This window comes from Ixodes scapularis, unplaced genomic scaffold (genome assembly GCF_016920785.2).
Source record: "Ixodes scapularis isolate PalLabHiFi unplaced genomic scaffold, ASM1692078v2 ptg000597l_1___fragment_1__unscaffolded, whole genome shotgun sequence".
Classification (NCBI taxonomy): Eukaryota; Metazoa; Arthropoda; class Arachnida; order Ixodida; family Ixodidae; genus Ixodes; species Ixodes scapularis.
Window position 1 is genome coordinate 8510 of NW_024610006.1, and position 72089 is coordinate 80598.

The 72089-nt window shown below is 48.1% G+C and overlaps 2 protein-coding genes across 3 annotated transcripts in view; both read right to left on the reverse strand.

The window, feature by feature from the left end:
* Positions 1 to 33395: 33395 nt before the first annotated feature.
* On the reverse strand, positions 33396 to 40579 carry LOC121834166. The gene is made up of 3 exons (XM_042287909.1): positions 40496 to 40579; positions 40218 to 40433; positions 33396 to 33714 (listed from the first exon to the last, which is right to left on the reverse strand). The coding sequence occupies exons 2-3, from the start codon at positions 40406 to 40408 to the stop codon at positions 33561 to 33563; spliced, it is 345 nt and encodes a 114-aa protein (XP_042143843.1). The 5' UTR covers positions 40409 to 40433; positions 40496 to 40579; the 3' UTR covers positions 33396 to 33560.
* A 26442-nt stretch (positions 40580 to 67021) lies between these two features.
* LOC121834165 (sterile alpha motif domain-containing protein 3-like) overlaps positions 67022 to 72089 on the reverse strand; it is a 6970-nt gene continuing 1902 nt past the window's right edge. The window contains exons 3-5 of one of the 2 annotated variants that reach the window (XR_006077113.1): positions 70030 to 70167; positions 69008 to 69129; positions 67022 to 67201 (exon numbers count right to left, since the gene is read on the reverse strand). Coding sequence is in view for 1 of the 2 variants with exons in the window: in XM_042287908.1 (XP_042143842.1) it covers positions 69012 to 69129; positions 69999 to 70167 (287 nt within the window). In the remaining variant the exon portion in view is untranslated. Of the gene's footprint in view, positions 67202 to 69007; positions 69130 to 69998; positions 70168 to 72089 lie in introns of both variants that reach the window. The other variant, XM_042287908.1, reaches the window with a different exon arrangement.

Genomic DNA, 72089 nt, shown 5'->3' on the forward strand with positions numbered 1-72089 from the left:
AAAACTCCTTTTAGAAAAAGTTTGGAATGATTCAGCATCTCGCGAGCGTCAAGTGTGCACGCGGCCAAAAGCACGACAGAAAGCAACAATTACGTCCGACCGTCTGGCTGCCGAGCGCCGAGCCTCAGCTTCTCCCCCCCCTATAGGGCACGCTCCTTTCGTAAGCAAACATCCGCTAGACAGGCCGAGCACGCGGCCAAACGGCCATACGTGTGCAAAAGGCCGCCGCGCCGCACGCACCACTCCAGCAACGTAATGCTGCACTGCATGCGTACAAAGAGTGAGGAGCATTTGCGCTTGCGCCACCTGCGCCCTGTCCGAAGCGGACACCGTTGTGCGCTGCGAACACGCGAAGAACGCATATGACGTCAAGGAGCCAACGCCGCGTCGATGAAAGAGAAAGAGAGATGTCGTTAGACGTACGAGTAAGACAAAACGAACAAAAAAAATGTCGACGAAATGTAGTAATATGGTGGCTGAGTAATAAGCTCTGTCGAGCATCGAATGTCGAAGAAACGATTTTCGGATGACACATCGAAGAAACAAATGTCGAAGAAACGATCTGCCGATGAAACATCGCAGTGTCGATGAAACAATCTGTCTATGAAACCTTGTTCGACGAACTGATTGCCCATTATAAAACTGCGCGTCAAGAATGACGCGGCTTGCCACATGAAAAGTGGCGCGCCCTACATGATCGAGAGCGCAAGAAAGAACCACATGGGGACTGCCGCAAACCCCCAAACCATTCCAAACCAAACCAAGCAAAGTCATGCCAAAGTCAAACCAATCCAAACGAAATCAATTCAAGGACGGCTGCATGTATCAAGATAATGAATGCTGACAGTATTTTATAAAGGCCGAGATGACTGAAAAACAATGCCAGCCGATGATTCTACTTAAATCGCAGCCTACTCCGGCAAGCACGGTCGATCAATAAAATCAGAAGCAACTCAAGTGAGAAGAAAACTCGGCCACCGCGGCCCCTGTTCATAGAATAGCATATACGACTGACAGACACCACTGTCAACAGGGATTATGGTGAGATTTCAAACCGTCGTCACGTGCAACCACCCTACCTAATATAACCGTTCTCTCCCCCCCCCCCCCCCCACACACACACACAAAAAAAAAAATGGGTCGATGCCCATATGTTTACTATATATACATTCTGCATAAACTTCCGTAGAAGTACCTGTGAGTGGCACAAAAAAAGAAACGGAGGTGATATATGTAGTAATTGTTTATCTGTGTACAAATGAGCGAGGTATGCACAGCGAGGCGATGTTCTAATCACTGCGACATTGTCTGTGTAACCTGTCGGAAGGCGCGTTTCTGTTTTCCCGCCGTCCTTGTCAGCAGGCGAAAGTTAAACGCACCCACTTTAGTCAGCTTGCATTTAGTTTCTTTCGTAATTCATCCAGGTTTACGAAATTTGGTAGAAATGTGCGGAGCTTAAACATTAACATAGTACATTTCTTTCAAATTGGATTAGTGGCTCAGAAGTTTCCCCGCCGCACGACTCACGCGAAGACAAACCAAAGGCTTGAGAGAAACAAAAGAAAAGCACAAAGAAAGCAACCGGCAAGCGTGATGACCTGTGAGTGTGAGGACCTGTGAGTGTGATGAGCGTGAAGACCTGTGTGAGGACCGTGAGGACCTTTGTGAGTGTGAGGACCGCGAGGACCTGCCAGTGTGAGGACCGTGAGGAGCTGTGATGAGCATGATGACCTGTAACAGTGAGGACCGTGAGGAGCTGAGAGTGTGAGTGCCGTGAAGACCGTGATGACCTGTGAGTATGAGGACTGTGAGGATCTGTGAGTGTGATGACCTGTGAGTGAGAGGACCGTGAGGAACTGTGAGTGTGATGACCTGTGAGTCTGATGATTCGTGATGACCTGTGAGTGTGATGACCCTGATGATCTGTGAGCGTGACGACCGTGATGATGACGGCGAGTGAGTTTTGGTTTTGCGTTGAGCCGTGAGGGTGAGTCCGGGTGATGATCCTATTTTGAATAAATCGTGATCGTGAGTGGGCGTGAGTTCTGATTGAGGAAAAAATAGTGATCGTGAGTTTGAGTGAGGACAGCTTAAAATGCCGACCTATGGGTGCACGACCGTCCACCGGGTGTTCTTTTTTGTAACTCCGCTTTTATTAGTTTCAGTAATAGCGTCAGATTGCACAATCATCTTTTCCCAGAGCATACTGACATCGCAGTAAGGTACGTGGTTCGAAATTGCCTTTTGCTTCTTCATCCAGAGACGATCGGGGTGTAGCCAGCTCGCCTATTCGACGAAACGGTCGTAAGCAATACAATCGTGAGAAATTGAAATTGCAACAACAAAAAAACAACAAAAAAACTGATCGATATGCACAGTAAAGTTGAAACGTAGCAATGTTCTAAGACGTTTTTTACATTACCCCTTTCAAAGAAAGACGGCGAAGGTACATTCGTGTCTCGCCTGGCAGACATAAGTTCCGAGTCTTCTGTCGGAATGTTTTGTTCGGGAGAGCCCGAAAATTGCACCCTACAAGCTGTAACATCTTCCCCTCGCGAAGAAAATATCCTTGACTCATGAGGTGGAACCTACTTTTTAACATTCAAAGCAGCGAATACCCGTGACCATTTTTTTTTTCGTTGCTCACCTTGCACGGAGATAGGGAAAACCAATGCATTGTGGAGAATTCGTCTGCTAGCGAATACTCCGAGCTCGCCAGGGGCGCTGCGATTGCTTTTCGCCCTCGATCTGCGGGAGTTGCCAGTATTGGCTTACATGGTATTTGCCTGTACATTCCTAAGGACAATTTAGTTTGCATTACCACCCTAGGTTCGATTTCGAAAGGTTTCGATATTTGCGAAGCGAACTGAGGTTCGATTTCGAAAAAATTTCGATATTTTCATACCGACCGAGGTTCGATTTAAAAAAATTCGCAACTTTTGACCACAGCGGAGTTTCGAATTCGAAAATTTCGAAGCTTTCACGGTTTCCAAAATTTCGAATTCGAATATTTCGAATATTTTTTACTTCAGGTTCGATAAATTCGAAGATCTCGAAATTCTGTGTAAAAAAAAAATTCGAAAACTTCGAACGCTTCGAATTTTTATAGACAGGAAGTTCGAACAATTCGAAGATTTCGAATTTCTTTTTGCATAAAGTTTGAAAAGTTCGAAGGTTTCGATTCTCTTTTAACGCTAAATAAAAAAAAAAAAAAAAAAAAAAAACTGAAGATTTTGAATTTTTTTTTAGTCCAAGTTTTCAAAGTTCGAAGTCCGATTTTCAAGTTTTTCCACAGTTTCAGTTTCAAATAACGTTTTCACGACTCACTGGTTTTCATGAAATCAAGTTTAGAAAAGTTAGGGTGTGATATCTAGATTCTGCGAAGTTGGTGAGCGTCCCGGACGTGCTAGAATATTAGCCAGTGCAGAATTGTGACCGCCAGCCCGGGGGGGGGGGGGGGGGGGGGGGGGGGGTCCTTTAACCTGCATCACGCAGTAGTGATTGCACGAACACACTGTTTTACGAGACTCATCCAGTTCGAAACGGCCAGAACGAGCAGGAGGTTGAGGCTCAGAAAAACCTTGAAGCGACCTGGCAAACTACCTCGCCACCCCTTGCACGCTGGTAGTAATCCGATCCGGTGAAGTTTATAATTGTCCTGGAGGTTTATTTTCTGGGACGGAGGAATCGCCTCGCAAAAAGCACAAAAGCCGACACAACTCGAGGTCGAGGAGCGTTCTACCATACAAGTGGCGTCGGAAGAGGAAAAACGGGGGGAAAGAGGGTAGCGGGGGGGGGGGGGGGGGGGGGGGGGGGGGGGGCTTCAGCCTCCTTTTTCCCCCTTGCAGGTATTTCGAACTGTTAAAGAAAACAATACGGGGAAAGAGTGCGTGGTCGAGCTTATTTTGATCTGAAATTATTTATGCATATGTATGGCTACTGTCGCTCTTCACTGCATAAAAGGTTGCGTAGATGGTCATTGTTAGAAACTCGTTGTCAGAAGGCACTGCTCGTCACATGCTTAGTGGTTCGGAAGTTCAAAGCTGTCTTTTCGACCTAAACACCTGTGCCGATAGTAACAAACAAAAAAAAAAAAAAAGAATAAATGCGGGAATAAAAAGCAGGAAAAAAAAAAAAACTATCAAGAATTCGTCGGAAGTGTTCTATTCTTGCATATTCAGAAATTCAGAACTTCGAAACAAGTCTCTTTTACCAAAATCTGTACAGGCTAAAAGAAACACGTCCCAGGAACGTGAAGCGAAAAAAAAAAGTTTTCTTTTAGTGACGTGCTGAACTTGAACACTATTAGAAATCTTCTCCCATGAGTTAATTTATTCCTTAACGTGAAAAAACAATAAATATATTATTTCGTATTCTGCAGATGGCAATGATATGTACTGTCTGTGGTGTTAATTTAAATGCGATACCTCAAACAACTTAGACGAAAATAAATATCAAGTTTAGGTTATAATTGCATGCAGATACATGTTTGGACATTTCTTCGAAACTCACGTTGAATAACAATAATCACATCTTAAGACGGCACTTACCTAGGCTATACATAGATCATTCTTAAAAAAAGTATAACATATCTACCATAAATAGCTCCGGCTGCAGCGTGCTTCAAATCTGGCACAAACGATAATCGTCAAAAACCCGTCGTCCTTCCTAGCCCCTTCGGGGATTTATTTCTTTAAGCCTAAGCATGCCAGAACATTGAAATAAACGACATTGTCTTTCGTAAGGAACGCAGCACCGCGTGTAAAAGTTCGAGAAAAAAAAAATTACGAATGTACCCCACTACTTGAAATCAAATGAAACCGTCCGCCGGTCTTTCGAAGTTCGACGAACGTCGAACTTTTACCCTAAAAGTTCGAAGTTCGTCGAACTTCTGACTTTTCAGAATCCGAAAGTTCGAAACTTTTCGAATTCTCTTGATAAATAAGTTCGAAAGTTCGAAATTCATCGATTTTTTGGTCAGTCAAGTTCGAAAGTTCGACAAGCATCGAACTTTGCAGCGCAATAAGTTCGAAAGTTCGAAAAAGATCAAATTTTTTAGCGTAATAAGTTCGACGGTTCGAAAAGCGTCGAACTTCTTAGCTTAACAAGTTCGAAAATTCGACCTCCGTCGAATTTTACGATATAGACAATGCGAAAAATCGAAATCTTTCGAACCTTTCGAACCGCTTGATTCGATCATCGAAACTTCGATTCGAAAAAAGTTCGCGGCATCCCTAGTTTGCATACCTGCATCCCACATACTCCTCTCTGCTGCCTTAACTGTCCTTTTTGGAGCTATTCTCTGTTTGCACGCTTGTACTGGGGCGGCCTACAAGCTGGTGGAATAGGTCCATCTGCATGCTTATTTGTTAGCTGGACACTGTCTAGAGACATCCTGGCTGCGTCCACTTGACCCCCCCCGCTCCTTTAAGCGGTTGTAGAGCTGAGCATGGCTCTGGGGAAGTCCCTTCAAGTGCTGCAGATTGTTCTCAAAAGGAAATGTGCTAAATGCATCTAATGGTCCTTGATTTCGTACATCAGCTGCGAGATGCGACACACAGTGAACATTGTATGACACCTTTTCATCTCCATACAGCTTTGCGAAAGTCCTTACGAAGTGGTGGTGAAGAGGCTCCGCATGATAAACATATTGATGACTTAAGCTGGGACTTGACACAAGAAATGTAACACAGTGCAAAGGGAGGAAGTTCATGTAAAGGCCAGGGTGAAGGACAGACTTCAACACTGCCGGCCCAGTGTAAGGTAATAAAAGTCTGAACTCCATCGCTTTCCTGCGGTCAACCTCCGTTGTGCTTCTTGGTTTGCGAGCAAAATCTTTTGGCACTTTTGTAACCAGAGAGGTTCAATTGGACAACTGTCTTCGGTCTGCGGAACCGAGACGCACATGCAAGGGATCGCCAAGCCACAAGCTAAGCAACTTCTTTGTTACCGCAAGGAATAGTCGGTGCATATATGATTGTGATAATTGGTAATTCTGAATTTTTGGTGTTACGAATGCTTCCTGATCAAGGAACTCACGCTCTTGCACATATTTGCGTCCACCTTCTTGCGTGAAACTCAATACTTATGAATAGGACACTTCATGACAAGGATATTGTCACAGGTTCGATGAAAATTAACAATAAAAAATCCAAATGATATCCTATGCAAACAAATTTATAATTTTGATAGGACAGCTGATCGGACGATAGGTCCACGCCCTGGTGACGGAGACACGGTGAGGGGAGAAGGAACAACAAAGACTCTTTTCTTTTCAACCACAAGATGGTTTACTGAAAATCCGATAGACAATCCATAAAACAAAACAATCAAAACTTCCGACAGCAAGACACAACGGACCGCCCCACAGAGTAAGCGCTGAGGCGCGACTTATCTTGTATGATAATATCTGTACATGAAAACACAGCGCTCGGTCAGAAAGAAATTTTTCTACAATCTAAGCACTTGCCCTCAAATTAAAAAAAAAAAACAACAACTAAAGGAGGGATAAACTATACAAAGTAATATGGGGGTGAGTGGTGCGAACCTGAGTCCGGTGGGTGATGGGGTTGATGCGGCCTCTTGCGATGCCGACCGAACTCGGGAGGTCGATGTGCGCTTGGGTGCTGTCGGCGTGGCTCCTCGGCACAGGCACTCACTCACCCATGAACGCACACACACTTGGGCGCCTAAAGCAGCGCTTGGACCAGGGAGCCCAAACTCCTCCCGCGCTCAGCCTTCCGTCGCTACTGCAGTCCCGCCCAGACTTCGCGTTGCGTTCACCCTCCGGCCAAGTCTTCGCACACACTGCCTTGACTCAGCCACTCGGCTCGGAATCAAGCCGAGGTCCTCACTTTCCCAAATTCCAGCGGCAGACACCACTCTTCCTTGCCCCAAAAATAATTGTTTCTCTGCAGCGGCAACAACATAATACATATAAAAAAAAACACACGTCACATCGGCAAGCCCCACAGTGAGCCTACCCCAGCGAACCATAAAGCGCACCCCCGCTCGGACATCTGGAAGCTATTCCGAACATTCCGGGAAGCGAGTCGGCCCATTGCCTCCAACTAACAACCCTGCGAGAAACGTCTTCGGGACGGGGGGGAGGGGGGGGGGGGGGGGCGGGCAAGGGGCCATTAGACAGAAAGCGGACGAGGCCCGAACTCTCCCGCTCAACCGACGAGGGGGCCAGGGGTCATAAAACAAAAAGTGGACGGGGCCCGAACCCTGCCGCTCAACGTGCGGGGCAAGGGAGCTTCCGACGACCAAATGCGCTCCCTTGCAAAAAGTTTAACAAAAGATAAAAAAAAAATATTCGAATTCTGTGACAGATATCTATTTAGACTGCAGACACCACAGAGAGGCCAGTGGCCCCTGCCCAATTCTACTAGACTACGGATAAAAGGCACAGGTTACATTCGGGTTGATGAGGAAGACGTCAGCCATCCGCCTCACGTTTCTTGCGAGGTGGCGGTTCTAGGTTTCCATGCCCACAGCCTGGAAGCCCCGGGCTCTCGTCCGTGCGGTCCACCCCGGAAAAACACGTAACAACAAGGAAGGATTTCTTACGTCTTCTTTATTCCTCGTCTCGACCCTGAATGCCCCTGCGCCTCCCCCCCAAGCTGCGCCCTGCCGGCGCGTGGCGCTGCCGTCGGGCGCCTTGCCCTCTGCCGGCGCAGTCAGTGTGGCGGCAGCCACCACACGGTTCATCAGTAGTCTGTGGCCCTCAGCTTTCTGGTTGACCCAGCACCTTCGCAGCACCTTGAACACGAAAATGGTGCTCGCAATGCTCCGCAGGTGCTCCACAAGGACCTCTGAATAAGTGAACAAGCTGCAGTGTCTGAATTTCGTGGTGTGTGGCCACTAACACGAATATGAGGTAAAAAATACCCAACGTACCAGGATGTTGCCTACGATCACGTCCGGTGGCTGGCTGTTCACCAGGTCGTGTCCTCCAATGTACAAAACTGCAAACTTCAACTTCAGTCGCCACCGTTGCACCTGCCTGAGCAACGACGCTGTGGTGCCTTCCCCTACACTAAACATACACATACGCACGCCAGATGCGAATTGCGGGTGGCGTACGCTGAACCGCTTCCTCTGGATATCCCCCAGCAAGATGCCGTCCATGTCGCAAACTGCAGAAGAATGGCAGCGACGAGTGCAACGGTGCAATATGCAACTGACGACGCAAAGAAATTAATGAATTGGATCTTATTTCGGCAGATAAACAGATCAATCCTGGATCGTCCACCTATTTTGTTCAATGTTGCCAATTCATGCCGGAACTTGCCCCAAGAACAGCTATCGTTTTGAAATTATTTATAAATTTGTCGTTTCCATGTGTTATATTGTTTTAGGACAGTTCAGAGCAGATAGCTATGGACCTATATTTCTATATTATACCATCTTTGATGACAAGAAAGCCACATAAACACAAATCCTGTTTTTTTTAGATTTCCATTCTTTGTCAAAAATTTTAGTTCTTGAGCATAAAAATGACAAAAAAAATACTAGCTCATAGCTATCTCCCCTTAAAATTTCACCCCCAAAAAATAAAAAAAATGAATCCAAGTTACATAATAACAGAACGATAGTTTTCCTAAAGTGAAGTTTATGCCAAAAAGTGGAATAGAGAAAAATGTGTTCAAAATGCTCCAACCTTTAGCTTTCCTTTAGCATCGGTGGCCCGAAAATAATTTATAAGAAATTAACTATGCAGTGTAGGCTAATGAAACTTTCTGGGAATAATCTCTTTATGTTGGTGAATGTAATTATGACATTTTTCAAAATCAACTTTTTTTGCAGAAATGTTTTCTGAATGGTGTCCCCCCTTAAAACTTGTGTGGAATGGTTTTTGACTATGCGTGTGTTTGTTTTCCGAGATAAGAAAGCTCACTCCTGTTTTTCTTCCATCGTTATACTACAGTGTGGACCTGACAGATTAAAGGCATTTTTAAAAAACGTTTAAAAATCTGACACCTAGGTGATGGACGTGTTTTTTAGAACATAAAAAGAAAAACCACTTTCCTCAAACAAAGTTCACAAATAAAGGCGCTAAATGTTTTACGGACCTAGAGCGGAGGCATTTAGGCCGTCTTTATGCCATTGAGAAAAAAACGTTCATTTGGGGCACTGGGCCATTTGATTGAACTAAAGGTATAAAAGGGAGGCAAGAAGAATTTCTCGCATTTGTTTTAAGCTGAAATGCAAATTTCCAACGTACCAGTTCCCACTTGACCAACACACTCCAGTTCGACCACATGGAGACTGGCAGACCTTTACAGCACCAGCAAAATCCAAACCTCTTGATATCATGTTCGTCTCAAACCAGCATCATAGGCTTCGACCATAAAACCGTAATAACAAACATATACCATAACCTAACTTATTTGCAAGCACCAGCAGATCCCACAACCAAGACATGCATTTAGAAAAGCAAGCAAGCCATCTGGCTCGAGACAATGATGATCAAGGAGACCCCTAACGCTTTCCAGCAACGGGCCAAACCAAGAAGCACAGTGAAAGCACGTGAAGCCTCGGAAGAAAGCAGCAATTAGTGAAAAGGTAGCCATGATGGCAAGTCACGTGGATCAGGCAGTTTAATGAGAGTGAGTTTGATGGCAGTTACAGATAAAGGTGCGAATAGAAAGAATGCAGATAGGATGAGGAAGACCATGTTCCACCTTCCAACAGAGCACACGACCATCTCTGATCTTCATGTCCTATACTCCGTGCGACCACAATTTGGAGCACGGCCGACTCCATCAGCAGGTGATGCCAATCCGGCGCTGAGACCATGTCACGTGACCTGCCGTTTTCGTGCGGCGTCGCGCGTAGCACACATTCACACGACGCGATTACAGCGCGTCATTGCCTGTGATGGTGCACAGCATCTGCCATGCTGGGACTTATGGTGGAACGGAATGTGGCAGCACCCACTATGCTCAGTCATTAGTGAAGTCATAAGTCTCTGGTTCTACCGTAAAGTCTACTTGACGAGCTGAATCCCACTACTCTCAGCCTGACCTCCATCTCCTTTCCCTGCACCTCCTGCTTTTCTCTTTCGTGTCTCTCCATCTCGGCCTCATGCAGCTTCTCCCTCTCTTGCCTCTATATGTCCTCCCTTTCCCTGTCCTCCTACGGCTGTCGTTTCTCTACTACCTCAGTGTGTGCTAGGTCCGTTATCTGACGGATGAAATGCAGGTGTCTGTGATTGCCCATTCGCTGCATGAACAAACGAATGTGTGCCAGGGACTGTGCTATCTCTTCCGTGTGCTCTGGAGGGCAGTCTGAAATCCTCTGGTTAGCAGCGGCAGCCCTCAGGACCTGCTCCACTGGTGTTTCCACCATCCATGGACCTCTTTCGCTTTACCGACCGAACACCAGCAGGCCGAGGCACATGTCGCGGCGCAACAGGGGGCTCGGTCACTTCCTTCACATCCGCAGAGGTTGGGCTTGCTGGATGTGTACTCTCTGGTCCACGCTGTGCAGCCAACTACTACCTCATCATGTGCTAGGTCCCTTACCTGACGGATGAAATGCCGGCACCTGTGAACGACCATTCGCTGCATGAACGAATGGTTGTGTGCCAGGGACTCTGCTATCTTGTCCGTGTGCTCTGGAGGGCAGTCTGAGAACCTTGGGTTAGCAGCGGCTGCTCTCAGGACCTGCTCTACTTGTGTGTTTCCACCATCCATGGACCTCTTTCGCTTTACCGACCGAACACCAGCAGGCCGAGGCACATGTCGGGGCGCAGCAGGGGGCTGGGTCACTTCCTTCACATCTGCAGGGGTTGGGCTTGGTGGATGTGTACTGTCTAGTCCATGCCGTGCAGCCAACTACTAGCTCATCATGTGCTAAATCCCTTATCTGACGGATGAAAGGCCAGCGCTTGTGAACAACCATCCGCTGCATGAACAAACAAATTTGTGCCACGGACTCTGCTATCTTGTCCGTGTGTTCTGGATGGCAGTCTGAAAACCTCAGGTTAGCAGTGGCTGCTCTCAGGACCTGCTCCACTGGTATGTTTCCACCATCCATGGACCTCTTTCGCTTTACTGGCCGAACACCAACAGTGGCCGAGGCACATGTCGGGGCGCAGCAGGGGGCTCGGTCACTTCCTTCACATCTGCAGGGGTTGGGCTTGGTGGATGTGTACTCTCTGGTCCACGCTGTGCAGCCGACTACTACCTCATCATGTCCTAGGTCCCTTATCTGACAGATGAAATGCCCGCACCTGTCAACAACCATTCGCTGCATGAACAAACAAATGTGTGCCAGGTACTCTGGTATCTTGTCCGTGTGCTTTGGAGGGCAGTCTGAAAATCTTGGGTTAGCAGTGGCTGCTCTCAGGACCTGCTCCACTGGTGTGTTTCCACCATCCATGGACCTCTTTCACTTTACTGGCCGAACACCAGCAGGCCGAGGCACATGTCGGGGAGCAGCAGTGGGCTCGGTCACTTCCTTCTCATCTGCAAAGGTTGGGCTTGGTGGATGTGTACTCTCTGGTCCACGCTGTGCAGCCAACTACTACCTCATCATGTGCTAGGTCCCTTATCTGACGGATGAAATGCCGGCGCCTGTCAACAACCATTCACTGCATGAACGAACGGTTGTGTGCCAGGGACTCTGCTATCTTGTCCGTGTGCTCTAGAGGGCAGTCTGAGAACCTCGGGTTAGTAGCGGCTGCTCTCAGGACCTGCTCTACTGGTGTGTTTCCACTATCCATGAACCTCTTTCGCTTAACTGGCCAAACACCAGCAGGCCGAGGCACATTTCGGGGCGCAGCAGGCAACTCGGTCACTTCCTTCACATCTGCAGGGGTTGGGCTTGGTGGATGTGTACTCTCTGGTCCATGCTGTGCAGCCAACTACTACCTCATCATGTGCTAGGTCCCTTATCTGACGGATGAAATGCCGGCGCCTGTCAACAACCATTCACTGCATGAACGAACGGTCGTGTGCCAGGGACTCTGCTATCTTGTCCGTGTGCTCTGGAGGACAGTCTGAAAACCTCGGGTTAGCAGTGGCTGCTCTCAGGACCTGCTCCACTGGTATGTTTCCACCATCCATGGACCTCTTTCGCTTTACTGGCCGAACACCAGCAGGCCGAGGCACACGTCGGGGCGCAGCAGGCAACTCGGTCACTTCCTTCACATCTGCAGGGGTTGGGCTTGGTGGATGTGTACTCTCTGTTCTACACTGTGCAGCCAACTACCTCATCATGTGCTAGGTCCCTTATCTGACAGATGAAATGCCGGCACCTGTCAGCAACCATTCGCTACATGAACAAAGAAATCTGTGCCAGGGACTCTGGTATCTTGTCCGTCTGCTTTGGAGGGCAGTCTGAAAATCTCGGGTTAGCAGTGGCTGCTCTCAGGACCTGCTCCACTGGTATGTTTCTACCATCCATGGACCTCTTTCGCTTTACTGGCCGAACACCAGCAGGCCGAGGCACATGCCGGGGAGCAGCAGGGGGCTCGGTCGCTTCCTTCTCATCTGCAGGCGTTGGGCTTGGTGGATGTGTACTTTCTGTCTCTGGTCCACGCTGTGCAGCCAAGAAAGCAGCTGAGTCCTGGAAATGCATTTGCCACTGTCAATAAAAGCCAAGCAGTCTAGATCAGGGCTCAGCAACCCTTTGAAGCAGCTGGCCGAGGAGACGCGAAGTTAATGTGGGGTTGGGCCAGATGGGGAACAAGTGTGTGTGTGTGTCTGTGGGATATGCTGGTACACACTAAAAATGATCTGCAGTTATGAAGAAAAGGTTATTTAGGCTTAAATGCTTTAGCACTGCACTGATTTCTAAAATCTAGCCTACAGAACACTTGAGCCCCTTCTCAATACACATATTAGTTGTCAATTTTGCTTGCCAAGATGCAAACAGGAAAGTTGAATGTACTAATTAAAAGTCACGCAGAGGTGTAGAGCTCTTTGATCCGTCATTTGCAAAAGGATGTGTGACTATGTGTGTTTTATCCTCAAAAACCTCTGTTTACACAGCGAGCATCAGCGTACTCTTTAGATTCGAAAATACCAACATGGAAAGCCAATGTAAAAATGAACTGAATGAGTCCTCTTACTCATCATGAAAAAACACGGCGAACGAGTCCTCCATCTCATAGGCTACTTAAAGATGGGCGAGCTCCACTGTATAAATATCTTGAATTTGCCATATGTCTGTCTGATCTTATTCCTGAAAAATGCAGATGTTGTTTGAGTCCTTCCTCAAATCACGTAATACTGTGAGTTTGAAGAGTTTTTGTTAGCGGTGTCTTTGCAACAAGAAAAGTGAGTGATTTGATTCGCTACAATCCGTTTCAACATACCACTTTGCAAAACAGTTAAATGAATGGCCTGGGGCCAGCCGATGACTGTCGGAGCGAGGCATGCAAGAGCATACTGTTTGAGGTTGCAATCTTCTTGCAGAGGGCCGTCGCTTACCTCGCTCTGTTACTTCGATTGCCTTGTGAGAGATGCAGCTCTAACCTTGTTCAAAGTTATTCTGAAATGAAGTATGCTGCACTGTCGGAATACTTGAGATAAAGCTCTAAAGCTTTTTTCATCCGTGAGAATCCCAGGTTTGAGTTTGAAGTGAAATATCAACCAGTAATGTCAAACCAAATTAACATCGGAAAGCTATGATGGCTTTCCTTGTACAAAATACACAAACGAAAAAAAATCTGTTCGGCCCAGCGACTGCACATGGGTAGAGGGTTTACACTGTGCCAGGGGCTGACCCCTCATCTAGGTGGTTAGCCAGTGTGCTCAGTATTTAAGAGATAAGGGTCATTAAAAATGCATCAAGGGGGAAAGGGGGGAAGCAAGGTGGTGCTGTTGGCATTATGAAATGATGCAGCTCTGAAGCCAAAGGAAGTGCCACAAGGTGGAAGCGCTGCATAGAGGAACACACACAAAAACGAAAACAAACAGCTTTTGTAAGCTACAGCCTATGCTCATTAATCTGAAAGACCAAAAAGAAAGTAAAGACGGGCAAATAGTCACCACAGGATCTTGGTCATCAGTTGGCTTGGTTGCACCTGTGGTGCATCCAGATGCCTGGCTGTGTGATGGAGGCACGCCTAGAATTCATTAGAAGTTTCATCGGACATGACCACTTATGAAAGACACCTGGAAACGTGACTATAAACCCACTAACATAGTGACGAGGAGACGTTGAAATACACTCCGTGCTATCTTACATCCAATTTGAGTGCTGGACTGGCTTTGCTTACGTTCCTGTAGCCTCTCACCCGCATAATTGACAGAAAGAATGTTGTAGTTGCATACTAAGTAAACTGCATGACTATGCGAGATACGGTAACCAATGGGAAATATGAAAAGTGTGCCACTTTAACTTGTAGATGTCTGAGGTTCCACAACCACTGCACTCTGTTCCTGCCGCCTTGGCTACCTCCTTGGCTTAGTTATCCCTCAGGTACTTCCACTTTGCCTTTCAGATGCATCGTCTTGAGAGGAATATGTTGATTCTAGTGGCGGGACACTCTTGACAGACATGATATACTCATGCCAAAATGTGAATGAGATTACAAAAATTCCATAGGTAATAGTAAAGCTTCGTGGGCAACGAACAGCATGCACAAAATGCACGTCCAAAGCACTTGTACAACAAATTTAGTCCCACCCTTAAAAATGAAGTGCCAAGCTCTCAAGCAAATGACTGTAGTAGGTTCACTGCTAGGCTGACAGGGCAGTAGAAGCTACATGCTTGTAGGAACAATGAATAAAAGGTCGCACGCATACAACGTTGTCATACTCTCCAGGTAGTTACGGGCATAGAATGGATCAGGCACTGAGCGGCAGGTGACTGACTGATCTAGAGACAGAGGGTACATAGCTTTCACTGCCTGTCAGCTTGGCAATGATTCAAGTACAGACTTTTAATACGGATCTCACTAAAATCTGCTATGTGTGAGATGCTATGTAGGCTTTGTGGGCCGATTGTAACAAATCTATAGAACAAGAATAATATATGTTTGTTTCGGGCGGTATGGTACTTTAATTTTTCATTTTGTTTCGTGAAATATTTGAAAAGAAATGCTTGGCTTAATCAAAAGTTACAATTAAAATTGGTGATTGATTGTCTGCGGACACAAATGGAGTTCAACCTTTTCCATACAACCGAGGCAAAACTTTCTCATGGGCTGAACAAAACTGAATGAACAAAAAGAGCAATAAAGTCGACGCAGTGATTATCTTGCCTTCCTTCTCATTTTTGTTTGAAACAACCGTCAAAACACCGGAAAGATGTGAAGAAACATAATCTGGGTCCCTACAAATATTAGTCTTCGTCTGTCAATCTTTCAATAAATAAATGTTTTCCCCAATATTGTTACAAAAGCAATCCAAAATTTGGCTGCACCCTCAAGATAAATTACAATACCATGACACAAATAAGTGTTTGAGATAAATTTTTTTCCACGTGGTCATACACTGCTACGGCTGAAGGCACAAACATTGGCAAAAGATATGAACGTGGCTGACTTTGTCGGCGGGCCGTCTTGGTGCTTCCGCTTCATGAGATGGCACCAGCTAGCCATCAGAGCCCGCACAACAGTCTGCCAGAAACTTCCAGATGATTTCAAGGAAAAGATGGCGAGTTTCCAGGCATTCGTCAAGGAACAAATTCAAGCCCATGATGTTAGGCCTAACCACATTGTCAACATAGACGAAGTCCCTCTGACTTTTGATATCCTGATGGGCAGGACCGTGGCCAAGAAGAGCGAAAAGACGGTCAGTGTAAGAACAATCGGCCACGAGAAATCGGATTTTACCGTCGTGTTGGCTTCTGCGCTGATGGCACCAAATTGCCGGCCATGATTGTTTTTAAGAGAAAGACTATGCCTAAAGACAGTTTTCCGCCTGGAGTCGTCATCCAATGCAACGAGAAAGGCTGGATGGATAGAGATGATGGGGCTCTGGCTGGAGAAATCACGGCGACCGGACGGATTCTTTCACACGAATGAGGGCCTTCTAGTTATGGACAGCATGAGGGCGCACATGACCGATTTGGTCCAGACCAACATCAAAGCGAAGAACTGCATCCCGGTCATAATTCCTGGCGGCATGACGAAGATGCTGCAGACACTAAACATTTCCGTGAACTGCTGCTTCAAAGCTATCCTGCGGCGTTTGTGGGAAACCTGGATGACAAGCAGCGACCAAAGTTTCACGAAAACTGGGCTCATGAGGCACGCATCATTGGGCGAAGTGGCTGAGTGGGTCAGTGAAGCGTGGAACTCCGTCTCCGTAGGAACTGTAGCCACCAGTTTCAGAAAAGCCGGTCTCATTGAATCTGCACCTGAGAGTGGTGCCGCTGAAAGCGACTACAGCAGCGGGCCTGACGACGACTAAGAGCCCATCGCGTAAGATCCAGTGATCGCCGCACTCTTCCAAAGTGACTCGGAAAGCAAGGAATTCAATGGCTTTACTGAGTAGACAGTGTGGCAGTGATAATAAAAGTTTGGTTGACTTAGCCTAATTCAGTCATGGTTTTGTATTTTGCCTCACTCCAATAACACTTCAAGGTAAGTGGTAATACGTTCGTATTGTCTCCGTGGCTAGGCTTAGTGGGCCGCCCAAGCTTTGTTGGCAGGTTTCTGGCACGTTAAACTTTCGTTCGCTCGGCATGCGTATGCTTGAGTAAAGCTGGCCAGCTCATTTTGCGTCCTTCAGTTCCGAATGTCCTGACTGCCGCTGTCAGAGAGTGCCGTGCTCTAGGCATTTCTCGCTAATCTGAACATCACCAGGCGTCAAACGTTACAGTACGTATGAACCAGCTGATTACCAGTGCGAAATTCCGGTCTGGCGGTACCGATCAGCTTAAAAAGAAAAGCGCAAACCATGCAAAGAGGTGCGACTTATACAAAGGTGTGGCTGATATATAAACTTTTTTGTAAAAATGGCTCGATATACGGAAGTGCGACTTATACAACAGTGCGACTTATAGACCGGAAAATACGGTACTTAAAAGAAATGTACGACTTTACCGTTGAAAGTTACAAAAAAAGGGCAAGTTAAAGTATTGTGATGATACAAGTATTGCGATAGTACTCAAGACTTCTTTAGAGGTATCTGTTGAAAGCTAAAAATACACGGTGCACGAAAAGATGACATCCGACAAGGCGGAGACAGGGTAAGCACCAGAGCCTAGCATTGGCGATCGTGGTCCCCGTACAAGTAAAGCCATGATTACAATGGATCCACGGCCGCAGCAGAACAGTATGACCTAGGACGGTACCCTGGGCGAAGGGGAGTTTTGCTGTGGTTCGGATTCACTTGTGTAAAAAATATAGCAGCACCGGCGAGGCACCTGATGCTGGAAGCTCCCACTCCTCGATGACGCTCTCAATCAACGGTACCAGGCTGTTGGCCGTGTGAAAATTGATAATTTTCGTACACGCCAAAACGCACACGTTGTAAGAAGTCTTAGTCCATCATGTAAACAGTCACACAGACGTATCTGTCTTTGGCGCACGATATCCAGCCATCCGTTGTAATGGAATAACACTCCGCACCTCTGCTGAAAATTTCCTGCAACTTTCTCTTCGCTTCCCGTTTTCTGACTCGTAGAGGTCCGGTATAACTGCTCGTGAGAAAGTCATCCGCGACGGCACGCTGTAGTCTGGCATTGCAAATGCTACCATGTCTATGAAACCTCCCTCTTCACCGACAGTGTATGGGTGCATTCCGTGACCGGTGAAGTTACCAATCATCTTCGTCATGTGCTCTGCTCTTGGTGCCTTTAGTTTCATTTTTGTTGTTGTTGATTACGGGCTTTATGGCGCAAAGTTACTATGGCCATACTGCGCCAAGCTTGTTTAGTTGGGACATACTCAGGACTTTTTTATACGAATTATCCAGTGTGTCGAACCGAAAAAAATACGGGTTCGGTTACGGTTCAGGTTCAGGTAAATTTATTTTGTTCCGGTTCGATTAATTCGATCCGCCAACCGGTTCGCGAACCGGTTCGGGGTGCTAAACCGGTTCGCGAACCGGTTCGAAAATTATAAATGACAAATTGCAACATCAAAATAAATTACAAATAAAACATCTGAAATCAGCACATACGAAACGGGATACATCGCAGTGTAAGGCTCAGGGATTTCTACCAGGAATGGTTTCTTTATGTGCGCTCAAAGGTTACCTCACCGACGTTTACGCATTAGGACTTCATCTAATTGGGTTCGACGCAGTAGCTGTAAAATTCGCGACCTCCTTACAAACCCACTGACAAGTAGAACTCGCTAACTATCCCGCCACCTCGGCGTGTAAGCAATTGAAGGAACAGTGGGGAGAAAATACAGCTTTCTTTATTTGAACTAGCCTTCGGTAACTCAAATTAGACCCTTAAAGAAGTTTTCATTAAACAAGATACGGAATATGAAAAACACTTCACCGAACGCAACGCCAGAAGGACGTAATAGGATAAATATTAAAATAGAAGAGTTCGCTGTCTCACAAATATGTTAGCTTCTAAGTGCCTATACGAAACCGGATGCATTATTATCAAACTCCACAGCCATTTCTTTTCTCATGCCGATGAAAGCAAGCTTCAAGAACTCGCGCGTTCTAGAAACGTGTTATGAAATGAGCACACAGCAGCATTTAGGATTTACGAGATTGTAGTAAAATGAAATCCCGTGACGCGATTTTTTTTTTGCACAGCCTTCCAATTCTTTTTCTTCTGTGCAAGCCGCGACCAGCGCAATACTGGTTCCTAAGTCAAGATTCATGGATGCAGCGTTTATATTCCTAAGACTGAGTGGAGAAGAAAAATATGTAAGCGAGGTGTGTGTCAGTTGACGGCACTTAAAAAACAAATGGCATTGATAGCACATTCATTGTCAACAGCGCGTGGCCGAACCGTTTTGACATGAGCCGGTAACCGTTATTTTTTTTCCGGTTCAGTTCCGGTTCGGGTTCATCGCAATAACAATATAACGGTTCGGGTTCAGTTCCGGAAAAAATACCGGTTCGATTCTGGTTTTCGGTTCGGTTCGGTTCCGGTTCGACACCCTGGAATTATCGAAAAGAGGTTCATTGACAAGGTTAAAAGTCATAGAGTTAAAATTACAACTCCAGTAGGAAGCCGGTCTTTCTTAAGTAATTTATGACACAATCAAATGGTACTATATTAGTCCCCCCAATTAGCAGCGCTAGGGTGAAGAGAATCTGGTGTGAAAAAAACTCTGGGAAATGTGTACGTCGTTCTTGCTCAAGCCCTGGGCACAGCCACAAAATGTGTAAAATTGTTAAACGCTCCCCACATTCATCACACAGGGGTGGGGCTTCCCCCTGAGCAGATGTTTGTGGGTGAGGAAGGAATGTCCAATTCTAAGACGACACAAAAGAACTTCAAGGCGGAGGGTTTTGTGGGATGCACTCTCCCACATACCAAGAGCTGGTTTAATCCTGTGAAGTTTATTTTCGCATTCCAGACTCCACTCCGATTGCCATAGCTGGAAAACTGATGATTTTACCGAGGGCTTCATGTCTTGAAATGGAATCCGTGAGGTGGTTGGCAGTAGGTGGTTAGAGCTCGTGGCCAATTCGTCTGCTCTTTCATTACCTAGGATCCCCACATGGCTAGGCACCCAGCAGAATGTTATGACTCGGCCAAGCCGCAGACCACATTGTACCTTAGATCGGACAAGTTGTGCCAGTCTATTTTTACTTCCCTTTATTGAGCAAAGTGTGGTGAGCACACTTTGAGAGTCCGCGAATGAAATAGATTTTATCGTCTTGCTGATGAGGGTATATTCCAAGGCCATCAACACTGCATAGAGCTCTGCCGTGTAAATACTTGCACATTCCTTGAGACGCTGAAGTTTACTGAATCCTTCAGAGTAAACTGCTGATCCTACAAAATGCAATGATTTGGCACCATCGGTATAAAATTGGGAGTAGTTACCATACTTCTTCTGCACCCCAAGAAATTTTTGCTGAATCACCACTGGGGGGACGTTATGTTTATCAAATCTAGTAAAATACCAATCGCAAAAGACGGGCAACATACTCCACGGAGCTTTATTTTCACCCTTCTGCAAAAGGTCGGTCTCGTCAAGGGTGAGGTCAAGAGATGTACAAATGTCCTCAAGGTGAAGACTTAAAGGCGGTACAACCGTGGGCTTATGTTCGAAAAGACAACCAAACCGATAATGTTGCAAGGCACCATAAGTTGGGTGATTTGGATAGGACAAAATTCTGGAAGCATAAGTCACAGCAAGATAACATTGTCTGTGCCTAAGTGACATCTGATTAAATTCAGCGTACAAGCTAGGAATGGGCGATGGGCGGAAGGCACCTGTAGCGAGCCTTAAACCGAGATGATGCACAGGATCTAACATTTTCAGTGCAGAAGGCCTCGCTGAGTCGTAAACTATAGCACCATAGTCCAGACGTGACCGGATAAGGGAGTTGTACAGGCGTAGCAGACATATTCTGTCGGATCCCCATGACTTGTGCGCTAAGACTTTAAGAATAGTAGCTGATTTAAAGCACTTCTTCTTCAGGTCCTTCAGGTGGGAAACAAAGTTTAACTTTTTATCAAACGTTATGCCCAAAAATTTATGCTCTGTTTTTACACTAATAGGAACCCTGTTTAGCGTCAGTTCTGGATCTAGAAACAGCCCCCGACGCAGAGAAAATGGCACGCAGAGAGTCTTATCAGCTGAAAACTTAAACCCATTTCGTCAGCCCACTGATTAATTCTGTTGATGGTAAGCTGCAGTTGCCGCTCACAGCTAGACAAATTACAAGAAGAGGCCGAGATGTGAATATCATCCAAACGGAAGGTGGAATTACCTTTGACAACGAGTTTATCTTTACGGCAAACAAGGAGACACTCAGTACACCTCCTTGCGGAACACCAATTTCCTGGATATGCTGGGTGGTGCCAAGTCGAACTTGAAAGGAGCGACCTGTAAGAAAACTGCTTGTACACCGCAACATGCGACCACGCACACCAGAGGCATATAAATCATGAAGGATACCATACCGCCATGTCGTATCATATGCTTTCTCCAGGTCGAAGAAAACAGATACACAATGTTGCCTATTTACGAAAGCTTCACGTATGGTCGTTTCCAGACAAAGTATGTGGTCCAAAGTAGACCGCCCTTCTCGAAAGCCACATTGGTTATTAGCAAAGAAGTGGTTATGCTCCAAAATATATATTAACCGCCTATTAATGAGGCGTTCGAAGGTTTTGCCAAGGCAACTCGTTTACGCGATTGGACGGTAACTACGTGGGTCCGAAGGGTCCTTCCCAGCTTTCAGCAAAGGAATTACATGCGCCTGTTTCCAGATTTGAGGAAAGTAAGCTGCTTCCCACAGATAGTTGAAAAAACCTAGTAGTGTGTTCAGCGATTCACAAGACAACTGACGGAGCATTTCATGGTGGATTCCATCACGGCCTGGAGCCGACCTCTTCTTGGAGCCCAGAGCCACCTCTAGTTCTTGCATTGTGAAAGGAGTGTTGTATGGCTCAGAGCTACAACCGGACATGGGTATACGGTGACACTCAGCACTTGCTTTAAAACGTTTAAATTCCATGCGATAATTTCGGGAGCTGGAAACATTCTCAAAGTGCTCTCCAAGCACATTAGCAACATCTTTCAGCGAATTAGCAGGGGAGCTAAATAGAGGAATAACAAAGCAACGGTAGTCCCCTTTGACTTTTTTGTACCTATCCCAAACTTCCTTCTCCGAGACAAAGCTATTAAGGGAGGAAATGTACTTGGTCCAGGACTTCCACTTAGCTTTCCTCCTAGTCCATCGGGCCTTCGCTTTTAGTCTTTTAAATGCTTTCCTATTTGAAGAAGTAGGGTACCTCCGAAAGGGATCCCATGCCCTATGCTGCTTTTCCCTTGTGGTAGCACAGTCTTCATTCCACCAAGGCCTACACCTCTTGGGTAAATTTTCGGAGGTGCGAGGAATGGCGTCTTGGGCGGCACTTATGATTTGCTCCGTAACATACACTGTCGCTTCTTCAGGTGACAAATTTGCTAGAACTGACGGATCAAGCACGGCATCAAGTTTAAAGAGTGTCCAGTCGGCTTTGTCCAGTTTCCACCTAGGGGTTTGTTTTAAAATAGTCGGCAGAGGAACGAGGCTTTCGATTACAACCGGGAAATGATCACTCCCAAAAGGGTTGTCTAAAACCTTCCAAGAAAAACAGGGAAGTATTGATGGTGATGAAATGGAGAGGTCAATGGATGTGAAGCAATTATGAGTGGAACTATAAAATGTTGGTTCTTTCTTATTTAAAAGACATATGTCTGACGAGAGTAGAAATCTTTCTACAACAGCGCCACGAGAGTCAAGGTGCTTACTGCCCCACATGGGACTGTGAGCATTAAAATCACCACAAATTAAAAAAGGCGTTGGGAGTTGCTGAACGAATCCTTGAAGTTCATGAAGATGCAGTTGACAATGAGGTGGTAAATACAAGGACACAACCGTAATGAGACGATCGGTAAGAACACGTACCGCAACTGCTTTTAGTGATGTACGAGAGGAACTTCCACACATGCTATGCCACTCCGTACAACAATGGCAACACCACCAGAAGAGTGGTCTGAGTCCCGATCCTTTCTAAAAATGCGGTGACGATTAAAAACATTTGTATGGGTGTTGTTAACATATGCCTCCTGCAAGCACACAGCAATGGGCTTTAGCTCATCTAGAAAGAAATGAATGTCATCAATATTTTGCAGGAGACTTCTACAGTTCCACTGTATAAAACTATATGTGTTCATGTTAAAAATGATTTAAAGTAACAACAAAACAAAAAAAGAAACCTGCTCTAGGTGCCCTGGGGCGGTTTGGGTGCGGTTGCTCGCGGATTGAGCTTTTTCTGGGAAGACTTTTTAAGCCTGGTGTCATCAGGTGGGACTGAACGAGGGGGAGGAGGTTCACTAAGTTCCATCCGCTCCTCCTCAGGCTGTACGGCTGAGGGAGCAGCTGGTACGGGGACCTCCTTAGATGTTGAGGCCTCTCCTGGCGTCTTAAAACAAAACACACCCTCCTTCTTCCTGGGAGGGGTCCGAGTAACCAAGGCAGGCACATCGTTCGATGGCCCGTCCTTTGGAATGGAGGAGGCACCAATGCCTTCTCCCTGAGGCTGCTGTTGCCGTCTCTCCTCTTGTCTCCCCTCCATTAGCACAGAGGCATCCCTCGCCTCTGCACCATCTGGAGGCCCCTGTGGTGTCTTCGGTTCCAACGACAAACGTGAGTCGTGGACCGAATCTTTGTGAGGCAGGGGGAGGTGGTGGAATTACCAGGTCATTAGGACAGACCTGGGTTTCTACAGAGAGACTTTGATGGCACACCCGTGCACGTGCCATCAAAGAGTATGGCCCCTTTTGCAGGAAGGAGAATCTCTTCCTGGCTTCGGGGAATGAGATGTTCTCTTTCACTTTGAGTGTTATAATTTCTTTTTCTTGTTTCCATTTTCTGCAAGAACGGGAATAAGCAGGGTGAGGTTCACCACAGTTGATGCAGCAAGGTAGATTTGAGCAATTCTCTGAAGGGTGATAATTTTTGCCACACTTGGCACATGTCTTTCCACGGAAGCTCAGTGCACTATGGCCATACCTCTGGCAGTGAAAGCAACGCTGAGGGTTTGGCACATACGGCCGCACTTTACAGCTTTGATCGATTCTGGGAGCGCTCTCAGCTCAAAAATCAGAATGACATGCTTTGTCTTAATCTCCTGACCGTCCCGGCGAAAAGAAATTCGCTTTGTAGCTATGACTCCTTGGTCACGAAGGCCATCGACAATTTCCTCTTCGGGGGATTCTAGAAGGTCATCTTCTGATATTACGCCTTTAATAGTGTTCAAAGTGCGGTGGGGTGATACAGTAACCCTGTAGTCAGAAACCAAGTTGAGTGCCAGCAGGTCTGCGCATTGTTGAGAGGTCACAACTTCAACGAGAAGATCTCCAGATGGCATTTTGTTTGCTTTAAAATTCTTTCCGATCACAGATTCAAGAGTCTTCGAAACCAGGAAAGGGGATAGCTTGGATAAGGGTTTTTCCATTTCAGAATGCATAACAAGAAATCAAGGAAACTTCTCCACAGGTGTAAATGCTTTCATAACGTGTACTTCGGTCCGGACCCTTTTCAGGGCCCGATCAGGTTTTTGGTTTTGTTTGGAACCCATGAGAAATGGGGAGGCGTTCGGCGTCTGTAGCACACCACCCACCACGGAGCCCAACATGGGGATAGGTAATGCGCCATAGCAATAAAGGATTTGCTGACGACATTACGCTATCAGTGCTACCACCCTACTGAAAAAAAGTATATGAATCTATATAAGAACTGATATGAAATATCTCAAAACTGATATGCGACATATGAAACTGATATGAAATATCCAAAAACTGATATGCGATATAAGAACTGATATGAAATACCCAAAAACTAATATGCGACATATAAGAACTGATATGCAACATATGCCAACTGATATGAAATATCCAAAAACTGATATGCGATATAAGAACTGATATGAAATACCCAAAAACTGATATGCGACATATAAGAGCTGATATGCAACATTTGCCAACTGATATGAATGTGTCCAATAAACATATAAGAAATAAATTCATATAAGTTTCTTCAGTATACGACGTGCCGCGCGGGAAAGCAAACACGTGACTTGGAACCGCAGTGGAGCGGCTTGATTTACTGGCTTTCAAATAATTACGGCATGAGCGTTTACTTTTTATTAGGAGATTCGTCCCCTGAGCCGTTCTAAATACTCTCAGAGGTACGACATTACTGAAAAAAATCCAACACGCTGAAAATATTATTTATTGCGTAGGAGGTCACCGAAAAACTTCGTACTTACAAAACGACCTGTATAAAAGGCGGAAACGCAGAGCTCCGAAGTAGTTATTGGGTGTGCTGTTGTATTCATGTTTGTTGTGCCGTGTATGTGTATATGCCCTCAATGTATTTGTTCAACTGATGCTAGTGGTATGCGTAATGTATCTACATGGTGGCGTGAGTAAATAAATATATTTTTGCAGCACATGAATTGGGCGGTACCTAGCGCCACCTAGCCTAGTGTAACTGATATGCGGCATAGGAAACTGATATGAAATAATAAGTTCTGATATGAAAAAGGTGTCCAATAAACATATCAGAAAAAAATTCATATAATTTTTTTTACTAGGGCAAGACACTATAACCTAGTGCGGGTCCAGACAAGGGGTCTATCGCCACCCAAGGTTAGCCCTTGCCGCCAAAGATGGTGAATATGAAAGAAAGAAGAGCAGAAAAAAGAGAAAGATAAGAGGGGATAGTAGACGATGTGGCGACTGACTGAATCATCCTGGTCTGGCCAAGCCAGGACACCCGTCTACAGGAAGCAGGGGCCAAAGTCGTGTGTTGCCGCGCCCGGGGGGCCCCGAAGGGTCCAAACCTACCCCGGGCACAGCTCAACCACCAGGATGCCCTTTTCCCTGGACATGGGCTCGCCACGCACAGCCAGACGTGGGTGGGTCTTAGCCACTTTTTACTCAGGGTCTGTGGTGTCGCCAAAGTGGCTGGGGTCTGTGGTGGTGCTACTCACCAAGTGAGTAGCACTTGGAGAGTAGCGTGGTGCTACTCACCACGCTACTCTCCAAACACCTGTTCTCACAGGTGCCCCCTGCGGGGTTGGTTTCATTTTTGGCTTCAAGGTATCGGCTACCGACAGCTGACTCGGCATACTCCCGCACTTGAGCTTGATGGTAGTTCCGCTTGCTAGACGCTCTTTCTTGTAGGCCTGAAGTGCATCTGGGTGATTCTTTAGATGGAATGCTAAGGTGGTCGTTGTGCCCGTTAAAGTTTTGAGGATTGCCCTGTGCTTCATGCATCGTGCATTAGTCACCGGTGGGATTTTTAAGAAATATTTCCAGATTGGGTTGCGATAGACAACGCCATCACTTTCGTTGTCCACAGCGGCTGCAGCGGACAATCCTCCCATTCGATCAAACTTTTGCAGTGAGCAAATGGAAGCGTAGCGTTGGCAGTACACAAGTATGCTGGTGTGTCTACCAACCGGGAATTCTCAGGGATTTTGAATAGTCAGGGAAAACTCGGGGAACTTGTTCTTTTATCCGCAAATTTTTTTATTTTTTATATATTTTTTTATTCTTAGAAGTGTTATAGATTGACTCTCACAGTCCAAAATTCTTCAGATATCAATGGAGTGGACCAAACGTACAGTCGAGCCCGGTTATATCACGCCCGTGAACTTCGTATTGTTTAAATGAAACAGTCCAAACAACCCCTAGAAAATCATTGTTTTTCTGTATCGAACGTCCATAACTCCCATGGCGGGGACACTCGATGTAGCGAACGAAGACGAAGAACGGCTGTCCTTCGCTTCTCTCTGGGTCGGATTGCGCCGGCAAGGAGCACATAGCTGGGGTTGCGGGACTGGCAGGCCGCCAAGCCTGCATACACGCAAGGGATACGCAGTGAAAAAGTAATTGTATAAAAAATAAAAAAGAAGGACCAATTAAAAAAAAAAAAAAATGGAGGCTGGCAAAAGAAAGGGGAAGGGCACCCGTGCGCGTGGGGAGGGCAGGGAGTGCCCACTGTTGGAACGGTCGCGTGCGCTCTTTTCACCAGACACCGCTGTCGGTGCATGACTAGCCCCAAAATAAAGTGAACAAAAAAAAAAAAAAAGGAAAAAGAATTTCGTAAAGTCGAGTATGTTAACAACAGGGGTTGAGCAATCACTCTTTGAACGCCTTATCTTTGTTTACCTTTTTCTTTCCTCGTTAATGCTCCAGTCTTTCTTTTGGAGCGCAGCTCTTACCGCTCATTCACACTGGAAGCGGATCCGCGGTTGCAAAGCGGTTGCGATTGCGGTTGTATAAAGATCCAGTACAATTGCACGCGCACTCAATGACATGAAGTGCGCGTGTAATTGTACTGGATCTTTATACAACCGCGTTCGCAACCCTTTTGCGAACGCGGATCCGCTTCCAGTGTGAATGAGCGTTTGCTTCTCGTCGTCTCCGCATGGAGACGACGAGAAGCAAACGCCACAGGGCGTTCCTGCCCATCCTGACCCCGGTGCGACAGGACGGCTCCTACCCCGTACGGTGACGCATCTACGGTGAGGACAACAGGCTTGGCCGGATCGAAGTGCACCAGCACTGGAGCCTTAACGACCAGCTCCTTGCTGCGCTGGAAGGCCAAGTCCTGCTCCTTCTTCCAGGCCCACTGCTGCCCATCACGAAGCATGCAATGCAGCGGCTCCAGATGCGTCGACAGGTTGGGCAGGAACCTCCTGTAGAAGTTGATGAGGCCGAGGTAGCTCTGAAGCTCCTTCTTGCTCTTGGGCTTCGGCGCCTTGAGCACGGCCTCAATCTTGCGGGGTGCCGGGGCCAGGCCAGCCTGGGAGATGATGTGTCCCAGGTACTCCACGCTGGGGGTCAGGAACACGCACTTGTCCAGCCTCAGCTTGAGACCGGCGTCCTGTAGTAGTGTCAGGACTTTGCGCAGGTTCTGCAGGTGGTCCTCGTCGTCGGTACCGGTAACCAGGATGTCGTCCAAGTACACCGCCACGTGCCTCATGCCCCTGAAGAGGTTGTCCATCTCTCTCTGGAAGATGGCTGGGGCTGAGGCCACGCCGAACGGTAGGCGCGTGTACTGGAAGAGTCCCATGGTTGTTGAAATGGTGACATACTTCCGGGCGGCATCCTTTAGCACCAGCTGCTGGTAGGCATCTCGAAGGTCGAGCTTGGAGAACTTCTGTCCCCCGGACAGAGCCGACCAGAGATCTTCTACCCGAGGCAGCGGGTACTTCTCGACGGTAGCGACGGGGTTGATGGTGACCTTGAAGTCCCCGCAGATCCTGACGCGGCCGTCTTGCTTGAGGACTGGAACGATCGGTGCAGCCCACTCGGAAGACTTGACGGGCACCAGGATTCCCTCTCGCTGCAGCAGTTGCAGCTCCTGGGTGACCCCGTCCTTCAGGGCAAACGGCATCGGACGCGGCTTGAAAAACCGAGGCCGGGCTCTCTCGGGTACGTGGATGCCGACCGTCGTGCCGGCGAAAGTGCCCACCCCCGGCTGGAACAGGGACTGGAAGTCGGTCAGGAGGCTCGGGACGTCCTTCACCACGTGCAGCGCAGCTTCTTGGTGCTCCGGCAGCCGAACACCCAGCGAGTGAATCCAGTTCCGGCCCAGCAGCGTTGGCGACGACCCCTTGGTTAAGTAAAGGGGAAGGATTGCCTCCCTGTCGCCAAGGCGAACGCTGACTTGGGCCCGACCCTGGACCTGGGAAAGCTGACCGGAGTAGCTGCGCAGCATGACGTCAGACGCCTCGATGGACACGCCGGGGAAGGTCCGCTTGAACAGCTTCCCGGGCATGACCGACACGCTGGCCCCTGTGTTCAGCTCCATGGTGATGGGGTGGCCGCAGATTTCGACTGACACCAAGTAAGGTGGCACAGACGATGGAGGCTTACTCGTCTGCCACACGTCGAAAATCTGCGGGTCCTCGGCCACGACGTGGACCCTGGCTGAGGAGGTACCCGGACCTTGTGCCGCTCGTCCCCGCCGCGTTCTTTTGCGACGACCACCCTGGCCGCGGGCTTGGCTGGAACCCGGGCTTGAACCAGGCTGCTGCTGCTGCTGCTGCTGCTGGCCACCGCTCGTCCTCCCCCCTCGGCAGACACGTGCGAGGTGCCCAGTTCTCCCGCACGTGAAGCATTGTGCTTGGACGAACTGGCACTGTGAGGGGGAGTGGGCAGCACCGCAGCGGCTGCAGGCACCGCTCCTTGTCGCCATCTTGTTCACCGCCGCTTCCGTCGACGGTGAGCCGGCCGCACGCGCTATCTCGCTGGCGTTCTTCGCTGCTGCTTCCATCGCCAGCGCTGCCTTCACCGCGTCGTCCAGCGAGGGGTCGGGGAGCTCCAGGAGTCGCGTCTGCATGGCAGGGTTGTTGATGCCGCAGACGAACCGGTCCCGGAGTAGCGAGTCCAACTGGTCGCCGAAAGCGCAGGTGCTCGCTAACCCTCGTAGCGCAGCGACGAACTGTCTGAGGGTCTCCCCGTCCGGGCGGCTCTGGTTGTTGAAGCGGAACCGCTCCATGAGCGTGGACGGCGCCGGGCTGAAGTGCGAGCGCAGCGTAGCGAGCAGCTCACCCAGCGTTTTGACGTGCGGCGTGGCCGGCTTGAGGAGGTCGAGCAGGAGGCTAAAGACACGGGTCCCGCAGCTGGCCAAGAAGATGTCCCGCTGTTTCGCCTCAAGCGTGTCGTTCGCCCGGAAGAACACGTGGACCTGTTCTTCGTAGACTGGCCAGGCGGACTCATCTCCCTCGAACGGCTCGAGCCTCCCGTAGAGCGGCATGGCGACAGGAGCGGGGCGCGGTGTTGCGACTCTCTCGGCGGCGTGGGCCGAACCGTGCACGTTGGTGGCCTCCAGTGCCACGGTTCCTCGTCGCCAGTGTCACGATCTTTCTCGATCGTGGACAAAGGGGGCCGAAGCACCCGCCGAGGAGAGACGACACGCAGCCTGGTTGTGAGGGTGGACGATGATTGGCCGGAGCACGTGCGCTCAACGGCGTTTATTGGCGCGGTGAACAATGTTGCCCGCCGAGCCAGGCGGCCGCAGACGGGCGGATTGGAGGGGGCGCCACTAACTTGTCACAGCCACCACACATAAATCTTATTCTCCCAAAAAGTGCTTTGAGGTGGTTGCTGTTTGACTTCCTTGTCGGGACGAACTTGGCACCTTCTGCTAAAAGGAACTTTGTTGTCTCCACAGCTGACTTCGTGCTAAAAAGCAAGGCTTGGAAGGTCTCATTTGTGAAAGCATTCATTCCTGAAGCCACGAGTGTTTCCTGGATGCTCTTCACACATAGCATGAAAGCTCGTTTTCAAGCCACACCAGTTGAGGGTCGTCCTTCATTGAGATGGGTCTTTTTTGTGCACTTCCTGTGTAGGTCGTGTCATGAATGTCAAACCATTCCTTCATTGTCTTCATGAAACGTGTGGTAGGGCGGTGATCCTGCTCTTTATTTTTTCTTTGAAAACATAAAGAGCAGGATCACCGTTTGATTTTTTTTGAAGGTGTTCTAAGGCTGAAAATACTTGTGGGGATAATATTTGCACAGCATGAAGCACATTCATCTTTTCTAGTTTTGTGGGGTAGACATGCTTCCTTGTTAAATTCCGTGCCAGTTTCATGATTAATCATGATGATTTGGTTTGGTCCAGAGCTTTTCACGGAAGGACATCTCTGCAGTTCTGGAATATAAAAGTAGCTGAAAAAAAATTTCAGACCACTCACTAGATCTGTAAAGTAAGCGGGGTCAGAGGGATCCGAAAGCTCAACTGGAGAAACGTCACTGTAAACATGGAGTGAAGCTGAAGACACCTTTGTTACACCCATCTGCCTTTACACTTGTACAAAGAATTTGCTGTTTCATACTCCATTGTCCATTTCTTTTTTAGTGAAGTTCTGACGTCCCAAGGACATTTAATCTCCGAAATACTGACTCTGCAGCAGTTGTACTTAATCAAGGCATCTGGTGTTGCTCCAGTGAAAGGGAACAAAGTTGAGCTGAGAAAACTTCTTTATTTAATGTCATACATGACTGTTCTTGCTTTAAAGCATCTTCAGTGGCAAAAAAAAAAATACACAAAGTTGCACCTGAGAGTGGCTGACGGCTGTTTCACAATGCAGTGCTACAAAACGTTGCAAAGCGTTTTGTAGCAATTACTGAAGGGAGTTCGCAGTCACCGATGGCCATCAGGACAAGAGCCCCGCTGGTCCGCCGTCCTCGTAAATGCTGCAGAGCTGATTCCATTGGAGCCGCACCGTAGGCGGTGGCTTGTCCTGTGGGATCACCCAGTCCTCAAAGGTGTTAGGTTGGAAATGAGCGCCAAAGGAACGGGGACAGGTGAAGAAGTGGACGACAACACGGGGCGCACTCGCAACAGAACGTTTATTAGAAAACACACATGCCTAAATACCTAAAATACAACATTGTCACTTCCAGCCCCAGGATGATTGTGTTTGACAACTTTGAGGTGCACGGGCGTCGATCACAATGCACGGCGTCTGTTAGATAGTTGCCGCGTGCTCCCTTGCACAATCATTAATGCAGCGGCCTGTTGGCTTTACATACGAGCTCCCACAGAATAGTGGTATATCGTAGACGACAGATGTTTTACAATCCACAAACTTCGTTTGGTGTTTCTTTTTGCATTCCTCACTAGCCTTTCCGGGGCATTTATCCTTCTGCACAAGGCCGAGGGTTTCTTCGGGGCCGAAAAAACAACCGGAACATTGTAACGCTTCACGACATTTTTTAAGTTGTGGGAGATAGCGTGAACGTAAGGAATGATAGCCGGTCTGGTTTTTTTGCCGTTCACGGGCGTTTAGGCGAACACCTCTATATTTCCTTTTCAGGCTGTCCGCTGCGTCAGTCAGAGGTTTCCGCGGAAAACCTACGCTTTCTAGATGATCCACCTGTAACAGGAAGCTCCTGCCCATTTCATGATGACAGGATTTGGCCAATGCAGCTCCGAGAAAGGACTGGGCGGTACCTCGTTTTACCAGTTTGGAATGTGCGGAGTCGTAGGGGAGTGCATCCTTCTTAGAGCGGGGTTCATAAGCCCAGCAAATGTGGTCTTCTAGAAACATAAGTTTCAAATCTAGAAACTGCAAAGACCCTTCCAATGTTCTTTCATGGGTAAACCTCACCCCATGGGAGCAGGCCGCAAAAACTTCCATTAAATCAACTGCAACAATATCAGTAAGCTCCTTATGTGCGAGGACAATGACGAGGTAATCATAGACATACCTAAAAATTCTAATATCGTCTTTATTCCCAAGTCTTTCAGCTATAGCTTGGGTCACAGAGTATTAAAACAATATCACACAAGACGGGGGCCACTTGCAAACCAATGCAAATGCCCTGTTTTTGCACATCACATCACCATCAAAAGACACAAAGGTATGTTCAAGATAGAAAGACAGGAGTCCAATGAATCTCCACACTCATACCACAGGAGCTCCCGAAAGCCGTTTCTCCATTCTTGTCGATGCATTTGGTTACAGCTGTAAAATGGGCCTGATGCGGGACAAAGTAAAAAAGATCTTCAACATCAATTGAAAAGGCATCACACTTCCCTCTAGACCAACCCCTCAGGAAGTCAATCACCTCATCTGAGCTGCGGACTAGGAACTCATCATGCAGTTTCAATGACGAAAGGTGCATTATAAGAAAGATGGAAAACTGGTACTGACACGAGTCTCTCTCTGTAACTATCGCCCTAAAAGGGACGTCCCTTTTAATGCGTCTTAGTCACGAAAAAAATGTCCAGGGACAGCTTATTACTAGTGTTCACCTTCCTCGCTAAAACAGGAAGGTCTAATTCACAGCATAATTTCTTTGCCCTCGACTTCACCCTGTTCAGAGATCCTGGCTTCACTGGCTTGAAGTTCTTGTCAACAGGTTCCTTGGCTTTTTTGCTGTACAGTTCATCGGGCAGGACGAAAAATCCCCCTTCCTTGTCCGAGGTTAGTAGCTTGAGGTTGGCGCACTTGAAGTGGTCAACGATGGCCCCCATCTTCAGGCTTTTTGGGCGTTGGCCAGCGGTGCGGCAGAGCGCATCATACGTAAATAACTTTTTAAATATTTAAAAAAAAATATTTCACTCTAAATATGGCCTTTGCACGCAATTATATGGTGCACCTAAGCATGCTTGAAAAGAGCCGTCAATAATGGCTCGCTTTAGGTTACGACTCCGCTTGCGTTCGGTCACTTTCTGTTCGCTTGAGAATCGCCACCTTCTTTTATAGCGTTGCAGTTGAGTACTTTTCGCACTTCTTAGCGGCCGTTCGCAACTGCGGAAGAACAGACAGGGCCACGACCGAACCAGCATAGTCCGAAAACCCGATTCACCAAGACGAGATGAAAAGCACAATCTTTACTTTAAAATGGTATTAGTGGGTGCCAAATTTTACTGCTTAGGTTAGTGTTCCAAATGAGCACTTCTCACGCCCTAGTAGTTTTGATGACAGCCTTTGGATTCTAGGAGGAAAATGAAGCAATCCGGTCGTGCGACTCAAATCAAATTTGGGGGTTTTACGTGCCAAACCAACGACGGGCATCTGGCACGCCCCAGCGGAGGACCGAGGATTAATTTCGACCACCTGGGGATCTTTTGACGTGCAATCGAAAGCTCGATTACCAAGCTGCCTTCTCCGCAATATACCTCCATCAGATTGCAGGCACCTCGGCCGGGATTCGAACCCGCCACATGGGGATCCGTAGGCCGGCACTCTCGCCTCGGAGCCACCGAGGCGGCTTCGTCGTGTGACTGAATGTGACGTAGGTGCACTGGCTTTGGTTTGACTACGATCATGTGATCATAGTTATGGTCACGTGATATCGTAGATAATAGGTCACGTGATTTAGAGGATTCCGTTCATGGCTACGAGCGACTTCACACACATGCAGGGAGGGTGAAGAGACAAGGGAAGGGGGTTGCGTGGTCTCTAGGTCAACGCAATTTATTCTGCATCCCTGTAGCCCGCATACACGTCAGCAGGATACCTGCCCCTAATTGTCTTGACCACACAGGATGGCAGGGGCCGCCTATTCTTCTTTCCCAAGCGGCTCCACAGCCACAGGGCACACTGCCTGTAGGCTGCAAATCTGTAGTGCCTGGAACAATGACAGTGATTGGATGTAAGAAGCAAAGCCTATCACTCTGTTGGCAAATTCTACACTTGTTTTCATTTCTCTAGGCATGTAATCATACTCTGCTTTTCTGTTACGTCTACTCCAGCTATCACATAGCAGAATCCCTATTTGGCAGTCCATGTCGGATGGGCTAGACATGGAAGCCAAATTGAAGTGAACTGCTGTAGATTCATTCTAAATGCTCCAGAGTTTAAAAAAAAAACAAAAAAACTACAGGCCTTGGTTCTCCTAACGCACCTCCAACTCCTATCGACACAACAACCAGTTATACACCGGAATTAACAAGGAAGGAATATCTGTTGCGTGGTCATGATACATAAAATAAGTTCACAGGGTCCCAGTTCATAATTGTAGATAATATCTGTCATTGGTGTTGGTGACGAATATTGCGTCGCTGTGTTTTGGGAAGGACACATGAAAATTATGTGCACTGGCCAGAGGGAATGGGAGCCATTCATCCAGAACAGTGGAAAGCTCCCCATATGATGTTGTTTAATTTGGGACAAAACAGTGCAGTTCGTAAGCCTGTGAAGTAGTGGTGTGCAAATATTGGTTCGAATTAAATAGTGCACTGTCGTTTCTAGCATCAACAGCGCAAAAAGAGCCGGTTGCATCGGCTTCCCTTTGCAGCGCGAAGGTTATGGCAAACATACTATTCAATTTGAACCAATATTCGCACACACCTACTGCAAAGGTTTCCTGCACACAAGTGCCAGGGAATGTGAACTCATCAGAGAACGTCCCAATTTAACATTGTCTAAAGTGCTGCTGGCACTGCCGAAGCTTGGCATTGGTACTGGTGATTAGGGATTTGAGAATAGCAGCCTGGCCATGAGTGTTCTATGAAGCTCGCACAGAACAGTTTTGGTGTAAACATACGAGCTGAAGTGCTCATGCAATACTGGAGTGGCCCCAGCAGTTGTGATTTCATGTCTCTCCGACACAATCCGTGTCAATATCCGAACATGTCATTCTGACAGCTTCCATTTGCCATGACAGCTGCTACCACCCCCATGTGTTTATTGGTCCTGAATACCTTAGGGCTCAGGGCACCGCAATCATTTGCTATTTGGTCATATACGCATCTGCAAGACACATATATCAACATTTTTTCCCGTTTTAGACTGCGATATGTCTTCCATTATGCTGTGTTGATTTAGAGGTGACACTACTATCATCAGAGTAGTGGGGATACATATGAGCACCCCCAGGCCTCCCCATTCTTGCACGAGAAACTTTGAATTTCAGTGTTTATTTCAATGAATAGTGTTGTTAGAAAAATATTTCAACGAAAAATGATGCGATACTGTTTGGTGACCTATTCCAATCTCGAATCCTTTCTGTCATACTCACCCATGTGGGCACTGCAACATCATCTGTTAAAAAAAAAGCATGGATCTCGACGACGACAGCCTGCTTCTGAATAAGCTGTCCAGATATGGCACTCCTAAAAAACTATCCCAGCATAGCGTGCAAAGAATGCCACACCAGCGGTGCAAGTGTTGCTGGCACCACAAGGAACATGTCGAGATGATCATCCACCGGCTTCAGGGTGTCTGGCATCTGCATCCAAAAATAGTGTAAATCAAGACCCAGACACCCAATAATTATCACCCCACCTTGAGATTTTGGCTTTTCAACTAGATCAGGGGATTAAGGGATCGAAGCTAGGAAGGATTGGAGGGCAGGACGCCTTGACATGTCTCTGACTGGGGTGTTTACTGCCCTATATACCTCCCATGGACCAAAAGCCGTCCCAAAGTGGCAACAAAATATGTTACGGGAGCCAAAGTGTCATGCTGTCAGATGCCGGCAAAGTTACGACAGAGAAAACGAGCAGATGCAAGTGTGGCTGTTGTCGTGGCGTCCCCCCTTGTGACAATCAAGTGAGCACAAACTATTGTGCAGCTCTTGGCACAGCAAATTAGGCAGCTGCCATACGCACATGGACTCTTCTGGCACCGCCAAAATTCTTGACGTGGCAGATTTTTATAAAAAAAGTAAGCAAACGTAAAACAACGCATTGCAAGCGTCCCGGCTGGTGCCTTTGTTGCAATGATGTTCACATGCACGTAAGGGCAACTTCGGCAGGCTTGCAGTTACACGTGCTTCGTCGCGCGGGCGGAGACAACGGCTGTTTGACCGAAACCGAAACCATGCCACTCCGCGCTCCGTCGCCAACTGCATGGTTCCCAAAATAGTATGCAAAATGTAACTGTCCAGCATACGACAATAAACAGTCCAGCGACTTGTGCTTGCCAGGCCGGCAGGCGAGGTACAGGCTAAGCACACAGAAAAAAAGAACCTGAGCGTATTGATGCAAGACACTGCGAATCAAGGTCAAAAAAGTTCTTGGAGCGCTTCGTGCAACGACTGAACTCGAGACAAACAAGCGCGCTGTGCGGGTTCAGCGTGCAGACATTGCCTTCTTTGCTTTAGCTCACTTCTCTTCACCAACTTTCTTTTGCGGCAGATTTTTCACGTACCGGGGTCCCTCTCGAAAGAAAGCCCACCAGGAAAAACCTAAGTAATCAAAACTTCGCCAAGCAGTCATTGAGTTAGAGAGGGATTTTTATAGCAGCGTATGATTTAAACAAGAGCAGGAATGTCGATGCGTTTCAGTTTAGTAAGCGCCATATCTGCAGCGACGTGGGGACGGCAACACACGACGTCGCGCGAGCGCTTCAGCTCAAAAAGTAACTCCCGCCGCGCAAAAACGTGGTTTTGTCTCACAGCATGACGGCATGTTTGGCACGCAATACACTAACGTCTGAGAGTCCGCACACGCCCGTGTCTATCGCTAAAAAAAAAAAAGACGCGAGACGAGATTCCTGAGACGACGAGTGCACGAAACGCGAGACGTCGGGAAAAATCATGCAAGACCAAATAGACGATTAATACAGGGTACTTTGTGTCGGGTGGCGTCTTGTGCGACCTAGCTTACGCATGCTCAATTACGGTTCTCAGTTTCGTTTCGTTTATGAAAGGCGACCAAAATTGCTTCTTTGGCGCAGGCTTGGCACGGATTAGCCATATTTCGGTGAAATGTAGCAGGATGTAGCAAAGTTAGCCCCTTGGTGCAGTTTGGCGCAATTGGCGCAGCAATCACATCCCTGCACTGTTTATAAGTGTGTCTCAGCCACGCCTGGACAGATGCCTCCGAGTCATCAATGTCCGCAAAGACATCCTCGCGTGGCTTTCTGAATACGGAGGGCATTATGCTCATTGACTGCATGTAACCGGCCACCACCATCAACATCGCCCCGTATGTGGCTACCCTCAGGTGATTGCGCGATTCACGAGAAGCTGCCAGGGAAAGGGGCAGCAGGTACGCTCTTGCAGCATGACAATGCCCATCCCTACATTCACCGTACTCCCTCAACCTAGCCCGCAGTGACCATCAGCCATTCAGCACCATGAAAAAACCACCTATGAGGACCCTATTCCATGGACACTGGTGAACTCGAAGCGGCTGTCCAGGCGTGGGTGCGAAGCACTCCCAAAGAGTGGTCCCGGAACGGAAAGGCTGCCACACTACTAGAACCAGTGCGTTCGTCTCCAGGGGGACTACGTTGAGGAGGTCGACACGCCTACCGACCCCTAAGTGGACAATATCTGCGGAAAAATAAATCGTAAATCAGTATGGTACGCCCCCCATATGGCTGCACTGCCTTGACAATTATAGTATGGGAAGAAGGAAATTTTTTTATTTTTTTGAGTGCATGGCCTGCAGTTGCATAGCCAGAAATTTGTTTCAGGGGGGTGTTTTACATTGCTGGTGTGTGTGTGGGGGGGGGGGGGGGGGAGGGGGATACTTTGCATCGCTGGGCGAATGGAAGGTTTCTAGTTCGCATTGCCATTGCATTGTAAACGGTGCACGAACCAGAGCAATGAGCCTTCAATGACTGCCTTTTTGTGTAATTTCTTGACCAAAAAGCTTGCAAACACCGTCTAAAGCCCCTTCTGACAATTTGGATACTGGAGTAAAGAATATGACTTTTGCCGATAGGGTTGGAATATAAGTCTCCACTTGCCTTCTAGAGGAAAGACGTAGTGGCATCCATGGACTCAACAGCAATCTGTGCCTATGTCATCGTTCTCAAGTTTTTGATTGTTTTGACCAGAGAACATTGCACTCGCTTGGGACACCCAAAAATTGAAAGGATGCATTATCGAAATGCCAAAAATAAAAAATGTTGAAAGAACAAACCGCCGAAATCTCTATTAGCCGAATCACCCGGTACCAGAGACCAAACAATTCCAAAATATTATGTTCAACACGAACCTACAGGGTTCTAGATTGAGAAAGTGGAAGAAACATTTGTTCTGCCAGAGGAATTCTTTGTTTGTTGAATATGATCTAATAGTTTGTGTGTATTTCCCAAAGAAAGCTAAGGATGTTGAGCTTGTCCCAGTTGCCCAAAGTGGCTGTCAGGCTCTCTTCTCGCATGCTTTGCTTCTTGTGTGGTAGATGGCGAGGTTCTAATCTGATTTCTGCCTCGATATCGTCTTCGAGCGCAGCTTGCACATTTTTCATGCTCCTAATTTTGCAGAAGACACTTCCATGATTCCAACACACTGGTGCAGCTAGCATCTGCCAATACCGTACCAAATATGGCGATCAGATATGTACGCATTCTCACCTTTCGGCGTTTTGCTGTTGGGCATTTTATTTTTCGACGTTTCAATGTTTGGCCTTTACATTTTGATTTTCGTCATTTTGATATCGGCCCCTGTTTTGATGGGCTTGAAGGTCACACGCAGAGACTAGACCTGGTAAAAGGACGAGGATGTCTGAGCTGAAGGTGCCAACTGTACTGTCGACGTTGACAGTGCACTTGAAGCAGTTGGTGTTTGTTTCTTCTCAAAAAGATTGCCCAGCATCAACTTAGCTGGCATAGCTAAGCTCATTTTTAAGATAGCAACAAGGCATTGATGCATGCAAGATAAAGTAGGTGTATGCAGTTTTCTGAACTCTTAGCTCTGAGAAACAAAGTGACTGGAGCATCCTTCCCCAACACGGTTGCGAATTACTGCGTCAATATCATAACTTCGTGCTTATTTATTTGTTGCTTCAAAAGTGTTGTTCTGTAGTATAGTGCTGGTCCAGTCCATGAAGCTAGCAGGAAATAATCTGGAAACAGTAATTCTTCGTTTTTCTGAACTTGGGAAAATGCAAAAGCTACGGCATCAGCAAGCCAATCGGGGCGTGTAAAAACAATGCATGTGACAACGTAATGTCTTAGTGTACTCCTCCTGTGGAATTTTGGCACGTGCTTAGCTCCGTCGCTCAGACTGGCCCACAAGGGCAGTAGCTTTCACCCTTTGTTGAGTTATGCTAAGACAGAAAAGCAAGGAAACTGCATGAGACGAATACAATCTCGGGAGTGAATTAATCTTCGGCTCTCGTTGACAAAGTAGGACTTTCAAGCCTTTGAGGCCACCTGCTCTCTGCGAGCTTGTAGAGGGGCTTCAGGCGCTAATTCGGCTCTGTTCAGAGACACCATTTGAGCAAGCTGCGAGCCAGACTTGGGTTTCTGACACGGACTGCGTTATCTTTGTCGTTTGCGCCAAAGCCAAACGTGTGGGATATCCACTGCTCTCTTGAGAGACAGAGAAAGAGAGAGAGAGGGAACCTTTATTAGTTACACCATAGTCCGGTGCTTGATTGGGGCCACCAGTGCTCACCCGGTACAGCATGGACATGCTGTACCAGTAGGAGCAGTAGTGTATCAACGAGTTGAAGCTGGGGGGGGGGGGGGGTTGAGCCAGCCTGCCTAGTCAGAGGGTCGAGAAGGGTGAAAAAGAGGGAGGTAAGGGAGCATTGGGCATGGGGACAACGCCAAAGCATATGTACATCCAAGGTGTCGCCTTCTATTGCTCTCGACGAGGCGAGGCCGTCTCGACAAGAGACGAGGCCATGTGACTGTCATATATTTCATAGTGCTATTGTTGCATAACATTGCATCTAAACAGAGCAAGAAAATGACATATCTAAACTGATAACCGCAAATGCAAGGAAAAATAGCTCTCCATGATCTGGCCTAACGGGAAGAAGTGTAACGCTCGAAGAGGGCGGTCTCATCAGAACAGTTCGTTTAGAACATATAAGAATATGTGTAGTTTATAGTGGGACAGCAGTTGGAAGTGTCCGTGTTTCTGTATTGAACAAATGACTGGGTGGTAACTAGGCAGGCTGCTTCTCATTTAGTCTCTTGAAAGCCTCCCTGGAGCGCTATATTGCGCCTGGACAGTGGGGGTTATAATTAATTTCACTATCGGCAACACAAACAATTCATCGACCGCTTCCCAGGATGGTGCTAAACGTTCATCTAGCCTAACAACAAGTTATTACAAGTACGTATGTACGCTGTGAATCGGACAGTGAACGTAGTTGCCGAGGGCACGGTCCTCACCGAGACATGGTGAGTTTGCTCACGCGCAAAGCATGACATCGTACTCACTCGCTGGCACTTGCGCCCATCCCTTGCTGCCCGTAGTGCCGCATGTTGAGGTAGGCCAACCTCAACACCTCAGGGTTGAGGCACAGGGCCTCGAAGTCCGGGTGGCCCGTTACGCAGCCCTGCCGGCCCTGCTGCTTCCGTGCGACGGCCGGGTATTCGCGGCTGCAGACGCACTCGACGACGGTCTCCATCGGCGCGCAGGAACCACATAGACACCTTCGCAGAAAACACGCATCAATTACCCATTAAAGCGGGGTATAATGGAGCGCACCACGTACCAGTCCGTGTTCCCAAGCCGCCCGATTCCATCGTCGGGTGCGTCTTCCAGCTCTTGCGGACTCGCTTCACCGCGGCGCGGCCGTTCGTCGTTGCCACAGTCAGTGCCCGCGGCGCTGCGTTCGTCGACGTCGCGCATCGGGGTCGAATCATAGGATATGGCACCCATGTCAGCTGTCCGTTCCAGGATTTCGAGCTCTAGAGACGTTAGGTCCGAAAGGTCCATAGCGCGACCGTGGGATGCGACGAACGACGAATGCTGAGCACAAAGTCCGAGCAACTTTGGTCCGGGCCCCTTGACGACGGTCCGCGCGTTGGAGAGATTCCTCCGCGGGTCGGCGGTCGGTGACGCGTAGTGACACTGGAATCCTTCGATTGCCATTGGCTGATGCGTAAAGAGATGCCCCTCCCGTTTTCCGGGGTCATCTCAAAAAGGGGGGCGTGCCGGGGACTTTGATAGCAATTTTAATAGGGAAATCCGCCGCGCATGACTGTAATTTTACGATTTTTAGGATCCTTAGGACCCATAGATTGAGTTACCGCCATATATAGACCATCGCAGAACGCTCCGGAGGGCCCCTTTAATGGCACCCGGCAACAGCGACTTCCTGTGATTTTTGTACGGCGTGTGGGGCACCGTGCAATCAAACGCGTCGTTGCGTAGGTGTAAATGAACGCCATTTGCGAGTATTTAGTGCGTGGATTGTAAACAGGTTAAAAGATATATATTTCAGGCGTCTGGGATGACTTGTACCAAATCTAAAAGACACGGGGCGCTTTCCAATTCACAAACTGAAGTTTGCTAATTAGTCTTAATCGACCGAATAATTGGGCAGATCGAGGAAAATGCGGCAACTATGTTAAGACGCTTGCTAACGACGTGCAGTTGGTTTTACTTCCCTGGAGGACTCCGTTTGCTTTGTTTTAAAGTTTGATGCAAGTAATCTGGGAAACCCTGTACACATTGTCTCGATGTTCCCTAAAAAGCTAAGGGTTTTTAAAAATCCCCTCTCCCCAAAGAAGTTAATTTTAATCTCTCGGAACTGTTTTCAGCTACGGACCATAAATACTGCTCAAACAAACGAGAAATCGCATAATTTTAAGAGATTGTAGCAGACGGGTAAGTTTTAGTTGTCGATTGCGTGCGCGAACTTCGCATTTTACTCCCACCAGGGCGTCCAAAACGGTTCCCCGATCGGCGCATTTACCGCGTCCAAAGAAAAATGGTCCCTCGATTTCCGCCCGATGGCATCGCAGAAGGGCGGTGCTCCAGCGGCGGTGTGTTCATTGCCACTTCAAGACCACTTTCGGTGCGCGGGCGGAGCTTACTCCGCTTTTGGCGGGGCTCTCTTGCAGAGACGTAGCGCACGACAACATTCGTGCCGTCGAGGCGCAAGATGCGTGCAGAGTCTTTCCGGCAGTTTCATTGTGAAGCAGTATGCAATGCATTCTGTGTTAAGTCTGCCTTTGGCACAACAATGCAAAAAGAGCTTGTTTTGTGTGTTTATTTGGTATTGATTTGCCTAACTGCAGAAATTGCTAGAGTTCTCTTTTTGAAGGTGCGGAATGCTTTTCAACGGAGCTCCATCAATCGGAAGATTTCGCCCATCCATCTGCCCGTCGGTGCATTTCCCGCCAGGTTTAGCGGTAAAATTAATAAATGCATAGCTTCTTTCCGAGACGACCGTTAAGTGTCTTCTAAGCAAATTTAGAGGACCACGCGGCCCCTCATTCCGCGGCTGTCATTTGCGCGGGTGGTGAGGGAGATACTGCAAGGTTTGGCCCCCAGTCGCTCCGACCGCTATCATGCAGAGGCTCGCCTTGCCGGTGCTACAGGTAAGCCTGCCTCGTCTTTTGGTCGCCGACGTGGCGCCCCGTCGACGTTGGCCTACATGCCGTAAAGTCCTGAGAGATAGCCCACCTAAAATAGTTAGAAAATTGGGTGGAAATGAGGGGTGGGCTAGCTTTTGGTGTGCAGTTGGGGCAAGTTGAATAAATGCTATTTTTTGATTGTGTGTCCCTGTCAAAGTTGTTATCGCGGCAAGGGGCAATGAAGCAAAGACGACTAATCCAATCAGCAGTGTTGGCTTATGTCTCGCCATAGCTAACTAGACGCATTTACGCCACGGTCATCATTGATCCGAAACTACGATTACTAAGAGGGGGCCATCTTTCGGTGTTTCAAATGAAATAGCACCTCGAGCCAGAAATGGGGGTGGGTTACCTTTCTCGGGTGGGACATCTCTTCGGATTTTACGGTAGTCCTTTTTTCGTCAATACATGCCTATTCAGTCGTAGGTCAGGTAGGCCTGTGACTGAATCAACCTACGTGGCCTATTTAGTCGATACCACTGCTAGCCTTGGGTCTTCGGCATACTTCGCTTGGCGAAACACGACCGCACGCCGGTAGGATGCTCGTCCAGATCGAAACGGGCAGGAGAGGGGAGGATCACAAGACCCAGGAACCTTGGGTCTTGCTGTGCGAGCTTGTGCTCTACGCTCTCCGAGCCACCGTGCACTAACAGACCCGACCGCCAGTCCTCCATTACGTGAAAGAGCAGCGTCTCCCCTTGCAAGAGGTGGTGCAACGATTTTCTAACTTTGGCCAATTAATTGTGGGAATTAGTCGAGACCAACCATAATATGAGGAGCGGGAACCCTTTCTTTCTTGTGTGCGCTAGTTTTTAATCTACAAAGAGATTGAACAAGTAGAAGTGTTTCGAGTGAGTTTCGGTGTCGTCTTTGGGACCAGCAGCCTTCCCTGCCCGTTGGTCGACTTTTCAAGGCCACACTTGCCATCGTCGAGGTATCGAGGTGGGACGGCTTGCCGCGGGGAAAGACGTTGAAGGTAGCGAAGGAGAGGAAACGGTTTCCTTTATTTCCGATAGATGGATAGATGGCGCCGCGAAAAGGGTCACGCCATAGTTCCGATGACAACCACACAAGACTGCAAATTAAAAAAATAAAAAAAATATGGTTTTGTTTTTTGCAATTGCAGTAGAAGATCGATGATATGAATCTCGAGGGATCGCAGGAGATATTTGTATCGTCCATAATTCATACTAACAAAAAATCAAGTCACATGACTATGTGAAACCAAAGGGGGCTACTTCCAATTCATTGGTCACACTCCCATCTAAAGAAGTCGATAATGTTCTTCTGAGTCTTCTGTGGTAACTCGGACAAAGAGGCAGAAGACGAGATCTCGCGAAAAGACCGCGAGCGAGCTCGAGACAGAACACTGAGCGCGATTGACTGGACTGAGCCGACATGAAGCAGGCCCTAGGTTAGCCAGCGGCATACGTTTTTTTAATCATGTAAATAAACCCACAGTTACTACAATTGGCGACGAGGGTGTTCCAGCCATCATCCGTGTGCATCAACGGCATAGGTAAAGCCCCTTCAACCCGAACGTCCACTGCTCTGACACCCTGGCGGAAGCTACGACTGCTAGGACTTTAGGAAGGGACCCCGCCGACGCTGACACAGACCGGGTGAGGATGACCTACATCGGTAACGTTCCTGATTTCAACAAGTCAGAGCGATTCGATCTTTACATTGAGAGATTCGAACGCTGGCTCGCGGCTAATGAGGTTCCGGAAGGCAAGAAGGCAGACATTTTGCTTGCAACACTTCCTGCATTAACTTATGAGCTGCTTCGAGACCTCGTATCTCCAAGAACAACAACTGAATGTTCTTACGAGGACCTCAAACAAGTACTCATTCAACATTTTATGCCCAACCCCATCACGATTGCAGAACGATTTCGGTTCTACCGACGCAGTCAAGAGGAGGGCGAAACTCTCGCTGAGTTCATAGCCGCGCTAAAGAAGCTTGCTCATACTTGCGATTTCAAGGACTTCCTGAATGATGCCTTGAGAGACCGGTTCGTTTGTGGGCTGAGAGACGAGTATTACATCAACCGCCTGCTCATCGAGAGGACGCTGACTTTCAAGTCAGCATGCGATATCGCCTTAGGGTTAGAGCTCGCCAGAAGAGACGCTCGTCAGCTCACCCAGACGGCAGTTCCTCAAATTCAAGGAATTCAAAAAGTTCAAGTTCAGACGCGTTCAACAAAAAAAAAGCTGGCGGCGCCAAGAGCGTCGAGTGCCTCTACGTCTAGCACCTGCTACCGTTGTGGCTACCATCACCTTCATCAGGACTGTCCTTTTAAGAAGGAAGTGTGCCGTAACTGCGGGAAGAAGGGACACATTGCGCGAGTTTGCAAAAGCAAGACACGTGCGCAACACCAGATATCCAGCCAAGAAAGTCCCCAAGACGACTACGTCACACTGTATCCAGTTGATGGAGACACACAGTGTCGGCGACGGCATCGAAGTCCTGCTGCAAATTGCAGGAAATGCTGTAAAAATGCTGCTTGACACTGGGGCGGCTCTAACCATCATCTCCGAGAGGCAATACAACGAGTCGCTGCGCGGTTTGCCACTAGAACCCTCGACTCTTCGCCTCCGCTCGTACACCGGTGACGCCATTCCTGTCCTTGGAGAGGCACAAGTTCCGGTAACCTACGAAGATCAGACATTGACGCTTCCATTGGTGGTCGTCCACGGAGATCGACCAGCTTTGCTGGGAAGAAACTGGCTGCGGCACATCCGCATCAACTGGTCCAACATCTTCTCACTGACAGAGCCTGCTGCTCGGAACGGACTAGACAGTTTGCTAGCCAAGCACAAGATGCTTTTCAGCGACCAACTGGGAACGGTGAAAGGAATCAAAGTAGCGATTCACGTCAAGCCCGAATGTGCCCCGATTTTCTTCAAACCTCGCCCCCTCCCATACGCCCTGCGTGAGGTGGTGGAGAAAGAGTTGGAGGCCCTTGAAAAACGCGGCACAATCACCAAAGTTGATAGAAGCAGCTGGGCGGCACCGATCGTGGTGGTCCCAAAAAAGGACAAGTCCGTTCGACTTTGTGGAGATTACAAGGTCACCGTGAACCGTTGCATTCAGCCGGAGACCTATCCACTACCAAGTGCGGAAGACTTGTTCGCGACGCTTGCTGGTGGCAAGTACTTCAGCAAGATAGACTTGACCAGTGCCTACCAACAGTTGGAACTAGAACCCAACTCGAAGGTTTACACTACCATCACCACACACAAGGGTCTTTACCGGTACAATCGCCTACCTTTCGGAATATCCACAGCGCCGTCGATTTTCCAACGGTCCATGGATCAGATCCTGCAAGGACTGGAGCACGTAGTTTGCTATCTCGACGACATCTTGGTCACGTCAAGTACTCTGGAGGATCATCTTCAATTGTTGGACCGAGTTCTGGCTCGACTGACAGCAAACGGAATTCGGGCCAATCTTCGAAAATGCGAGTTCCTCAAGAGCAGCATGGAATATCTCGGCTACAGAATCGACGCCCAAGGATTGCACCCAACCGAAAGTAAGGTGCAAGCCATCCAGAACGCGCCGTCGCCTTCCAACGTGATGGAACTTCGTTCATTTTTAGGCCTGTTAAACTATTACGGACGATTTTTGACGGGCCTTTCCACGATTTTGAAACCACTACACCAACTTCTAGAGAAGGACAGCCGCTGGAAGTGGACGTCAGAATGTGAAAAAGCCTTCAAAGAGGCAAAAGAGAGCTTGCTGCGAAGCAAGTGGCTCACACATTACGACCCTAGCAAGCCGCTTTGCCTCGCCTGCGATGCATCTCCAAGCGGAGTGGGAGCAGTCATATCTCACATCATGCCAAACGGTGACGAAGTGCCAATTGCTTGCGCCTCTAGGACGCTCTCACCGAGTGAGCGCAACTACGCACAGATCGAACGAGAAGCACTTGGTATTGTGTTCGGTGTGAAGAAGTTCCACAAGTACCTATACGGTCGGAAATTCACCCTTATTACAGATCATAAGCCTTTGACTGCGATCTTCAACACCCAAACAGCAATTCCAAGCTTAGCCGCTCTACGAATGCAACGTTGGGCACTTACTCTCCTATCATACAACTATGACATCGTGTACCGGAAGTCCAAAGAACACGGCAATGCAGATGCACTGTCACGTTTGCCTTTAGACCTTGCTTCCAGTGACCCGGACGAAGACACGTCGGTACTTCAGGTCTCCAATGTGGAACTTCTCCCAGTCACAAGTCACCAAATCGCGGTGGAAACAAGGAGAGACCCGACCTTATCCAAAGTCCTGAACTTTACCCTAAATGGTTGGCCCACCTCCCTTCAAGATAAAAACCTGCGTACTTACTTCGAAAAACGGGAGCAGCTCTCTACGGACCAAGGCTGTCTTCTATGGGGAAGCCGAGTCGTCGTACCACCGAATCTTAGAAAACGACTACTACATGAGCTGCACGAGAATCACCCAGGCGTCAGTCGCATGAAGGCCAAGGCACGAAACTATCTCTGGTGGCCAATTTTGGACCAAGACATTGAAGATTTCATTAAGCAGTGCTACGCCTGTGCATCCATGCAGAACCAACCAGCTGCTGCACCTCTACACCCGTGGTCTTGGGCGAGAAATCCGTGGGAGAGGATACATATAGATTACGCCGAGCTCGACAAGCAGCACTACCTGGTAGTAATGGACAGCTTCTCCAAGTGGATCGAAGTCCTGCCCACAAAAACGACTACAGCAGCACGCACCATTGAATTGTTGCGGAACCTCTTCGCGTCATATGGAGTGCCCTCTGAAGTTGTCTCGGATAACGGACCGCAGTTCATTTCTGCAGACTTCGGGAACTTCTTGCGAATGAACGGCGTGAAGCACATCCGTACACCCCCATACCATCCCGCTTCAAATGGCGCGGCTGAGCGAGCGGTGCAGACATTTAAGCGAGCATGGAAGAAAGACGCAGCTGCTGGAAACACACTCACAGAAACAGAGCACCAAAGGCTGGCCAGGTTTCTCCTGAACTATCGGAGCACTCCTCATACAATCACAGAGAGAACACCGGCTGAACTGTTCCTCAAGCGGCCGCTTCGTACTCGCCTGGATTTAGTCAAGCCAAGTGTGGAGCGGACTGTGACCAAGCACCAACGCCAGCAACAGTTGGCACACGACAAGTCACGACGATCACTTCGTTATTTTGATGTAGGAGATAAGGTCCTCGTGCGAGACGTGAGAGGGAACCAACCCCCTTGGTCTCCTGGAGTTATTGTTTCCCGAAGAGGGCCACTATTGTATCTAGTGGAGGTACGGGAACGTACAGTCTCCGTTCACTTGGACCATCTTTTGCGACTGGATGCTCAGTTACCAAGTAGTGAAACAACCTGCCCACCACCATGGATGCTCTTAGGCCCGGCTGCCACTCCTAGAGTGTCGACGGACTCAGCTGGAGACTTGCAGAGTTCATCGGGAAGAGCCCCACCTAGAGTGGTACAGCCAGGCCCGGCAGGAGACGCAGCCACGCCTCCGACTGAGCACTCAAACCGTTACCCTCAACGGATCCGGCGTCCCCCAGACAGACTTGGCGTGCCACCGAGCCTACCGGATGCTGGAGCTCCCGCTGGCACCTAAACGATTAAAGCGGGAGGAGTGTGGTAACTCGGACAAAGAGGCAGAAGACGAGATCTCGCGAAAAGACCGCGAGCGAGCTCGAGACAGAACACTGAGCGCGATTGACTGGACTGAGCCGACATGAAGCAGGCCCTAGGTTAGCCAGCGGCATACGTTTTTTTAATCATGTAAATAAACCCACAGTTACTACATCTTCTTTTTCCGATGTCACCCAAAAGGCACTTTTGGAACACGGAAGAACGAGCGTACCTGTCATTGCTGACCTTGATCTCCGGCTCACTATGCGGCACAGCACATCGAGAGCATGCAGTGTTTCAGCAGTCGTCGGTGGCTGCTTGTCATTAGTTTACGTCGCCGTCATCATCTCCGCTACTTGACCGTCCTTGCAATGCTGTCACTTCATCAACGATTGCCTCGGCAGTCCTTAATCCGCAAGTAGCGAGGCTGTCATCTGCGGTAACGAAATCGAAGGCCGATTTCTCAGCATAAAGCGCAGGTCTCGGTCCTCAATTCTCAAGTTTTCGTCTGGTTCCGGAGGAGCAGCCACTGTAGGATTTGTGAATTCACACTTGCGGAAGCCGTTACATAAGGGTTGATTCCACAATCAACGTCAATTCCAAACGTCATTTCTCACGTTTACTCAAGTCAGTCAGAGTTGCTGAAACTCATTTATCGCGTGACAATAAATATAAAGCAGCAACCCTTGAGTGAGCAAACGCGAGTTACTCCAGCGAGCCAAATTCTCATCACGCGACAACACAGAGCAGCGGTGGACGTGGGTGTGTTTTCGAATTTTGGAACGCACCTACGGTTATCGGGATTGCATGGTGCGTACATAGAAAGAACGGCGAGAGAAATGACTCAAAAAGCGTGCTACAGTCGTAGGAGTCAAGTGATGCCGTCCCGCAGGAAGTGTAAAGGTTGTTGATGATCGTTCACATGATCCTCCGCGGCCGAGAAAGCATTCGGACTATCCCGAAACGTAATAGATTAGTCTTAACGAACTTCTGCCGGGAATTTCGAAAAATTCGTATCTTACCGAAATTCGGACGAACCGTCGTCGTATCATCGAGATTCTACCGTATGCAGCAAATTTGCAGCATTCTGAACGAAGGTGGCACATTTTCTCCTCTTTTGCCAATGGAAACGATATAAAAAATGTGAGCCGTAAATTTTTCGACAGTAAAATTGTGGGCCTCTCCCAGTTCTAACGCATCGCCTCGATTCGTTGGCGTTTGACGGGCGTCACCTCTTTTCCAGGACGCGTCGGAGCAGTTCGTGACTAACTTCCTGTCTGCGAGTTACCTGTGTTCCCTCCACGCCAAGAGACAGACCCTGAGGAGGGAGGACATGATTTTCCTCCAAAACCTCCTCAAGACCTTTGGCAAAAGCCTCGCCCCGGCCTTCTGAAGCCGCCCGGTTCCTTCATACGCCGACAGTGCTGTGTACATAGCGTAATCTTTTTTTTGGGTCAGTTCCTCCCGTTATTGTGTTATTTTTATATATTGCCGCGCGCGCAGCTGGCCAAGTAGGCAGCGTGCGCGTGGCATAACGGTGTTATTTTTATATATTGCCGCGCGCGCAGCTGGCCAAGTAGGCAGCGTGCGCGTGGCATAACGGTTATCGCGCTTGCCTTCCACGCAGAAGGCCAGGGTTCGATTCCTGGCCGCGGCTACACATTTTTGTTGACACTGTAATGTGATGTTCTGGTGAATTCGAGAACTGTCTTGCTGATTCGAGGTTAGAATGTTCTACGCGCCGAACCTTCTTCGCCGAACGATCCAGAAACCCACGAGGGTACATAAGGGATTCCGCAAGGCGAGCGGAGTCAGTTTCGCCCCAACACTCGACTCTGCTGTCTCGCCGACTTCGACGCGACGCTTTATTACTATTTTCTATTCCCTTCTTGTTTTGGGCACAAGTTCGCCACATTAAACGTTTATTTCTTCCTGTTGATTTATTGTTATTCTGGTCACCACCCGTGACATTCTGGTGGAGGTCTGGGGTACCGCATGCTCGTGCAGCGCACCCCTCCGAGTTCCCGCAGTACGAGTCCGAACCCAAGCTCCCGAGTACCCAACGAAGACACCACCGAGACCTGAGTAAGTCGCCACATCCAGTTCCTAGACCTGGAATACGGACTGGTGCCAACCAAGACCAAGCAAACCAGAAGGACGACGATGGCCAACCAGTCGGAGACCCCGGCCGCTCTTGCCGTCGTTCACCCGCCCGTCGTACCGCGGACGGCTGCTCCATTCCACGGCGAGCAGCACGAAGACGTCGAAGACTGGATTGACGATTATGAACGCGTTGCACGCCACAACTGCTGGACCGACGAGCAGCGCCTGCACAATGTCTATTTTTCGCTTCTGGGGACCGCCAAGCACTGGTACGAAAATCATGAGTCCTCCCTGACGTCGTGGGACATTTTCAAGGCCGATCTCAAGGCTACATTCATCAACCACCACCGCCGAGAGAGAGCCGAGGACCTACTGCGAACCAGAACCCAGGGCCCCAACGAGAATGTCACCGGCTTCGTAGAGGACGTCCTGCGCCTGAGCGCCCGCGCCGACCCTCGGGCTACAGAAGAGAAAAAAGCTATGAATCCTCATGCAGGGCGTGAGAGAAAACATCTTTGGTGGCCTCGCCCGCAGCCCTCCGACAACTGTCGAAGATTTTGTCGCCGAGGCAACAAACATCGAGCGTGCCCTGCAAGCCCGAGCCAGCCACTACAACCGAATCGCCGACACGCCTGTTGCATCGAGGCTGGCATCTTCCCGAATCGACGAGGGCCACATCCGCCCTGACAACCTTCGTGAAATTGTCCGGGAAATATGGCTTTGAAGCTTGTTATTGTAACTTTCTCTTTCACTCTTTCAACGCGTCTGGGCGCGCTTTCTCTCTCTCTGAACCCGCGCCTCTCGCCTCGCGATGCGCTGGCCGCTGGCGCCGGGAAGTCGGTGGACCGTTGGAACGCGCGAGGGACGCGAGCCGGCGAGTTGTTTCGCTTCTGGGAGTGCGTCGCGGCGCGAGATTCGTCCCGCGTTCGTGCGCGCGCGGCTATCTTTTCTTTTTCGTGGGAACTTGTTGTTGTTGGTGTAATGTGGTCAAGCATGGATTTTCGTCATCAACACACCACCTGATGTGCCAAGTGCGGAAACAATGACTGCCGAAAGCCGGGATATCAATGGTTTCGAGTTCGAATGGACGTGCGGTACGCTCTTTTGGTCTTCTCTTGCTCAAGTTTCTGAGCAAGAGAAATTTCTCACTGTTTTGAGAAACAAAACCTAACTCTCGCAGTGGTAGTGAGTATTAATTGTTTGATTTTGGCAATAGCTGCAATGGTTTCCAATCACAAAACCAAATCCTATCATTGTTCAGGATTGCTCTTCACTCGCCGCGAGAAATATGTCATTGTCAAATTACTGGAGACTTCTGTGTAGACTTTTTCATATCAAGATCGAGCACATATGCTAACCTTAAAAGATGGCAAACTTTTTGCTGTGAGCTGTTTATTTGGTACTGTTGTCAGCGATTCACGCGTCTGTTCGCGAGGAGTGAAAATATGAGCCTAAATATTTTTCGATTAACTCAGGATGAGCGATAGAGCGATCCGCTCTGGTTTCCCGTTTCGTTTAGCAGTGACTCACTCCTAAATTTAAGTGATAATATTAAAAACGAATGGGCAGGTTCTCGATGAAGACTCAATACCAAAGAGCTGAGCTGTTTTTCTTGGTACTCATTGCTTAGTTTCCTTTAGTTGCAATTAAGACACCGTCGTCGGTCTTTACTTATATGCTTACTTATATAATCAAATTTCAAGGACGCATATCATCACCTTCGTCGCACGTAACCTTAACGTTTTATCCTGTTTTTTTGTTCATTTCTTTGTTTCTCGTGTGCAAAACAGTGAGAAATTTCGTCTGTATTTTCTACTGTCTGTTGAATAAAAATGAACGCAAAAGGACAAGCATTGCATATTTTTTGTGTATGTGTCACTTTCGTTGCTTTGCTAGGTTTTCTGCTGCTTTGCTGCTGGTCTCGCTTTTCAGCGCTGGCTTGTGTGCGTTTCAACGCACATTAACCAGCATCGAAATGCGAAAACCAGCCGCAAAGCAGCAGAAGCCTAGCAAAGCAACGCGCAAACCGGGCAAAAACAAAATGCTACAATATATATATTTTTAACTCTAGGTGGCGCAAGCTACCGCCCATCCATCCAAACACAATGGCGCTGCCGTGCAGTTTCGGTTTTGGTTTCGCTGTGCCGCCATGTTGATTTTAGTACAGCCACCAGATACCAGGGGATTCAAATGGCGCTGCGGCCTCCCAGGGTTTTCCAATTTGCGTTCCATGGGCGGTATAGGAAGTTGCACTCCTCTGACACGGTACTCAAAAGATTTTGCAAAATGGTAGCTGTAGATGGCTGTTCTAGCGGTCGACTGAAGACCAGTATACGTTCGGGCGACGCTAGTTTTCACGTGTGGGTAGCTGTTCGTGTTCGTTGACGACGAAAAGAGGACGTCCGCGGAGGAACCGGATCCCGGAACGGCGGGATCGCTGCCGCTTTCCCTTCGGCATCTCCCCCGCGTCCGTCCTTCGGCATGCGGGCCGCTCGTTGCCGACTGGGCGGTCTCCGTCGGGTGATGGCAGTGGCCGCCACAAACGTACTCCCGTTCCGTTGGTGTTCGGTCACTGAACGGAAGCTCGAACTCGCTCGCGAGAGCTGCATTCGTCCATGTTGACAGAGTCGGCGCAACGACCGCGCCATAGAGTAATATACACAAGGTAAAGAGCGGACACTGCCATAGGCCCCAGCGGCCCAGATAGACCAGTGACAGGGAGCGCTCCTAGCGGGCGGTATTAAGTATAATCTGATTCCGTTTCCGGTCAAGTTAGTTTCGGTTTCGGTTTGGGCATTTTTGCTCCGCTTCTCCGGTACCCTTCTCTCTCTCTCTTTCCTCCCCGTCCCGCTCGGCTCTCGGGAGTTCCTTGACTCCCCAAGCCCCTGTTTTTTTTAGCATTCTTTTTTTTTTTTAATATTGACGCACTTTTACTTTATTTTTTACGATGGAGTTCTTGCAAAATGTGTCAAATAATATTTCAACTTACTTCACAAAGCAGAAGTGTATATATATATTTTTTTTTCTATTGTAAAGCATTCAAGTTACACAATCGCCGCATTGACTCCTGGCTGGTGGAGCATTTTGGAGCCAACAACAGTAAGTGGTTCCAACACATTTTATTGGACCACATTCATGCATACATGATTTACTTCAGAAGCTCCGTATGTTTTATACAAAAGAGATCGACACTCACAAAAATAAATGAATTGCAGGACTTCGGCATATCGTACACTTCGTAATAGATTCTGAGCGGAACCAAGTTAACAAAACCTTTCCACGGAGAAAATGCTGTATGATACATTCACTTTCACGCCGACTCGGGTACGGGAAGTAAGTGCAAAAATAAATAGGTCATCGCTATCATTACCAGTCATAAGAGTATAATAACAGTGCGATGGACACGCCGGATAGTACAAATTCCCGATTTCCAGCAAATATAAAAAACACCAATTTGCATAGCCTCAAACTCACTGCGGGCGAGCCATTACCAAACAATGAGAACTCTATTCGAAATCTGACAAGATTCAACGCCCCTAAACATTCCCCGAAATTGTTCAGAAAATAAATATGGCTTCAGAAAAAAACGGCTAAAAAACTATGGACAGTGGATACAAAAGTGGATACATTTTCTTTCAAATACTTTTAGCCTCTATACACTATTTTCTATCGAAATTTTGTAGAAAGTGGACAAATATTTCTGTTGGGGAGCCGTGATACACATTCGCTGGCAAAAGGGGAAACAAATATTTGGAGAGCAAGCTGCACCGCCCACTTAATAAGCACTTTTTGTTTTTGGTTTGGCAACCGCCCCTTTTTAATACAATATTAACAGTTAAACCTGTCTCGTTCTTACTAGCCACTGAAGAGTGCAACCGAACTTTGTAAACAGTGAGAAAGTGCAGGCGAGCTGGTAATCAATCGACATCTTGTAAACCCTGAGATGGGGAACGATAAAAAAAAAAAAGAAAACGGACGAACACAACAAAATCTTCTTGTTGTGTTCGTCCGTTTTTGTTGTTGTGTGATTTTGTTGTGTTCGTCCGTTTTTTTTATCGTTCCCCATCTCAGGGTTTACAAGATGTCGAACTTTGTCCAAATTTCGGTTAAGAAATCAAACATGTCAACACAAGCGTATTCTGCAAAACAAGTTTAAAAACCCTTTGTGGTACTACTCTGGGCAAAGGCTAAAACCACCCAGACCTCAAAGTGTGCTATACAAGGTGGCACATACTCCTCGAACATGTGTCACACTCTCTATTATGGGAAGAAAGTGATTTCCTAGTTGCTGAATGAAATGAAAGGCAGCCTGTGGTGGTACTTCTAAGTTCCCGAAGAATTTTCCAGGCACGTGGTATGCTTTAGGAACAAGACATACTGGTGAGGCCTGGTCAAGTTGTAAAAATTAAATAGCGCAAAGGTTAGACAAAGGACAAAGGACAGAACATGTAGACAGGAATAGCGCTTGTCCTGTCTACATGTTCTGTCCTTTGTCCTTTGTCTAACCTTTGCGCTATTTAATTTTTACATCATGCATATCCAACTAGCCCACCTCAATATCTTAGTACCTGGTCAAGTTATTACACTCATCCGATAGCAGCTGAGAACAGCCACAGCTGTAAGTTGTCTGTTCAAGCAAAAGCTTGATCAAATAGCCCCAAACGTAATAAAAAAGTGGACGAGTCATCAATTATGTTAGACCTGATGTCTGATGCCAGCTCAGAAATATCCTCTAGTGGCGGGAAGTTATCCATTGGAAGACATTCCACAATGTCTGAAATCAAACTTCCATGGTGCGAAGATATTTGTAACTCCTTTAGGAGGTCAGCCTTGTTATCCTCTACGTTTTCATTGTCCGACAGCTTGAACAGTTTCTTTATTCAGAGATGTTTTAGTCCTGAGTTGAACTGATGCACCTTTGGGTTTGTGTTGCAGCCCAGCATCTGTCGTATATAGCTCCAAAAACGTTCTCAAGTGTGTCTAGCTGGAGGCGTCGTGTAAGTAAGAAATCAAAGTCATGGCTGCTTGAAAGCTCATCCCAAAGCATGAGGACACTTTTTATAGTAACTTGCCACCCAATGATGACTTATGGCTGCCTCCTACTTTGGAACTGCCATGCTGAAATCCATCCGAGTTATTGGTGGAGAAAATCAAGTATTTGAGATTCTCCCTTCAGAAAGGCATGAGGCAACTTCTGCCATGTCTTCTTGAATTTTTTAGCTATTTAGACAATCAAAAAGTATGCACATCCTATCACAAAAATAGGCTGTAGCCATGGCTGTCTCAGAAAGTTCCTTGGCATAAACAAGGGATATGATTGCAAGAAAGAGTGAGGCACTCAGTACCTGTGGGGCACAATTTCCTTCCATGTTACATAAAGGTCCTTGAAAAAGTGTGTCTCTCGAGTTTCGGAGCCAATTGCAAGCTCATCTCATGGATAGAACAATAAATTTCAACAATAGAAGACCACTCAACGACCTAATTTCCAATGCAAAGTTTGTGGGCTTGGAGATTGCTCTTGGTTGTTTTGGGAAGGTGCGGAACATCAAAGACAAAGTAAACCTGTTCGTTGTCAACTTCAAAAAATGGCTTATGACCACACACACCAAGCTTACGTTTGAAGCTCCCTAACCACAGACTTTACTGTGAAGCCAACAGTCTTAAAGGGGCGAAGCACTGATATTTGTATTTTGCGCAAATACCGCTTAAAACAAATCCCTGGCGTTATTGATCTGTGAAATACCCGTTCATTTTCGCCATACGCAATCGAAGTCGCAGAAAAAAATATAAAAAAAAAACGAGCAGAGTTCATCCTCTCAACTCGCAGCTAGAACAAGCGGCGCCGTGATCTGGCGCCGATTATATGCCGGCCAATGTTGATCATAGCCATGCGCTGGGGTTGGCAAGGCACAGGACACGCGCTGAGTTCCAGACATTGTTATGGTTTGGCTGTTGTCGTCATTGCAGCGATTGGACACAGGACACTACCCGAATGTTTATCGAGCTATCCATTATCACGAGCCCAAATCGAGTGTCCACGCCATGCTCGGGTCCAATCTATGAGCCGTATTCAAATATCGTCACTGGGCGGTAATGCTACCGCCCAGCTACGTCATCAGGTTTTTCGAAGGAGAGATTGAATGAAAACACTCGGTTTTGTCCTCGAAATTACAGCGCAACAAAGGAGTTTCTTGGTCAGTGGCGTTGCGTGCGAGTATCCTTGAGCCCCACTAGTCCCAGTAAGCTTGTGTAAAGTGAAAAACATTCTAATTGAATATCGTTGCACCGCCCCTTAAAGCTTCCGAATGAGAGAAATGAGGAGACTGCGTTAAACAGAAGATGTTATTGAAGTGTGCACAGCAGTGTATGCAAGGGGCTAAACGCACCTCCTGGAAATTTCAGACAGCATAACAACCAAGGCTCTATCTGCAATGTCGAGGTTCGTTCAACACCGTCATCTGTAAACCCATGGACAACGTCGTGTGCAGGGTCGTAAGTTAAATTCTTTTTTAAAACAATCTCATCGAAAATCAACATGCACATACGTTCAAGTGCAGCCAGACAGCCCGGCAGAAACAACAGCGCGAGAAGCTCGAACCGATCGGCTCCACGAATTCACGCCGAGCATGCGAGCACGCGGGCGGTCATGCATCACCTTGATTGATGCAAAGTCGACCGAACATGATGCAGCAGAAAGCACAAATGGAAGGCACGCACGGCACAGACGAACGACGCAGGGACGAGCAGAGGCCATGCAGAATGATGCAGAGGTGACGGCGTGCAGGCAGGCAGGCCATGGCAGGCGCCATTCATCACGTGGTTTTTGTGACGCATTTGATTTAAACTATTTAGTCGTTTTAAGTACTTTAAACAATTTTAAAGCATTGTCATTTAAAATATAAATACTTTTCACACAAAGAGTTTTAATTAATTTTAACCAAATTGTAGAAAAGCGCCACGTAGCGGAGGGTATGAAACGCACTATCTGGGCCGCGAATCGGCTCCTGTGTCCTCTCTTTACGTTTACTATATTACTCTATGACCGCGCCACCGCGCTGCTATAACCCACCACGATAACCAGAGTCTCGATCTCCTAAATACTACCGATACCGACTATTCACACTTGACGTCACTCCCTACGTCACCTCCGTTTTCGGAGGCCCAGAAACGAGACTGGAGATGGTTTAGTTTCGGTTTCTTTACTTCTTTCATCGGCACATAAATACGCGTCATAAATGTCTACAAAAAATTGGGCGGCATGCTATGTTCCCAAGAAGCATTAAAACACCACTTAAAAAAATTAAATAAAATCGTCTTCATTGTCCCTCGGAGATGCAGCACGGGACAAAACCAACGTAACTAAAACTGAGTTGGCGACAAGACGACAGCGGCCATACACGCCATTCGTACAGATCAGGAAAAACAGCAACGTCGCTACAATAAGAAGCGGTGCAGCGCTTCGACCTTTGAGCCCGGAGACATCGTCGTGGTGGAGAGAGAATCACTTCCAATATAGGACATTCAAGAAAGCTTTTAAAAAGGTTTTAAGGTCCCTACGTAGTAACGGAGAAGCTTCCAAATGACACATCGTATAGAGGACATTCCGGGCCGATCACTTAGCGTTTCTACACGTCTACGGCCCCGATTGACAAGATGAAGCGTTACTATGCCTTCGACTTAGACAACGACCCCGATCATAACGACTGCGAAGACGAAGAAGACAATTGAGGCAATTTTTCATAGGATAGCCGAGTGTTAGCATCCTGCTGAGCACGAGAGCGCAGAGAGAGACGAGGACGACGGTGAGCACCTGCGAAACATGCAACGATACGAACGTTAAAAGCTCTGTACATATAAAATGCTTTCTACCTTTTGACAACTGCGTATTTGACGACTAACACAAGGGCATATTTTTTCACGCGCTCACGCTTAGCTACTCATAAGGTAAGGCAAAGAATAGTGGCCAGTGACTCTGTTTATTCAAAATAGCACTGGGTGGCAAAATATTTGCAAATGTTACGTAGTCGAACACATTTCCCCACTTTCCGAGCCGTCGATATGTGCCCGCACGTCGTGATATTTCACTAATTCCTTTTCTTCAAAATTAGAAAATGATAGTTCCGACGTTCAGTTTTAGTTAACTACGAAAAAACATTCCATTTCTATTATATGGTGAGACATACGGAGGCGTAATCAAATAAAAACACAGCCTTACCAATGCTGCCTCAGCGCGCCGCTAACGTGTATAAGTGCCGCAGCGCCATCTACTTGTTCCCTGGCGAAGTGCCACGCCTGAGCCGGCGCGCTCGCCACGCTTCTCCTTGTAGCCACTGTACCCGGGGTCCCGAGTGAAAGATCGCAAAAGAGAGCGACAGAACACGAGAGAAAGAAAGCAACGTTGCCAGCTGAAGGACGGCGGTCGCAATGGTGAACGCGAAGAGTGAAAACTCTCAGCAATATAAACAGTGATAATTTAACGTTGTAAACTAAATTATGAGCTATTTTAACGCATCATCACGAACCAGCGCAAGTAGACAGTTAGTCAAAATCCAAACACACAAAAAAATACACTCACACAGCGCTGAACTATCAACTGAATTGTATTTCAAACTTCCTCTTCTTCGACCCCAAGGAATAGGTTGTCAAGGAAGAAAAGGGGAGACAAGGCAAATGGGGGAAGGCAAAAGAAAAAGAAAAGCAAAACAGATGAATAGAAGACAAAGAAAAGGAAAATAAAGGAGAATAATACTAATGCACCAGAGTCCAAGAGTTACAAAAAATACAAAAATAATTACAAAATTAATCACGCACAGGTATAAACCAGGTGATATGCCGGCCTACTGTCGACTACACTCTCGGCGTAAATAGTTTGAGTGATGCAAAATGTCCAAGAGTTACAGAAATTAGTTGTTAAATAATATAAGATGTAAACAAAAATCAGTGGTTATACTGGCTTACCGTGTACATTTTCGGGACGCATCATGCGAAACACTTCCATCGAGGGACTAGTCCCGGTCGGCGGATCATTGTCCTTGAGAAACTCGTACACGTCGATGGGCACGTCCCCGCTCGAAAACTCCTTTCCCGTGGTGGAATAGACGAGTTTCCCGTAAAGTCTAAACACGACGTCCGCGTCGTAGTCGTGCTTCCTCAGGAGCTCGGCTGCCACCAGTTCTCGCCACAAGTGCTTGCCCACCCAGGTGTTTGCGGCGCGCGCAATCGCACGCAGCACAACCTCGGAGGCCTCGTTCCCGGCCGATACTCTGCCTTCGCGCCTCTCCAGAAAACCAAACACGTCCGCGTGCTTGTCCAAGAGCCGCTCGGCTATCGCGGTAGTCTTTTCGATCACGGTGGTCCACAGATCCATGTCGTGAAACACCGACCCGTAATCCAAATTGTCTTTTGAAGAAGAAGTTTCTCTAAATACGGAGCTCATTGCGTCTTCTTCCGTTTCGGCGTCGCACACGAGCTCAAACAGTTTCACCGCCGCGTCTCCGTGTGCGAGTTTGGCCGCGAGGCTCGGATGGACGCGCTCGCTCCAGTCTGTTCCCGGGATCCGTTCGCGAGGCATCCGCCTGACTCTCTTGATCAGGCCGGCCCAATCCAGCCTGTAGTTTTCAAACGTGGACACCGCCTCACGGTATCGCTCGAACAGCCCTAACAACCTACGCTCGTCCTTCCGCAACTCGTTTATAAATTCGATCACGGTAGGGTTCAGTTCGCAAACCACGCCCTCGGCCAGCACGGTGGCCATGAGTTTAACGTCGATCCAATCGTTTCGGTAATTGAAGGCCCGAGAATGAGAGGTCATCATGGTGTCGTACTCTTCTTTCGAATAATACTCGCGCATCCGCCGAAAAAACCACTCGCAGACGGTGGACCGCTTCGCGAATGTCTTGGCCGCTTCCACGACCCTGACGAGAAAGTACTCGTCCAGGTCGGGGTGATCGTCCACGTAATTCAAGAGCGGAACGTTGGACCGAGCGTCCTTCAGGGTCTTCTCCATTATTTCGCACACCAGGGCGGCCAGCTCGTGGTTGCCCGCCGCCAACAGAGCGTACTTGCGAAGAATCTCAACGTCTCTCTGAAGTGGCGGCGGGGGGAAGCGCCCAAAGAACACGTTTAGAGCCGTCTGTCTTTTCAATCGTGCGAACGCAAGCGACGTGCGCGAGAAGAAACCTCATACTGTCGACCGCGTCTCTGACATTTGCGAACGTTTTGGCAAAGGCACTCGGGTCGCACGACTCGCCCAGTTTGGCTCGAATCTTTGCCAGGGTCTCGGCCGCGTGTAGAACCCTGCCTCTGTAATCGGCGTCCGAGAGCACCACTTGCTTGACGACGCGATTATACAGACTACACAATTCCGGAGGAAACACGCCGAGTATCTCGTTGTACAAGTTCTTTACCGACGACACCGTTTTGAGGAGTTGCACTATCTCGGCCGTGTTGTAACCTCTTTCCGTGGCCAGAGTGGACAGCCACTCTTTGGGCGACCGCGTTCCGCGCGTCGTCTCCAACGCCGCGTCGTATCCAAATACCCCGTGGCGGTCTTCCGTGTAGTCGCTACCAACTCCCGTCAGAAAACCCCAGTGCTCTCCGAACGTAGTCAGGCGGCCCACTTCTTCGATCACGGTCCGCGTCCTATTCAAGCTTTCTCTGATCTTGTCTTCCAGTTCTGACAACTGCGATTTATTTAACGCACCGGTACGCACGATTGCGGCCCTGAGGTTCTCGTTGTCGATGGTCGCGTCCAGAGGCACGGGCGATATTCGCTCCTTGGCTCTGCGCATGTGATCGATGGCATCGTCCGTAAATACCTTACGGACGTGTGCCTCGTAAGCCGCCAACGAACACACCAGGGTCTCGGCGTGAGGCACGTACACTTCGGCTAGAGACTCCTTCGACACCGTTCTGCCGTCGCGCATTGCCTCGAATTCGTCGTAGAGGCCGGCCTGCGCGCTAACCGCGTTCAACGTCTTGGCGAATGGCATACAGTCGCGCTGGTAGTAGTAGTTGGTCAGGTGGTTGGGAAAATCTCTCCCGACCGCAAACGCCGCAGACAACACGGCCCGATGCTTTTCAAAGAGAGCGGCCCCTTCGCGTATCCTGTCGGCGATTCTAGCGAGTGTCGCTCCAAACTCGGCCAACTCGTCGGACGCCACTCTGCCTAGGACGTCCTTGGAGGCTCGCAAAAACTCTTGGTCCGCTTCGAGGGATCTGACTCGCGCGCTAGTTTGGGGCACCACGGCTAGGATCTCTCGCCTAGACTCCACGTGCGTCTCGTACTCTGCGTCGTAGATACGGTAGTGCTTTGAGACTCGTTCGTAAGACGCCACGGCCTCGTTCAACTCCCCAGTGGTGTTCAAGTCTAGGCTTTGGACAAGCGAGGGAATTTTTGACACAAGCATCGTAAAAGGCCAGAAACACTTTATATTCACGAGCGTTGGCGACTCCCGACTGGATTCCGCCCGATTCAAAGTCCGGGTGTCGCGAAATGTAGTCGATAACGCGAGATGGAAGTCGAACGCATATCCTCTGTCGTTCGCTCTTTAGAAAACGCAAGACTCGTCCGACCTCCCTCAACCGATCCAACAACTGTTGCGCGTCTTTGAAGGAAACGAGCGTGTTGTTTTGCGCCCGGTTGCGCAGGCGTTCGTACTCTTTTAAGTCCTCGTCAAATTTTGTCAAGCCGTTCTTCTTTAACTCGTCCACCGCGTCGGCAATTTCTCGGTCGGACTTGGCCACCCCTATCACGCGCTCGTTCGCCTTCACTATCCCTTCGAGTCTAGATAGGTCGATCCATAACGTCTGGAATAAAGAGTCTAGAAACTCGATCCTATCACCACTCTGCAAAGACGCGTGTTTCTTTAGGTAGACGTCGATCCATTCGACCAGGTCCTTCTCTCGTAGAGCCAAAAAATCTAGAGTTTGTTTCTGGGCACCGTATTGCAGGGCGACTGGTTTCCAATCGCGCACGTACAAGGCGTCCCGCACGTTTTCAAAGACTCGCATCCTGGCTTCCTTCTCAAAGAGAACCTTTACATAGTCGCCCGTGTGCCGGAGCGCGTCCGCGTCCATAGTCGCGAGCGCGTCGGGAGAAGCTATCGCTTCCAACACCCCCGTCGTCCCGTCATCCGAGTCGGCGTACGCCCTGGCCAGCGGATCGGTTCTCCTCACGCTCTCCGCGTAAGGCGTCAGGTGCGACTCTATCGCATGAGTCACCTCCTTGGTTTCTCGCACCATTGTCGCTACGAATCGGGCCATCTCGGTAAAGTCGCGCGTACTCTGTTGCACGTCGAGGTCGTCCGTAGAGGTGCGTCGGCCCAATACGTCCGTGAGGAAAAGATACTTTTTGGTCCGCGCAATCCGAGCTCGCAACACATTTTCCTCGAACGGCGTCCCGATTCCACGTATGGGCGCGACAATCTCCCTCTCGATGATCGCCCTGCGATCCTTCAAAAATTGCATCTCGGGCGCGTACGCCTCGCCATCGCTCTCGTCGCACACGTATCTGGGCAGGACCCAGTTTGAGTACCAATCGTCGAATCCCGACCTCGAAGATGCAGCCAACGGAGCGTCCGAGTTCGGCCACCGGGCCGCGGCGGATCGTGCCGACAAAGAAGAAAATAGGAAGACGAACAAGTCTCGAGTAAACGGCTTGCTTCTCTTTTCAATCAATAAAGATTTTATTCGCAGAGACTCGTTCCATGCGTCCACCTTACTCTTGACGGCGCGGGCCGAACGCAGCGTCGACAAGACGCTAAACACTGTGCCAACGACGGGCTCCGCGTTTAGGTTAGGACAGGTGTCGATGTCAGTGTCTGCTTTCGCGGATCGCAACGCTTCCCTCGTCGCGTCCAATTCCGCCAATAATTTCGAATACAACTTCAAATCCCTTTCCAGGTGCAAGTGCCGATACTCTACCGCATCTGCGTCGTCTTCCTTTAGGTCCGACATTGAATTGCCCAGCGATTCGTCCGAGTAGATTCTGGTCACTAACTTTGCGGGCGATTCGTCTTCGGCGCGACGGTGCGCGAGGATGGACTCGTAGATTGCTACGTATTCCCGAGCCAGAGACGCGCGCTTGGGTTGTACCTTGTCCTTCAGACGAACAATTTCTTTCCGACAAGATTCCCACGTCGCGGCAGGCAAGGTGCGGTGCAAGCCCTCCCTGTACGCTCGCCTGACGGCGACAAAGTCGGAATTGGCAGCCGCCTCGTACGCCTCGGCGCGAGGTTCCGTGATCAAACGTTCGGCGTCCAGAGCCGACGCAATGTCTAGCGTCTTTTTGCGATCTTCGTACGCCGCGACGAGAGACCGACTCGCCTTTTCCCAGTCTACCCGAGAGTCCAAGACTCCCTCCAGCCACTTTGGATACGAGACGGTCTCCGTGTCAAATACAGTCTTTGGCACGTCAGGTGCATCTGTAATGTCCCACAGTTTGAGCTGCTTCACTATTCCGAATATCTTGTACTTTTCAAAGACTTTGTACATTGCCAGGTAGTTTTTGGCGTCCCTACACATGTTCAATAGCTCGGAAACGAAGCTTCGAGTCAGGTCGGCGTGATGACGCTTAATCAGGTCTTTTTGCGACATTGTCGTCTATTCGATTCGCTTTAGAAAATCGAGCACTCTCGCGTTATCGCCTCGCTGCGGCCAGGGAGAAAGCTTCAGGTCCCGCGTTAGCCTTTCGACGTGTCGAAAGCAGTCCATCAAGTCCGTTTCTTGGCCCAGAGCCTCGTATATTTCGGCCTTTCGCCGAACGTAGGCCGCTCTCTTTGCGTGGGCGTTTGCGATCCTGTCCCAGGGAAAGGTGGCCACAACGTCGATGGCGCCTTCGCGTATTATCCTGGCGAGGTAATCGTCTTCTCCGGTAACGCCGTCCTCGTACTGACGAACGTACTCTCCGTCCGGAGAGTCCATGCCCCAGTCACGCAGAGACTCTCTGTAGCGCTTTTCGTTTTCCACCAACTCTCTAATCTTGGCGACTTTCTCGGTCACGGTGGCCAGCGTGTCCTTTGGCGAGATCATTTCCGTGTTTAGCCACTTGGCGTAATTCCGACCGGCACGTTCGATCGCCTTACGTACCTCTTCCGATCCGTGCACTTTGAGATTTTCGACTCGGGTCAGGTCGGGAAACTCTTTGCGGACCGCGTCGACCATCTGCGCGTAGGCGGCGTGGCACGCCAGCCACGCCTCTAGCTCTGGTCTCAGGTCCGTCTCGTCGGCGAAATCGAGAAAGAGACGCTCCCTAAAAGTTTCCAGAACTGTGTCCTCTAGCCGTAGAAATCGGCGGTCCACGCACTTTTCCGCGTATTTGGCCTCGCGCAAAAACTCGAAAAACTCGACCGTCACTCTTTCGCGCAAGAGCCTCCACATGGCGTCGTAAGATTTTGCGACGAGTTTGCGAGCGACGTCGGCGTCCTCGTTCGCCACGGTCCAGCGGATAAATTCGATTTTCCAGTCGTCGTCGTCTTCCGCATCGACCATCTTCAGCAGACTCGACACCTTGAATCTAGAAAGTTTGGAAGAGACGGCGCTTTGCGAAACGCGCAAGGTGCCGACGAGATTGCGCAGGTCGACCCTCACTCGAGCTTCCAAACTAAACTGCTTGGTCTTCCAGTACGCCGTTCGCGCCGCGTGCAACAGCTCGGTGATTTGCGCGACCCCGAGGTCTCGATGCAGCTCCCAATAGTTTTCGCCATTTGCCGATCTCGTCGAAAAGAGATTGTTTACGCTTTCGCGCGACGCCTCGGTGGACGGAAAAAAGGAAGCGCGGTGCTTGCCCCACGTCGCGACGTGTTTCACGTACTCCTTGTTCGCCTCTATCAGTGTAGCGACCGCCGACCGAGCTCGCCTCACAATCTCCGAGTGCCGCTCGAAATTCTCGTGCGCCTTTCGAATGCGATCAAACTCCACCGTCGCTACAATGTCGTACGGGGCTTTGATTTTGTCCAACAAATCCTTGTCGAAACCCTCGTACTCGCCAAAGGCGACTGGGTCCTTTTCGTGCGTCTGCGGGTATCTATCGATGGGTCCGCTCATTCCCCACTCGCGGATCTTATCTCTACGTTCGCGCTCCGTAGTCATTAGGGATTTGAGTTCGGAAACATTTTTGCGCAGCGTCTGCAAGTTACACTTCGACTGGCTAATTATCTTTTCGATCCATAGTTCGGGCGCAGCGTTCATGGTGGCCAGGATCGCGTCGTTCCAAGTCTTTAGGTTTGGTACGCTCGAAGGCAGTTTCACGAGCGGAGGGGCACTAAGCAGGCCGCTGTCACCGAGAAACTTTCTCATGTTTTCGTAGTCTCTGTGGCGTTCCTGTACGAGCCGATAGAGTCTATCGAAATCGTCTTTGGGAAACTTTGACTTGAGACGCACTTTCCACTCGTACAAACCTTTGGAGGTGGCGTGAGCAAACAGAGACGCGGCGTCGGCCTCGTCAAACATACATTTGCCGTGCCTCGCGATTAAAGGATAGTAAGGTCCCAATTTTTCCATTTTTTCATCGACGTCGCCGCTATCGCCCACGCCAGCGAGGAGTAGTCGTCGTAACTCGTTCAGGTGCGGTTTCAATCGCTCAAATTTTTCGTAGAGCACTTTCCAGTCGACGTCGATCAAGGCCTTCCTAATGTCCTCCTCGTCGTTCTCCAGCCAGCGCTTTCTCAAGACGGCGTCCTTGCGAACGGCATCGAGGTCCCTAGCAAATTCTCTCAGGAGATCCTCTAGGCTCCGAAACTTGGCGTAATGTGCCAATAGTGACGTTATGAAGGCGCTACCGTCCTGCAAATACTCGTCAGATTTAATCTTGTTAAACAAGTCCCTCGTCTCTTCCTCTTCGCGGACTTTGTGCGCGGCCGGATGGGTCACCGCCCAGACGAGCGTGTCCCTATGTTTGTGCTCCGTGTAGTTCTTCAAAATCTTTTCGAACGCGTCTAGTATGGCCTGCAACTCGGTCGGCGACAGCGTAGGTGCGGAGAGAAAGACGAACCGCTTGACGTTGTCAATCTTTGCGATTTCGCCAACGGCTTTCAAGAGTTCCGGAGAAAACTTTTCGTCGATAAAGGTCTGGGCATATTCAACCTTGGCTTTCAACTCGGCGTAAATGCGAAGAGTCTGACCTTCCTCGGCGGCGACCCAGCGAACGAGCGCCGCGTCCCACTGCGGCGTGCCCGCGGCATCGAAAACGGCCCGGAGCAGTGGATCGAACGCTGGATGCTGGCTAGACCACGAAGAGTGCTGCGTGACTTTCTTGCACCACTCTTCGAAGAGTCGCTTAAACTTTAGAACGGAATCCTGCCAGATCTGGGACTGGTATCGCTCGAGCACAGAGTTGTACTTTTTAAACGTATTGGTTTTAACGTCGTAGTACATTCCGCCGCTAATGCCGTACAAGTACTTGTCCACGGCATCTAGGTCGTACACGTTCAAGTCGTACAAATTACAGATGATATCCAAAATAAACAAGGACAGCTTGTGATGCAGCTGCTACTTACATGCTTCTCATTTCATCGACCTATATTTGCCATGTATAAGGTGCACTATACCTAGTGTGGCATCATTTCTCTTAAAATATATGACTGCATGTTAACCATGTCTCATTTCTAGCATCACATAGACATTTTTTCATGTAATTATAGGCAGCGTAGTAAAGCTATGCTTGAGTTTTAAGTGAGGCTAGGTAAGTTATGTTTCAACCCAATAGTGTTAATGCAGCAAAAGAACCGGCGTCCAGCGTCGGCATGTCGAGAAACCCCTCAATGTTTTGCGCCACGATCCCTTGTGCATGCAAGGGATCATAGGATTCCCCCCCCCCCTCCCCACTGCTGCCCTCCCTGCCCTTGCCCCCACCTCCCTTCTCCTCCTCCACCCCCTGCCCTCCCGCCATCGTGTCATACATTAAGGCCGAGCATAAGTGTCCCCCCCTTTTTTTTTTCACACAAGCAGCTGGGTGCTCGATCATTATCATACTCACCAAATTTAGACCCAAGTGCCATTGCTTATGGCTGCTGAAATCTTCCTGGTGCCAAGACCTTGCGTTGAATGAGCCCGAGCCCCATGTCGCATGCCTCGTTCCCACATAAGATGACCGACCTTCAACAGACATATTCAAACAGAACAGAATGAGTAGAAAACCACAGACTGAAAAAATCAAGGAAAGTAACTCCAAGCTAGTGCTGATGTGATGTAAACGGTCAGAGTAATTTCGGAGCACCTTCTGGGCCAGCCAAAAATATATTTTTAAGCAACAAAAGGAAGTTTTGGATTTTGAAAGCACACTTCCTATTCATTCTGTTATGAATACTACATTAAGATACATCTGTTTGCCTGTCAAAACTAGAAGACAATGCCTGCTTTCCTTTCCCACCCCTGTGTTACCACTAGTGTCGAGTTCAGGGTAAAAAATTCTGTAATATAGTTATTCACAACAATTGCATTTAACAAAGATTTTTATGTTTATTCTAACATGTTAAATTAACTAGTAATATATCCGTTCAAGGAATATTACTACTTGATATGTCCGCACTGTTATCAACAATACTAACATCTCCATCATTTAATCCATGCACTAAATAATATACATGTTCAAATTTGCGGGCCATGTTAGTGCGTGAACTTTTTAGGAGACCCTGTACTAGCAAACGACTTGGTTTTTGAAATCTTACACCAACTTAGAATTTTCAGATTATCATTTCTCAACTTCCCTGTCTATTCAAAGACATGTGGACCATATGTTTAAATGACAACTTTCCTTCCCAAGCATGAGCCTCTGCTACAGCGAGACGAGATATGCAGAATCAGTGTGAAACCTGTGGGTACCACCTCTTTGTGGTGCACAAGTGTATGGTTAAGAGTGCGCCCAATGGTGGTGGCTAACTAGATTGGACAGACCACACATAATGCCGAAAATTCCCAAACTTGAAAGCACAGCATCAATTATACAAAAGTAAAATTGAATAGTATATTGCCCAGAGCAGCAATAAATTTTGACAATTTGCTCAAGCCCACTCTGATGGTCCAGCCATGAAGCAGGGTCTTATTCACTGCTTTCTATAATAATGGGATGAAGTAATGTGTGGCGAAATGTAGGCATGAGCAGTATCACAACAATGTAAGAAAAAATTTAGGCAAGCTTGATTATGCTCACAAAAGCTATGAAAGGTCAGAATGTGTTGGGCTCACTCAGATGTATGGTGTGTGTGGTTATGTGACCATCTGACTATGACCGATTCACTATTTGCAGTATGATCAGGTGACCACACACTGGCGATGGTTATGTGATCCCATTATTCCCAGAATGGTGACAAGCTGGGTGGGACTCTGCGAACAATGATGGCGAACACTCATTCGCCAGAATCAATGAAGAACCATTATTGTGAACTACCTCATCACATCCCCTCCCAGACGGGTAACAGTTGCAAAATTGCCTTTAATATTTCACGAACTAACCTTTCCAGGTACCTGTCTACAGCCGGAAATTTTGCTCTAAAATAAGCTGTGTGATATCATTGTTTTGATATCCAGCAGAGATAATTTGATAAAGGGGCCGACTCACGAGAAGTACTAATCAAGCGCCAAATTCAATATTTTTTTTTTTTTTTGCAAAAATTGAAGTGAGAGCATTTTTTTTTTGTAAATCCATCACTGGCAGAAAAACACACTATACCAGTGAGTAATGCTTGTAGTTTGCTAAGTGGTCTGTTACAAAACCTTCACATACTCTTCGTTAGTGGTAAATGTATCCCTGCATCTATCTATCTCTGAGAATTATTCTTCCTCTCTAGTGACAGTGGACTCTTACGCTCATTGAATTATTTCACCTTCTTCTGCTTCTCTTCAAAATAAGTCTCATGTCCACTTCCCATTTATTAAGTGAACACTGTAGTGAATCATACTTACAGCCTCACACATTCCACTCCAGCTCTGCTATTTTCTTGACCAGGTTAAGTACTTTCTTGTTCACTTCCGACTTGGAGCGCTTGGCTCTGGTGCCACGGTCAGGGTTCATGCTCAGGAAACCTCTGCAATAAGCATCAGTGCCATGAAAGAAACATTTCATCCAAGTTGGTAACCTGAAAAGTTAGTCAATTTAGTCATATGTGTCACATATGTATACATGACCGAAGGGAGAGACTAGAAGAAAGTAAAATATTTAGTAAAGAGAATATCAGGAGGGGACAAACTGCGGCTCGTGAGCCGCATGCATCTCTTCATGCCCCTCTATTGCAGCTCTCCTAACCTGAGGACCCACAAGTTATAATAGGTGGGACCAAACACTGAGAAGCGGGAGCATATCAAAATATGCAATATTGCTGGAGTTGTTTCGTTGTAGATGGGCACGTTAAAATGACATGTAATGGTCAGAAGGGGCAAATCAGTTTGAAAGATAAGCTCTATTTTTTTATTTTCTTGTTTATTTCACCTTTACATGCCAGGTTGAGGTAGTGTTAGCTTTGTGCTTAAATGTTTCCCTAAAATTGATTTCTGAGCTTTGTTATTACAATGCAGTCCAGCTGCCTGATGAAATACCAAGACCACTGGCCTATGCATACATGCAATTGAAGCTGTTTGACTGCTCGATCTGTGGACTCTGCTCGGGTGCAATTTCAATAAAAAGTGCAGCATTGGTGCAGGATGTGGGAGCTATAGTTGTTTGGAGCTGGCGGAAGCAATTGGGACAGCCTTCCAATCAGCGAGATATGTGCTCTTCTATTTCACAAATGAGAAAGAAGGTACCAACTGTGGCTCTATGTCTTTCATGACAGTAAATGTGCAAGGTGTTTGCTTTATTTCGATAGGAACAATAAGCCTGGAAATGATATAGATAAAAAGTATGGAGTCCTACTAGGCATCCACATACATATACCAAAATCACAGAACAGGAAATTACCTCTGAAGGAACTCGAGGGTCGATGACAGGCCTTCAGCGTAGCAGATGTTAAAGCAATAGTGACTCGCGAAGAGTGCAGCCCATGCCGTAGGGACGTCTGGTATCTTCTGAACCATGAGCCTGCCATCAATGCTGAGTGCGTACTCGTGGGCAGTCCACAGATCATCCCCTACAAAAGTTTAAAAAATGAGAAAATAGTAAACATTCAGATAAGTAGAGTTGCTGACAAGGCATTGGAACAATGGGGCTGGGCTGCACCTCCAGATCGTGGACATTTCAAATAATTGTAAAAACAAAATGGGAGAAGGGAAGGGGCGCAGCTTCGTCCCTCCCACCCTCACTGCCGGTCTCCCCCCCACATTCGAAACACTTCCAACATTACTTTTTGCCGACAGGAGATGAGATCCTTGGCTCGATTTGCCTTCCCTCCACTATGAGTGAGCTTGCTTGAGTGTAGGCCAGTCAGAATTCTACTCCAGAAAGGGAGAGGATGGCCTGTGAAGGCACCTAGGCAGATGTTCACTGGTTAGTGGAGGGGAGACATGTGCCACCAAAACTGAACAGGAACCTCGAAGGCCCTCTCCCTCCCCAGTTGCACATGACCACCGCATTCGCATGGATACTCGCTGTATCGTTACATCTAGCACATACTTCTATTGGTTGCAAAGAAATAGAATGATTTGTCACTTCTAGCAACTTCGGAAACGTGTGTTGTCGCTATGGGCTATAGGTAGCCATTGTAGATTTCATGAATTGTCCGACAGACATGTGAAACACTTTAAATGATTTGTATTTGATTTAAACTCTGAGACCTGCTTTATATTTAGTTATCAGTGTTTTTAGGTTTTTATTGTTCTAGGATTTGACATACTTCTTTTGGCTTTTATTTGGAAATTTATCTATTTATTTATTTGAAATACTGTGGACCTGTCGTTCCACACAGGAGGGGAAAAAACAACACACAGAAATAACTCAATCATGCACTCACCGTATGAGGCGAGTGCAGGTAGGTTGCAGCAACCCACGCATGCTCAAAAACATTTCCACATGCAAAATTTAACCAAACAATTGATTCAGCTGTGCTTCAAATAATTGAGGACTACAACAATTGACAACTTGCTCAGGCAGGGTGTTCACTCAATAATAGTCCGACAAAAGAAAGAGTATTTAAATACATCATTTCTGTACTGGTAGGGTTCAATTGCTTTAGTATTGCTTGTTCTTTTGGAGCGTGATGTTGAAGGCAAAAATGTACACTTCAGAATTAATCTTTGTCAAGCCATTATTAGCAACCGCGTATAATTCCTTTAATCTACACACTTTCCTTCTTTTCTCTAAACAATCTAGCCGCACTTCATTTCTCATTGCCGTAACTAACTCTGTGCGCCTATACTCAGAAAAAAAACCGAAGTGCCAGATTCTGTATCCGTTCAATTTGCGCAACCTGCTGCTTCCTGTATGGGTCCCATACGCACCCCGCGTATTCCAAGATCGGACATACATTTTCAATTTTATCGGCAAACATTTTTAGAAATGAAAGCTTACCGGTTTTTTTTTGGTGAATACACATCGACTACTTCCATTTTTGAATGAGGTCGCTCCAAAACGCAGTACATTAGACAGATATCTGAATTATATATCCGCAGCAATAATTCCTGACATGACAAACATAACCTTAGTTAGCACTTTGTAAGGATGACGACAAATTCTAAACTGTGAAATTCACAAGCGTAACTATTGGCACTTTTCTGCTCTTCATATTTATAGGATTATCAAAACTGCTTCCCACTAACCAGAGAGAAGCTTGAGGAGGTGTTAAAACAGCTCCCCTCCCCATAAAAAAGAAACAGTGGAAATCAAAGGGCGTGACAAACAACAAAAAACTCCAAATCTGGCTTTTAGAAGACGACACCAACTTGATGCACAAGGACTGAGCCACAAAATGAATGCAGATTGCATCCACGACAAACCCAAGTACTCCCTAAAGAGTATTGTCCTGCAGACCCTCCACCAACAGAACACTTCACAGTTACGTAGGTGAGATAGTCGACTACTCAGTCAAGTGCGACGACATATCCCGTCTCCTCTTGG

What these genes read in the sequence shown, in the direction of transcription:
- LOC121834166 (XM_042287909.1), bottom strand. Translation starts at nt 40,408, where the DNA reads ATGGAGACCGTCGTCGAGTGCGTCTGCAGCCGCGAATACCCGGCCGTC. An exon ending in ATGGGCGCAAGTGCCAGCGA is followed by an intron (nt 33,715 to 40,217) that starts GTGAGTACGATG and finishes TCATTGTTCCAG; the next exon opens with GCACTACAGATTTGCAGCCT.